We start from the raw sequence: 59,860 nt of genomic DNA, 5'->3' as shown, positions 1-59,860 counted from the left end.
CTTGCTGTCTCCATTTCTGTACCAACTTACCAGTTCTTCCACTTTAGAATTTTATAGATCAATTTCTTCTACACCATTCTCTCTTCTACTTTTCTGTTGAGGCCCTAACAGTATTCTCTAGCCTGACCTCCCTTCCAATCCATTATCCACAAACTTTTTGCTTGTGTATCCCCAGAACAAGTTGAAAAACTATTCCCTTTGTATACTTTTGTTGGCCCCAAATTCTTCATCATGAGCTTTTCTTGTGTAAGTTAGGTTCTGCCCTTTAGACCTACTAAAACATAAAGTTAAATAGGCCCAGCAATGATTCATAGCAGGACAGAAGTAGTACATCCAGAATTGGGTATGGACAGGATCAGGGGCACAAGTAAACTCTACCAGCAGATGACCTAGACATTCATGTCACTTACCGTTTTTGCACCAGCGCCTCTGCCCTCAACTCATACCTATGGTTACATAGGAAGTGAGGTCCCTTTGATCAGCTAACAAGGAAAAAAAGCAAAATTTAATATGCTGATAGGTCTGAATGGTACGTGGATACAAGTAGAAAATGAACGGTGTCTGTACTATAGCCCCACCCTGAGGTGATCCTGAAAGACAGTGGCCGGGAAAATTCTCCCAAAGGATAAATCCTCAGTGGTGCATCTGGCCATTCACTTTGTGTGGAAATGTAGCAGTAGTTAAAATATATATGGACTCACAGCACTGGCAGTTGATTTGGCTGGTTGACTGGGGACCTGGGGACCTGGCAGGAGAAAGAAAGATAGACAAAAAGGGGCACCTGGGTGGCACAGTCAGCTGAGCATCCGATCATGATCTCACAGCTCATGAGTTTGAGCCCTGCATCAGGCTATGTGCTGACAGCTCAGAGTCTAGAGCCTGCTTCAGATTCTGTGTCGCCATCTTTCTCTACCCTCCCCCCACCCCCACATGCGCTCACTTGCTCTCTCTCAAAAATAAGTGCACATGAAAAAAAAGGACAAGAAGGTCTGGGAGAAGGGTGCCTGGGTGGCTCAGTCGATTACATGTCCGACTCTTGGTTTTTGTTCAGGTCGTGATCTCACGGTTTTGTGAGTCAAGCCCCACATTGGGCCCTGCACTGGTAGCATGAAGCCTGCTTGGGATTCTCTGTCTCTGCTCTCTGCCCCTCCCCACTCATGCTGTCTTTGTCTCTGTCAAAAATAAACTTAAAAAAAAACAAAAGGTCTGGGAGAGAGAGGAGTATATAGGTGGACTCTGAGTAGACAAGAAGTGTACAGATGCCCTGCAGAGAGTATCTACCCAGAAAGAGGCCCTAAAGAACAAGTAGGAAGAATAACTTGCCAGTTGATGGCCCCCAGATGCTATCAGCCACCTCAGTACCAGCACAATGGGTATGTGAATGGAGCAGCCATGGTAGCAGGAATGGGAGTAATACATGGATCCAAGAACATAGGCTCCACTCACAAAAGCTGAGGCCACTGCTGAATGCCCAAACTACCAGCAATTAATCCAATGCTGAGCCCCCCAAATGGCAATATTCCTCAAGGAGAGCAACCAGGCTGGATGACAAGTTGACTGCGTTGGATACTCTCCATCCTGGAAAAGGCAACAATTTATTTTGACTGAAATTGCTACATTCTGGGTGTTTGCTTTTTTCTGCCTGCAGGGTCTCAGCCAGCACCAGTATCTTTTGAGTGTTACTGAATGTCTGACCTATTGACATAGGATCCCATAAAACAGTGCATCAGACCAAAGGACCCATTGCACAGCAAAGGAGGCATGACCGTGGCACGTGACCACGGGATCCACTGGCCTTATCACATTCTATACCATCCAGATGCCAGCATGAACAGAAGGAGTAGACTGTAAAGGCATAGCTGAGGTCCCAGCACAGAGATGATACCAACTAAGGATAGGGTACCACCTTCCATGACACCATGTACACTCTGTCAACAGTCAGTATGGTGCTATGTCCCAATAAGAACAGATAGGTCCAGAAGCAAGTGGTGGAAGTAGGAGTGGCTTCACGTACCATTAAGCCCAGTGATCCCATTGGGTATTTCTCACTGCACCTGTGAACTTTGAGGGTTTTGAGGCCCTGGTTCCCAAAATGGAAGTATTTTCATCAGGGGCTATAACAAAAATCCTATTGAACTTTAACCTTCAGGTGCCACCAGACACTTTGAGCTCCTTATGCCAAGGGACCAGCAGGCAAGGAGCAGGCGTCACCATCCTAGCAGCAGTAATTGACCCTGATTATCAGGAAGAGCCAGGGCTACAGTTACACAATGGGAGCAAAGAGGAAGATACTTTGTTAGCACCCAGACAGTCCAGCTGGCTGTGTCTTTGTTACACCATTGCTCAATGTTGAGAGTAAATAGAGAAGTGCAGCAACTATGGCCAGAAAAGAACACGGTGACTAGGCACTCAGCATAAGTGCTTCCTGGGGGTGAGAAGCATCGAAAATGCATAGAAGAGGAAGATGATGTTATCTAGTTGGGGCTTCAAGACCAGCTGTTGTGGGAAATGTGGCTTATCCCATGAACCATCAGCTTCCTGCAGAAAAATCAAGCTGCTCCCAAAACTTACACAAGAAGTGGATCTGAGTAGTAAACAGAAGGAATAGTGGACACCATGATATGCCATTGCAGGTCCACCTTCATGACTGAAGAGCTTCTTGTTCCTAGGTACTTGGAGTGTTGTTGGCTGACAGCCCTCAGTTATCAGTCCTCTAGGAATTGCCCTCATGTGATGGAGCTTCCTCGCCCGAGGTAACACCTTCCTCTCTGGGGCATGCACCCAGTGACTTGCTGAAGCCAGCATATAAAGGCCTGGTCCCCCCACCCCAATTCAGGACAACTCAAAAGGCCATCATCCCAGCTTCAGAACTCTGTGGGGTCAGGCCTTTGTGGAGATGACTTTGCACCCCACTTTCTCCCTCTGACCAGGACTGCTTCCTTCCCTTCCTCCATAGGTGTTGAACCAGAGAACACCCCCAGTACCACATCACATGCTAATCTTTATCTCACAGTCTGCTGCCCAGGGAACCCAACTCTGTCCTCAAGATCAATAGAGTCTGTCTGTCCAGAGAATTGGTATTGGGAGTCGGCTCATGGACTCTCTTTGCCTAGTAAGTGCTAGGGGCCCTGAATACTCCCCTCTCCAGATGTCTTTCTCTGGTATCCCTTAGCAGATGCCCTTGCCCTCTGACCCATCCCTCCTCGTGGCAGGTTCCTCATGCAGGCTCCAGGTCCTAGACTAGACATAATCTCTCCCGGTTTGGGGATCTGGCAGTTAGGAAGCACCAATTTATTGGTTTAGCAGCATTTGTAAAAATCACTTCTCAGGCACTCCCCAGAGAGTTAAATGGGCCCACTCTAAATTAATTAGGATTTGATGCCCATGCCTTGGTCCCTTTTCCCCAGTACTTGGAAAGTAAGTTGTCTAAGACTGATGCAAACCCTGGGTTCCAACGGTCAGGCTAAGAGGCAGCAGTAATTGCCTTCTCCTTGCTTCAAGATGGTATGTAACCCAAAGCTCTATTCATCTATTATTTAGAACGGAAAGTATTTACAATATTTATCCACTTATTCATCCACCCGTATGTGAGATCTTTTCATAGCAGGCAGTTTCCTCTAATTCACAACCTAAAAACAATTCAGGAAAACGTGTTCTTGTCATCAAGGATACAGCTTGAGCTGCCAGGCCAAAGCACTTCAGGTCAAGTCTTCCAGAACCAGATCAAAATCCCTTCGACAAAAGAGACATCCCGGTCCTTAAACAAGAGATTAGTAACAGCCTAGGGCTGCTTTGACCATCTTCACCACCTTTGGGGAGAAATTACCTGAGCCCATGAGAAGAACGGAGAGAGAGAGAGAAATAGTGTCTTGACATCATCATTTGAGTACTTGGATCCCGCCAAGTCACTGTTTCAGTTATGCAAACCAATAAATTCCATTTAATTAAGATAGTTCTGTGTTAAGAGTTCTGTATCTTGGAGCTGTAAGTATTCTGACAAAACCTTTGCTTTCCAGGCCCTCACGGGCTGGGTCCCTCCACCTTATTACTCTCCTCCTGTGGGTTATCACTTCAAAACACTGACTCATTGCTCCCCCCCCCCCCCCCGCAAAAGCCTGTCCCTTTCTTACCGTCACACCATTGATTACATTATTCTCATGAGAACCTGCCCATTCTTCAATGCCTGTATTAAGTCTCTCCTTCATGAAGCCTTCCGAGACCATTAGTCTCAAGGGGCATCAAACTGCTTTTGTCAGGTCTCTGCAGGTCTTGTAGATTTCCTCTTTCCTGACAGCTGGACTAGAAGGCCCTCAAGAACGAGGATTGTATGAGTTCATATATTTGCATCCTTCACAAAGCACACTATGTTCATTTGGTGAGTGAACATTGCATAAGAAAGCAAGCCTCCCTGCCCCTAACTAATGTAAAAAAAACAAGACGTAAGGCCTGTGCAACCTAATAGTCTGTGTGTTCAAGTGAACATATGCACAAATTTCTCTCACCACTCTTACTAGAGCACAAGGAAGCAAACAGGTGGGAAAGCATGAATAAGGGATGGCCTTCCCTTTTGAAAACGAAACCCACCCACCACACCAGTGTTATTCCACAAGGAACCTCTCTGCCAATAGTTGGGGCACCAGAAATCTGGGTGAGAGAACCCCAAGAGGAAGGTAACACCAAGGTGGAGGACCGAGTTACAGGGTCTTGTCAGACCTCGCCATTAAGGGAAGGTCCTTTACAAGGCTAGCTGCCATTTTTGCTACAGAGACCAAGAGAACTGGAAGCTTCCAAACAGGGCTGCCTGCAGGCCCAGTAACTCCAGCCCCATTCCCAGAGCGTTCCAAGCCCTTAAGTAAGATGGAACCACAGATGTCTCTTTGAAAGTTTTACATCACCAAACTCTCCAGAGACACAGTTGTCCAAAGGGCTGAGGGGCCTCTATGTCTTCTTGAACTCATGTTACAAAGCCCCTCACCATTCACTGTGTTTTTTTTTTTTTTTTCCCACTCAGCTGAGTGGGCAGACCAGGCCAACATAAATCCTTGAGCTTTAAGAAACCGCTGAAATCTCTCCTGAGGAAACTTCCCCTGCCCACAGCAGCAAAGCCAAGCGTTTTCCCCAAAGTGAGGAACTCTTACATTAATTCTCAAAGTGGACACCTAATAGAGTGCCTTCACTTTAGGTACACCATTCAAAGAGTCATTTTCTCCCCTCCATGTGCCTCCCAAATGTAACTAAAATGCCACTCCCAGAAAAAAATGCAGGGGAGAAGATTTCGGGCTATTTGGAAACAAGGGCCAAAAAGTTTTTTAGTTCCTTTATCTCCCCACAGAACCTTGTGACCTATGAGTTTAGTGGCTGATGGTGTAGACATCTGTGGGTGAGATGTCAGCTGAAGATTCTCTAGTTATTTTAAGAGAACTGCTCTTCCCCAAGACCCAACCACCTCTTCCTCTGTTCTCCAAGATTCTCTCCTTGCTACCCTTCACATCCTGCATCTTCTCATCTGTGAGCCCTTCTAAGCCCACACTGCTGACTCTGCCTCCATGCCATGAGATTGCTCTCTTCCCCTTCCGCAAGCTTCCAGGCCCCCACACCACTTCCCATTTCCCACACCCTCAGGCTCTGACACTTAACAGGAGTTGGGCCTCCGTCACACTGTCACCAGTCACTAAAAGAAACCTGGATCCGTCCTGTCTCTTCTCAAAACCATTCCAGGATTCCCCACTGCTTTTAGTGCCTTCAATGGGCCTCTCACCTTTCTAACCTCTTCTCTCACTACATCCGGGCCTCCAGTTGTGCTCCTGCTCGCCATTCCTTCAGTGGCAACTCCCCACACCCTACCTCCAAATTCTCACGGTAAGCCTGGTTCAAGTTGCCCTCCTCCGTGAAGCCTTTTGTAATCACTCAAGTCATAACCAGCCTCCCCTCTTGACACAGCACTTTCCCCAACTGTCCATTAGACCACTTACTTCACTGCCTGTTTGTGAACAAGACCATCTCCTGAACTAAGAATACAAAATTCTTGGAGATGGGGGCCACTGGTCATCTTGTTGCTTCTCATGGTGCCTAAGGGCGCCTCGTATACAACACGGGCCATTTGTAAAGATCTGAAATGAAATGAGACAGAGCACATCCTAGCTTTCAGGAAAGATGTGTATTCTTCCAAAGGGGGAAAAAAAAAAGAACACCTAAACAGGCTGCTCCTCAAAGGGAGCCCTAAACCCTTCTGCCATGATATACATTTGGCCTAGTGTGTCGGCTGAACGAAGGGAAGATGGGTGGCCACGTGAGGCGTGGACACTAAAGGCAGGATCCTTCTACAAGTTACACTCCTGGAACTGTCCCCACTCGCATGCCTCTCCCTGTAAGTAAGTAATCATTCCCTGTGGTTTCAAAAGGAAGTGCAGCAACTTCTCCAAGTCCTAGCTCTAAAGAAGTCTATTCCTTTCCGCATCATGGCTGGGGTTCAGAAGCAGCTTTCTCTTCTGCAGCTAACCAGCAGCTGCAGAGAAGAGCTCAGGGTCTGAAGACAGGGACCGGGCTGGAGGTGTCTATTGCTCCTACCCTTGGGACCCTGGTGTGGAAGGTCTCAGGATTAGGGGGGGCTCTTAGGGGTGAAAATGCCTTGCATGGAGTAAGCACATGCAAGTCCCTTCTTTTCTTTTTATTTGATTACACACTTCATCAATTTCTCCTGCTTCTCTAAGAGGAAGGGAACAAACCAAATCAGGGAAACTGCAACAGAAAAATGACAGGGAGCCACTGGCATTTACATTCTTATTTGTAGTTTGTTTTGTTTTGCTTTTTAATTTTTTTTTCTAGAAAAAAAAAAAAAACACAACCAGGGGGATATATATGACAAACTATCAGTGTCAGGATGGCAGGGAAAAAGAGAAAGGCCAGAGGTATGGGGAACTAATAAAAAGTGGGTTCCAAATCACATGGAACGGTCCACAGGGTCATGTCTGGGTCCTCATGAGATGACTGGTCACTTTGGCATGCGTGTTTGGTGCCCGGTCTCTTGGTCTGCCTGCTTGGACACCCACGGTCTGAGAGAGCTGGCCACACCCTGGAGATCTGCCAAAGGCAAACTCGGACTTTACAGACAGACGTAAGACTTAATTTAGCTCCTTGGCTTTGTGCTCAGGTATCATACTGCGGTCTTTCTTGCCGAAAAGTCTGGAAGAGTGTGAGAGTCACCATGGGACACACGTTGGCACCACAGTGAACTCCAGGCAGCCGCTCACTCGTGCACAGACATGGTCTTCACCTCCCACGCAGGCATCTGTCCAGATGTCCCCAGGACGACAGGCTGAAGAAGGACGAGACACAAGACAGTCCCTTTCTAGCCCCAACTCAACAGTGGTGTCCATTCTCCGGTCTTGTTTGGTCTGTTGCCCGTGAAAGGAAATTGGGATCCAATCTGCTTTTCAGCTCGGCATTGGACACTGATTCCAAAGAAGCCCGGCCATCTGGATCCATGCTGAAGATCTCTCACGTTTCTCCCACTTGTGCCCCAGATCTCAGGGCAGAGTTTCCAGCCAGACCCAAAGCTATGTGTGGCAAACAGGATAGCCAGAGTGATGGCTGGGCAAGGAAGAGCCAGCGGCACACTCCTAGACCAGACAGAGTACATTCGAGAAGAGAAGAGGGGCATGCAGCAAGCCGTTGCCCCAAGTCACAGTCCAGGGGACACACTGAGCCTGAAGGACACAGCCAGTTCCGTTAGTCTGACAGGGTGGTTTTGACACCTCACGCGATGGGACCCCACTGGTGGCAGTTCCTATGTGGAGAGTGGCGGGTTTCCTGCCCTACTGTGGCCCCTGTTCCTGCACGGAGGCCAGGTTACATCTCAGTGCCACAGTCCTGAGGAGCACCACGCTGGCCGGCCAGCCAGGCCACAGTCCTCAGCCCCTCGGGGGCTGCCAGGGCTCTGGGTTCCACAGGAAGGGCCCAGGGAGCCGGGTCACTGCAGGGGAGGGAGCAAGGGAAGAGGCTGCATTCTGCTGGGAGAGGTTCAGGGAGGAACTACCTGGGAGGAGTGGTGGCCCCAAACACTGCGGAGCCAAAAGGAATGGGATACGTGTCTGAAAAAAACGACAACAGTCTGGTCGCTAGTTTAAAAACAATATTGTTGCTGTTGGTTGGTTTTGCTTGATCCTTCTAAAACCACTCACGTTTTAAAAGGTGAAGGGGCTAGGGAGATTTGGCCCCCCTCACTCTGATCCTTTATGGGCACCAGGGGGGCCTCAGGCCCACGCCAGCTGCTGCTCTCTTTGCCTGGGCTCCAGTCACCCAAGCAAGGGCAGGGCGGGGAGAGCACTGGCTCTGCTTCCGACAGCAATCCCTTCTTCCCATAAAGCCAGAACACACGTAATGGGAAGTCCAAAGACTAAAGTGCAGAGAATTCCGTGGAGTGGACGGCCCGGTACTGGGGCCCTCCAAGAAGGAATGGGGGGGTGGGGTCAGTCCAGGGTTACAACTGTAGGACAAACACGGACTGTTATGAAGTAAGCCTGCAGGGCATAGCCCCCTTTCCCTTTGCACCTGCTGACACTTCTATCTGGGACTGTCCACTGTCAGCAGCATCCCAAGGAAAGTCCCAGTTTCGAAGATACGGCCCATGAAGGGAGAAAAGTTGTATGACCATCCCTGGTTGGTAATGACTAGTGACCGCGAAGGGACAGGAAGGTGACAAAAGGGGAAACAGTGCATTATATAAAATCTGCGAATCCCAGGTTTCGAGAGCAGGGATACATGAACAACCTTAAAGGCAGAGTCTCTCCTGGGAAGGTTTGGTGAAATGGTCAGGATCCTACCAGTGAGGCCTGCTGGGGACAGGAGCTCCTCTGGGGGTGAGAAGCGCCGCAGAGTGGGGAGGGGCTGCTGTGGCAGAAAGCCCTCGGCCGGCATTAGGGTGTGTAGGCCGGGGGCGGCTGGAATTGGTTGATAACCTCATACTCTGCTGGGTAGGGCTCGTTCTCCTCCATCTCGGAGAGCAGCTCTAGGGCCTGCTCCTCCTCCTCTGTGGGGTAGTGGCGCAGGAGGTTGGCTGCTGTGGCCAGGATCGAGGCTCCACCGGCTCCTGCCACCAGGTAGAAACTAACAGCAAAGGTGACATAGACCTGGGAGCCATGGTACTTCTTATGTTGCTGCTGCTGGGCCAGGATGAGTTCAGAAGCCCAGTAGGAAAAGCCGATGACGGTGGCACACTGCAGGACTGGGGGACAGAGCGACAGCATGGGAATTAGTAGGCACCCTGCAGCCAGGATGCTCAAAGAACCAACTGCAGCCTCTCCGCCCAAACCTCATTCTCAGAGAACCTGCCCGGCTCCAGACACTGCCACGGGGAGCTCTCTTGGCCAGGAAAATTCTCGGGCTGGGGCTGGGCCCAGATGCCCGACCCCTTCTTGGCCAGTCAGTCTCTGCGTCTCAAGAATTTGGAATTGGGATATCAGGCTGCTATAAGTCACTGTGTGTTTGAAAGGGATAGACCAGCTCATGCAGTTTGGGGGTGGAATAGGCACCACCACAAGTCAAATCAACACAGCAGCCCAGTCATGAGGGAGGACAGAGGCTGCACCTAATAGAGAAAGGTGGCATGCAGGGAAGCAGGAAGAGGAGAATGCGATGAGACCAGGTACTCCAGGGGAGATACAGTGAGACACCCCGGTTTCCTTCCCTGCTTGTGCCAGGCCCCGTGAACCCCAGCTGAGCTTCGACTCCAGTTCGTAGAGAGCACAGAGATTTCTTGTGGAATACGAACAATATTCCCTCTCCACAGCTGGGCCGAGTGGCTTTGTGGCGCTGGCAGGCATAAATGCGAACGAAAGAAACAAGCTGCTATTACAACTCCATGCTTTGTGAAAGGCTAAAGCTGAAAAAAGAATCTGGAATGGTGTCTGCTCACAGAAGCCCCTAGGACCCCAACTGCAACTCCAGACAGGGTGCCTCTGCCCTGTGGCAGTTCCTTCCCCACCGTGAGCAGGCCCAAGCTTACCTGTAAGGATGTGGGCGAAGGCATAGCGACGGGTGATCTTCAGAGCTGGATGCTTGGGCCCAAAGACATCTAGGAGGAACGCAGAGAGACTACACAGGATGCCCAGGAAGCAGAAGGCGGCGATGACCCGCAGGAGCAGTACTGTCTGGGGATTCATGCAGAAGTCTGTAGGGGAAGAACCAGATCTTCAGGGCCCCAAGCAACACCCTGGTGCAGAAAGCCTCCCGCTGGGAGGCGTTTGTCCCCCTCTACCACAGTCCTGGGGAACCAGGGGAGTACTGGACCGAGCAGTCTTGGCTCCTGCTCCAGCTGGCCTCCACAGGAGATGGAACAGCAGACAGGAACCCTGGTCACTGCTCCCATGAGCCTCAGGTCCTTCTTCCCTTTCCAACAAAATCAGCCTGAGTGAAGGGCTCCACTTCCTCGTGCTTGCCACCCTCTGCTAACCATTTGTAAAGACCTTGACGATTAGCCTGACATGGTAACCCACTCTGCTAAAAGCGTGCTTTGGGCTGGCAGGAAAAGCCCACTGACTTCTGAGCTGGGACGGCCAAAGAGGCTAAGGCCAGAGGCCGATTAATGTTGATTGTCTATCTAGCCACTCATTCATTCCCTTGTTCAAAAAGAAGTTGAAGCAGTTTAGAAAAACAGAGAATTAAAAGAGTGCTAAATAAACCAGGAAAGATGGCAGACTATTATGTCACATTTATTTTTGCTCCCTCCTTGCACGCTACTAAAACAAAAGAAAAAAAATGTAAGGCATAAACCCACACAAAGAGGAGAGGGGCAAAACAAAATTCTGGAAATTAAAGGGAGTTAGAACTACCCAGAATGGACTTAACGCACCAGGTAAGCCCAGGTAGCCCACTAGATAACGCCACAAAAGCCTAGGAGGCTTTTTTTTCGTTTACGCCACAAAAGCCTAACAGACTCAGAAATTGACAGCCCCCAACACCTTCTAAAATGAGGGCAAAGCCATGGAGGGGTGCATGCTCTACCCAAACGAGGGAGTGAACCAAGAAAAAGGAAGATGCTGAAACAAGAGCCCCAACACTCAGAGTCCCCAGGGTCATGGAGAAGGGAGGTCCCAGGATGACAACCATCACCAGACACAAACAGCAAACTTCTAGGGCTTTAGAAACTTCTTTAAAAAAAAAAAAAATCATCTAGACAACACTGTTCCATTGTATATCTATGCAAACTACTAGAGCTCCCAGAATCACATAGAATAAAGGCCCATCCAAGAAGAAACCATTTTAGGCTTTGGTAGAAAGAAATGGGCCTTCACTAACTCTCCCCCTTCTATTCTAACCATGGGCAAATTCTTCTTTCATTTAGGCCATGGGTCACCAACTGATTTAGGGCAATTTGGAAAGGGCCGGCAGGACTTAGACTATAGGCTTCTTTCCTGAGTCTTGATCTGACGCTGAGGCTGACAGGCTGTGGGATGATGGTCATCAATCTAGTTCACATGAAAATCGCAAGGGTGCTGGCTGAGAGCATGTTCCCAGGCCCCAGAGATTCTGAGCTCTCAGCCTGAAGCAGGGCCTAGGGATCTGGATTTTAGCAAGCAGCCCAGGTAATTCCCAGGCAGGTGGGCCAGGCCTTACATTCCAAGAAACACTGACCCCAGACCTATGACGGAAAGTGGACTGCTGAAGAATAGTCCAGGAACCTGGAGAGACGACCTGAACCCCACAAGGCAGGCTCAAACCAACAGACACTGGCATCACTTGGTCTTGGGCAGAGGGTCTGGCCTCCCACCCTGAAGAACCAGACCAAGAGGCTCTGGGCCTTTGTGACAGCATGCATTCCCTGCCTCAGGCTCAGAATTCACCCGGCAGATGTTGGCTGAGCTCACACAGGACTCCTATGCCTCCATCTGGCTGCAGATCATTCATTAAGCCGCCCCAGAGCTATCTGCCACTCTCTTGTCAGCTGACCATCTGTTTTGGGTCCAATCATCCAGCCTGGGAAACCGTCTGCTGCTAAGAGGCTTGCCTATGAGTGAGCTCTGCCAGCAACCAGGACCAGCCTTCGCTTAACCCAGCCCTGCATCACCTAAGACAGCGCTATGGCCTGAAGGAGTCTAGAAACCCACAGGCCTCACTGAAAGAAAAGCTCCTGGAGGCAGGAGGCTGTCTCCTGCCTTTGCTTGAATATTGTTAAAAGCTCTCTGAGACAGTTCTTCTTGGGCTCCACATGGCACATAGCAGGGACGGGACAGGATGGGACAAAAGTGTCCTTCTAGTGCTTCCAAGAATAACCTGAGAGCGGCAGGGTGTAAGGGCTTACATCACACTCGGCGCTGCAGCAGGCTGTGTTCTGATTTCAGCAGCATTACTTAATGTGGCCAGACACTCTGAGTGGTGCTTTAATTGTGGTTCTTAAAAATCAACTAGGGGCACCTGGGTGGCTCGGTTGATTAAGCATCTGATTTCTGCTCAGGTCACGATCTCATGGTTCCTGTGTTTGAGCCCCACATGGGGTTCCACAGGGAGAGTATGGAGCCTGCTTGGGGTTCTTTCTCTCTCTCTCCCCCCCCCCCCCACTTGCACTTTCTATCAAAATAAATAAATAAATAAACAAACCAAATTTCGGAGTGCCTGGGTGGCTCAGTTGGTTGAACATCTGACTCTTGATCTAGGCTCAGGTCAAGGTCTTGAGGTTTCTGAGTTCAGGCCCCACATCAGGCTCTGTGCGAAAAGCACTGAGCCTGCCTGAGATTCTGTCTCCCTCTCTCTCTGCCCCTCCCCTACTCACACACATGCACGCACATGTGCACGCGTGCTCTCTCTCTCTCAAAAATAAACTTAAAAAAAAATCAACTAAATTTTAACAATCAGTTTTAACTGAAAAAAGTAATACATCAGTGCTTCAGACACTTTCTTTGGCTGCATAGGGAGTACAGGATGTCCGTTTTATTACCATCCTTAAAAATGTACATTTATTATATATACTCCTATATGTCTTATGTTTCATAATACACTTATTTCAATAATAACGAAGACTTGCACATGATAAAAAGCTTCAGAGAGGATGTCCCTCCCCTCCCAAATGCCCAACTGCCCCACCCAAGAGACAAATATTATTGGTGGTTCTTGTGTACCCCTCCAGGAATAGCCTGTGTGCACAGATGGGTCATATATTATTTTAGTTGGGGCACCTGGCTGGCTTGATCAGTAGAGCATGTTACTCTTGATCTTGGGGTTGTGAATGCAAGCCCCACATTGGGTGTAGAGCCTACTTTAAAAAAAAAAAAAAAAGTGTCACTTTAGGTAAGCCTCACTCCACACTGGGGGATTCATCACACAGCTCAGATGAGGAATCGGAGGCTCCAGGAGGTCAAGGGACTTCCTCCAGGTCACACAGCAGAGTTAAGACTCCAAACCCGCATCAGCCTCCCTTGCATCATGAGGCTTGGAATCACCAAGCACCAGACTTGGCCGTTTCATTCTTTCCTAATGGAAGTAATCAATCAAATCCTAAAGAGCGGTATTTGAACGAAGGGTCAGAAGTTAATACGAATGCTGTCAGAGCCATCCTCAGAGCCAGTGGCTGCTGAGCTCACTAACGGAACAGCTGGAAGCATGAAAGCTCTTCTAGGCAAGAAAGGTTTGGGTCATTGAGCCATGAGAAGTGGGAATTACTGGGCAAAACCTGCTCGGTGTGGTCTGGGCTTCTGCAGCCGTCGGTCTGGCTCTTGAAAGCAGTGGGGACGCCAGAAAGGCACCGAATCCTAGACCGACCACAGACTCTGTGTTACCTTGAGCAAGTCACTTAACTGCCCTGCTTTCTCATCTAGCAAATGAAAGCAGTAACACCTGCTCCCTCTATGAAGGGGTGTGCTGAAAGAGTCAACTCACACCATGCCAGGAATGGGCCTGTACGGACTGCCACTGGCCCACTCTCTCGGCACTGGGGCTGTTATGGCTGGGCCACAGCTGGGTCATCCCCGGCGTGCCTTTCCTCCTTCCACTGGTACTTCCTCCTCTGCACACGTCAGCCAGTGTGGGCCAGGGAAAGAGCCGACTAAAGCCAGACTGAGAATCTGCCCACAAGAGTGATAATGTGGTACAGAGAAAGAGCTTTTGACCCAAAATTCAAATGAGTTTTGTTTCAACGTGACTGCCTGTGAGTAAACCCTCAGGCGTGGTGGGGAAGCGAAATATAAACTTCCCTTGTAGGGGCGCCTGGGTGGCTTAGTCGGTTGGGCGTCCGACTTTGGCTCAGGTCATGATCTCATGGTTTGTGGGTTCGAGCCCTGCGTTGGGCTCTGTGCTGACAGCTCAGAGCCTGGAGCCTGCTTTGGATTTGTGTATCTCCCTCGTTCTCTGCCCCTCCCCGGCTTGCACTCTGTGTGTGTCTCTCTCTCAAAAATAAATAAAGAAAGAAGTAAATAAACATTAAAAAGTGTTTTAAAAAATAAAATAAACTTCCCTTGGAGTGATGTTTACAGATACCCCAGGAGTCTGCCTCATATCCCAAGAAGTCTTTCATCAGAGAGTCTCCGAGCACACAGAAAAGCCAGGCAGAGTTATTGCAGACATGCTTAGAACTCAGCTCAGACTCTCCCAGGGTCAGGATCTCAATGTCTGTTTCTCTCCTCCCCTGCCAGACATCAGTATGGCAGGAAGGGCAACGAATATCCACTCCTTTGAGGGTTGCTAAAGGGGAAAAAAAAAAAAATCCCCAAATGTTATGTATGTATTATTATTTTTTTTTATTTTTTAACGTTTATTTATTTTTGAGAGAGAGAGAGACAGAGCATGAACGGGGGAGGGGCAGAGAGAGAGGGAGACACAGAACCGGAAGCAGGCTCCAGGCTCTGAGCCATCAGCCCAGAGCCCGACGCGGGGCTCGAACTCACGGAATGTGAGATCGTGACCTGAGCTGAAGTCAGACGCTTAACCGACTGAGCCACCCAGGCGCCCCAAGTATTATTTTATTTGTGGAGAGAAATGGTATATGGGGCAGGGTCCTAATTTTAAATTCAAACCAGTGGTACAGTCTACTACACTCTAGTAAGTCAGAGAACACATCCTCTTCTCCAGTTGTGCTGTTTATTTTGGTAATTATTGCTGACTGTCCCCTCCAGTCACCAGGGAAGAAGGCAGCTGCTGTGTAATAGGATCCCAAGGAACTGACTTTGCCCAAGGTCACTGGTGAGTCACTGGGCTGGATTTGTTTTGAAGGCCCTGGCTCTTCCTGTCTACCTGCCCATTGCTCTCACCCCCTCCTCCTGCAGGCAGGAGGGTTAAAGTGGCTTCTGGACAGTTCCCTTCTTCTGTCTCATCCTCCATCCTTTCGCCCCTCACTGGAGTCCCAGCGAGTCAGAGGCACTTCCCCATTGCCCCAATCCTTCTCAGAGTTCATCTATCCCACCTGCACAGCTCACTGTGACTTTTTAGCTTCCAGACAGGCTTCTGACACAGGACTCCAACAGGGCCCTCTAGTGCCTGGCTGGGTATTACCACAGATACTAAAGGTTCTAGCTGAGCTGCCCCTGGGGACAGGCCCGGCAGGCATTGAAAGTGCCAGCTGCATTAGTCACCACTCAGCAGGCACACTGGCCCTCCCTGGAAGGGCCTTGATCTTCGTGGCTTGTTGTCAACTGTGATTCATTGACTTCAAATCCCAAACTTCCTCATTCTCCAAAGATGCTTCCTGAAGCTGTGAGCTGCCCTTTGCTGGCCACACTTGATAGCAGGGACTGGGGCTCAGAAGGAACAATTATCTGGGGCTCTGCTGCCTGGGGCCACTAGCAGTCTGAGCATATCTATGGACCTGGGCCCAGGGTGAAGAGCTGTGTAAGAAGCAGGCACCCCCTGGAGAGTGGAAGAATTCAGGACCAAATCTTTTGAGCCAGCCAGCATTTGCCAAAGCCTTCTGGGGCTCTGCAAGCGACAGCAAGAGGGTGAGTGGCTTTGCCTCAGGATCACCAACTTGAGCTGGAATGCTGAGGCCACGAGGGATAAGCAGCACAGCTTTGGCTGGGCTTGTGAGAAAAACTCTACTAGAATGGGGAGATAATAAGCCTTGGACAGCTCCAATAGAAGGAAAAAGAAACCTAGAGTGCGCAAAGTACGGTGCTAAGAGTGGAGGTCCACCACCACCTGAGCCTGAGACCTTTGTGAAGTGAGGTTAGGACGTTAGGACAGTACTTACCAAAGAAAGATATTCGGAAGAAACTAAAGCCAGACATGGAGTGTGCTTAGCACAACGCCTGGCACTCAAGCAGGGGGCTGAGAAGCAGGAAGGCACTGCTCCAAAGCCTGCCGGCCCCATCTACTCCCCTTCACCTGCAGAGACCTAGTAGGGTCTGTTCTCCCTCTGGTAGCAACTATAGGCATCAGATCTGTGCCCCACAGCTCTGCTCCCTCCTGAGATACGGAATATCCCAGGCTTTCATGCTAGGACGTGGGTTAGGCCCTAAGGATCAACATAATTGCACAGGAAAGCCCATGTCTAAAGGCCCATGGGGTACCAAAAACCCAACAGGTACAGAGAAAAGGAAGAAGAGAAGCCATCAGGGACCTCCTGATTCCTTGCCTTGTTCTCTGAGAGTTCATGAGGTACCACTGGCACCTTCCTTATTAATGGACGCCCACATGTTCCTAGCTTGCAATGGCCAACAAGGTGGCCACGGAAAAGTAGATGGGGTAAGATCGCTAAATGCATGAGTAAATGTAATGTAAAGATTAAGGCAACATGCTTTATAAAAGACCAAATCTGGCTTGAAAACTACTTAGAAAGGGTAAATATATACGTCAACAAAAGAGAACCTGCATCAAGAATTTGTTTTTATTTTTTAAACGCCTTTGACAAGGACGCACACCAACGTGGACCACTCATGAGATCATTCTCTATGACACGCAAGTAAAACAAAGGTGAAGAAACATAGGAGACAGCATCATTTTATACTGGACTCGACAGATGTCAGCAGCCTGAGCTCTGCCCCCAGTTGTGTGACCCTGGAGAGAACACTTCACTTCTCTCAGACACAGCTTGCTGGGCCTCTGAAATAAGGACATGGGACCAGAGTGCCTCTCCCTCCATCACACAGATTCTGTGAGCCTCTCCAGGAAATGATTTGAAAGGGGGGAAGCACCATGAACTCTCTCCCAGTTTGCAGGGGACAGGTTACACTGGAACAGCAGATGATCAGTGGCAAAGATCTAGATGAAGTAATGGAAAGGCAGCAGCTGTGCTCCAAGGTAGGTAGTGTGCTGAGGGTAAAACCATCCAGGCTCTACTCAAGCTGGATGGCTTTTCTGCCACCAGCTACACGCCAGAGAAAAAGCTGCACGTTACGAGGCCTCCATCATGTGTATAACTTGGGTCTCAGTGAGCCCAACCAGCAAATTTCATCACGGTGAAATGTAGAAGTAAACAAGAAACCCCCATCCTGTTCTCTACAAAACTATCCTAAAACATCGAAAACTCCAGAGAGATTCAAAACAGCAAGAGAACTCTTAGAGAAAGACAACATTAGGCTCTAAGGATAGGGTTTTTCAGACTGGGCCTGCAGAAGTGGCATATAATCCAAAGCACAGGAGAGAATTTGACCTTTTCACTAAATCCCAGTGCCGGAATCCTTAAAGAGGCAAAGTGGAGATAGCTAATGCTTCCGATACACAGGGAAGTAAACATCTGGAATGCATCGCAGATGGGGGTGGCCCAGGGAGAAAATATGAAGACCTTCATAAACGGTCCAAAAGACCTTGGAGGTAATGAACTGTGCTGTTACTAAGGGCTTTGGGGGATTCTCTGACCATTTTGGGGGTAGAAGCCAGGCAAGTGCAGTCCTGCTTCCCACCACACAGCCTTTACTTTCATTACTGGGAGACAGGGCTGGGCAGGATAACCTATGAGGCTCCCTGGGACAGCCCCCCCCCACCACGCCCACACCCACCTCCGGAAATTTTGGTCTCCCCTGTGCCCAAGTAAAGAGAACAGTCCCTTTCTCCTGTCCTGGCCACCGGGCTAGGAAGCATGATGAAGAACAAAGCAATCTTACTTCACTCGAGCCCACCCGCTTGTCAAGGTTCCAAGAGACAAATTCCGATCGTTTTACCGAGGGGGCAATGGAACTGACTTCTGGTTATCGAAAATGCCATAAACTCCCTTTTTCTCTAGCAAAAACCCACTTATGATAGAACTCTAAAATATCTATTGAAATCTGGCCACACTAAAAGTTCCTCTTCCTCCCTCCATCTGGCTGCCCCCAAAGAAACCTTCCTATATTCCGTAGGTTCCTCATAAAGGGGCAGCTAATTGTGATGCCTAGCACCCTTATCAGTTCTCGATATACAGCGCCCTTCCTTAGGCAGAATCCTAAAATAACAGCAGTCCAGATTAGCACGGCGTGTGAAGTAGGTGCCTGGCTGAATAACATCAGAATTAATGAGGGGCCAGACCCCAAACAGAGCCACCTGGTGGGCATGTACACCAGGCAAGAATGGGGGTGTTTTCTTAAAGCCAAGTGCCTGCCCCTGGCTATCTCTGCTCCAGCCCGCACCGCATTCTGTTCTCCACCAAGGAGGTCCCTATCGCTCAGAAAGAAGAGGGCCGGCGCGCAGCGCCCTCACCTTTCAGCAGGTCCGGGTGCACGTAGCCCAGCACGTCGGAGACCCCCAGCTCCTGACGAGAACAGGTGCCACCGTGGATGTGCAGCCAGGCAGGCTCCGCGAGGGCAGTGCACAGCGCCGTGATGGACAGGGCACCCGGCAGAGCCGAGGCCAGACTACGCTCCGGCTGCTTGGGCAGAGCGCTGCCTCCAGGGCTCCTCCGCCGGCGCCCGCCGGGCAGCCCTGCGCCTCCGGGGGCGTACATGCCCGGGGCCGCCCGCCGTCGCTCCGCGGTCGCTGCTGTTCGCCGCGGACCTCCGCAGGGCGCGCTGAGCCTGCCTGTCCCGGGGAGGAGAGCAAGGCACTGGGTTCACAGAAGGGGGGGCTGGCGCAGCGCTGTCAGGGCCCACACTCGAGAATAGGGGGTGGGACCTGGGGCCAAGCATAGACAGGAGGGCTGCAGGGAGTCGGGGGGCGGGGACAGGGTCCCTGGAATGGGGCTGCGGAGGTGAGGAATAGGGACCCGGAGAGGGATGAGGGCCGGCCAGGTCTGGGCAGGCCAGAGTAGAGGCGCTAGTATCTGCTACTGATGAGATAAAGATCCGGGGTCTCGGCCAGAGAGTGCCGAGGGGTAGAGGACCGGGCTGGGCCGCGGGGATCGGGGACCCGGGATCTGGAAACAGTCCTCTCGGGGTGCGACCTGTGGCCAGAAAGGAGCCTCCCCTACACCGACTCCTGTTCCTCACCGGTCAGCAGGCCTCAGGGCCGGTATGGCGCCGCTCAGTTCTGTCAGGGGCTCCGCAGCTGCCAGGGGCCGAGCGATCTCAGGCCCCAAACCCGCAACGCCCGGACCGACCCGGGCCCGATCCACTTCCGGCTTCCTCCACCTCTGCCTCCGCCTCCTCCGGCTCCCCGCCCCGTCCCCCGCGCGCGTCACAGCCCGGGCGCGCCGCCGGCTCCCTGCGCAGGGCCTCACGGGACTGGTAGTTCGAGACTGTCCCGCGGTGCTTTCCTCCTGGGGTGGGGGGAAATTGACTACAACTCCCAGAGGGCAGCACGGCCGCAGCAGCGGGCACTTCAGTTCCCAGGAAGACCCGGGCCTTCGGGCGGAAGTGGCGGGACCCGAAGGCCTTGGAAGGCCGGAGTGGGCGTCGCGGGGGTTTGCACCAACTGACTCGTAATCGGCGCTCCTGCATCTGCCCACCTCCTCGGCACCCTGCTCCGGATCGTCATGAAGGACTCGCTGGTGCTGCTGGCCCGCGTCCCGGCACACCCGGACTCCCGCTGCTGGTTCTTGGCCTGGAACCCCGCGGGAACCTTGCTGGCGTCGTGCGGTGGTGACCGTAGAGTCCGCATCTGGGGAACAGAAGGTCTGTCCCGGCCTCGCTGCGCGACCCTTGCTGTCGTGGGTTCCGCGTGCGCGTAGTGTGGGTGCCGGGCTTAGGGAGTGCGCAGCCTTGGGGGCAAGCCGACCCTGAATGGGGTTACAGGCTAAAGGGGAGGAGGGAGAGGCCGCCTTCAAGTTGGCCACTCTGGGAAAGACTTTTTGGGCAAAGGAGTCGGCAAGTATTGGAAGCAAAAACGTCAGTAGGCTGGAACTGTCGAGGGGATTGTGATAATTGCTGAGGCCAGAAAGGGAGAAGAGAAGGGTGGTAGGAATGTATCATGCAGAGTAATTTGCGACACAGGGGTGAAGTTTAAATTTTATTCTGAGAGCATTTGGGAGCCATTGACAGTTTTAAATCAGGAAGGTGACTCCCCAGATTTGTTTTATAAGGATGCCTCCAAAGGAAGTAGAGGAAGTTACAGCTTTCTGAAAGCATGTTGTTAAATATGCCTGTTGAGCCCAGCATGGCTCCCGCCCTAGCCCCTATTATCTAACGGCATTGATAGTGCTTCTGCACGTTCTAGTGCACCCAGCTCCAGAGACTGGCCTGTCCTCTGCTTTTAGGTGACAGCTGGATCTGCAAATCTGTCCTTTCCGAAGGCCACCAGCGCACTGTGCGGAAGGTGGCCTGGTCTCCCTGTGGCAATTACCTAGCCTCTGCCAGTTTCGATGCTACCACGTGCATTTGGAAAAAGAACCAGGATGACTTTGAGGTAACCAGGCTGGATGGGAGCAGGATTGTTGCCTTTTTGTTCCCTAGGGCTGTTTCGGGAACCTGAGCCAACCTGGACTAGCTGGGCTATACCCATGTGAAGAACCCCAGGGGTCTCAGCTGTTTGATTCTTGTCTCTCTTCCCTTTATCACAGTGTGTAACGACTCTGGAGGGCCATGAAAATGAGGTCAAGTCAGTGGCCTGGGCTCCTTCTGGCAATCTCCTTGCCACCTGCAGCCGAGATAAGAGTGTGTGGGTCTGGGAAGGTGAGTCTAGGTCCTTCCAGACGCAGTTGCAAGCCAGTAAACAGACTCTATATCCCTGACAGGGTCAGATGGTGGGCTCCTTTTTTTTTCCCCCTCCCACAGTTGATGAAGAAGATGAGTATGAATGTGTCAGTGTCCTCAACTCTCATACACAGGATGTCAAGCATGTGGTTTGGCACCCAAGCCAAGAGGTAAGTGTGAGGTGAGCTATCTCGTTGGGAAGAAATTTTGGTGTGGAGTGTTATGCCCAGCCTTCCTTTCCTCTTCAGCCTCAACCTGGCTTTTATGGGGGATCTCTATCTGTGGCTAAAAGTATTTTTAATCCCTTTATAGAGACAGATCCCTGGGACTGTCCTAGCTGGGAGAGATCTTGGAAATAGGCACTTCCTGAGCCACAGAGACAAGTGCTGTGTTCCCTCTCTCCCCCACACCCCCAGCTGTTAGCCTCTGCCAGCTATGATGACACAGTGAAGCTCTACCGGGAGGAAGAGGATGATTGGGTATGCTATGCCACCCTTGAAGGCCATGAATCCACGGTGTGGAGCTTAGCCTTTGACCCCAGTGGCCAGCGCCTGGCGTCTTGCAGTGATGACCGTACTGTGCGTATCTGGCGCCAGTATCTACCAAACAATGAGCAAGGTGAGGGGCCAGAGAGCTAAAGGAGACTCCTCTTTTGTGCGGTTTATAGTCTACTAAGGGTCTGAGACATATAGATGAGTCACAGCAAATTGGGGTAGAAAGGGCATGTGCCACGAGAGGGCTCCCAAGTGAGTACGGGCAGAATCAGGGAAGACTGTGGAAGAGGAGCCATTTCATCTGAATTTGAAAGTGTATAGGATTTTAACACGAGGAATTTAGCATGAGAATTCTGGGTGAATACAGAACAACATGAGCAAAGGCATTGAAGGCGTAAAAGCCTAGATTTATGTCAGGAACCCTGATTCCTTTAGTTGGAGGATAGGGTGTAAAGGATTCTGGGAGAGATAAGGCGGGTTGGGTGGCTGGTTGGTGGACTTAAAAGACAGGCCAACTAGTCAGACATAGTCCATAGCAAAAAGTTTTTAAAAAACAGGACATTTCCTTCTCAGCATTCTGGAAAAATCCATCTGGCCACAGTATGTAAGGCAGATCAGTAAGGATGGGGACAGAGGAATGAAAATGAGGTCTCAGATTGAAGGTGGGGGTAAGGGAGGGCAGACTAGGATCTCCTCCCCTGAGATGCCCGGGACACAGACATGTCTTAGGCTCAAGAGAAGTCTGTTGTGCAGGGGTGGCATGCAGCGGCTCTGACCCCAGCTGGAAATGTATCTGCACTTTGTCAGGCTTCCACTCCAGGACCATTTACGACGTTGCTTGGTAAGACCTCCATCCCCACGTCCGCCCATTTGGAGAGATTTTAGAGAAGTCAAGACCCCGTGCGTCTCTCTACCACCTTTGAGAGTACATGGAAATGGAGAGCAGCCACTTTCATTTATTCAAATCGGGCAGACTATCTAGCTCAGAGCTGGCTGGCCTGAGGTTCACAGGAGCGGGGAACAGACTTACAGACCCAGGCCTGTACCTATGTTAACATCTAGGCTGTGAGGGCAGCACCAGCCTTGTGGTAGGGGTGGGTATGGGGGGTGGTCACGGCATCATACCATCCAGAAATATTTATTCTTGAAATTGGGACTCATGGCTGGGGTTTTTATGGTTGGTTAACACTGACTCTACCCTTATGGAGTCTAGAAAAGCCATACCATTCATCTAGGAGAGTTCGTCAGAGGGCAGTTCTGGCCATAACTATCTGTCTGTAGGAAAAAATCCTAAGCAATGAAAATAGTTGATGTGCATCTAAGCTTTATTTATATTAGCAAACATTTGGGAATAACGAAAGTGACCTTAAATAAAGTATGGTGAAGTTCAGTGGCCTAGTACTGTTCAAAAAAAATGGTTAAGAATAGCGCACAAGGGAAACTGCTTAGGCTAAGTGAAGAAAATGCAGCTCAGAATCGTGGAGTTTTGGGGTTGACCGGGGAAACCCAACCTAGATGGCAGCACTTGAATTCAGGGGGGACAGATTTGTGGCTGTGGTTAGTTAGGGAAGCTTTTCAATAATAGGCGTTTAGCTGAGGCCTGCAGTTTGGGAAGAGCTGGCCAAGGACTGTAGAACCAATCTCTTGTACCTAATTTGCCAGGGTGGGGATGGAGGAGCCACTTGCATACTCACTGATGCACATGTTCCTCCCAGGTGTCAGCTGACAGGGGCCCTGGCCACAGCTTGTGGGGATGATGCCATCCGTGTGTTTGAGGAGGATCCCAGCTCAGATCCACAGCAGCCCACCTTCTCCCTGACAGCCCACTTGCCTCAGGCCCACTCCCAGGATGTCAATTGTGTGGCCTGGAACCCTAAGGAGCAGGGGCTCCTGGCCTCCTGCAGTGACGACGGGGAGGTGGCCTTCTGGAAGTATCAGCGACCAGAAGGCATCTGAGCTACCTTGACCTTGGAGAGCTGCCTTGACCTTGGACAGAATCATGGCTTCCCAGAAAATGCCATAAGACTTCCCCAGCCCCAAGAGGACCTAGAAAAGCATCCTTGACCTTCGCTTAACTTGGCTCTCTTCCATTCACACTTGGGTAGAAGTACAGAGTCACAGAACTGCTCACTCTCCCCATCCTTTGACATGGGACCCTTGGTAAAGAGCTACAGAATATCCGGTGCATTGTGGTCATGCCACAGATCTTGCTTGCTTGAGGGCAGTGTTAAGTTTTGGGGGATGAATATAGTATTTATAATCATCTTATCTCTATGTAGAAAGGATGCCTCTTAGGCCTTTCAGAAATTGGAAGCTTTGTAGAAATAGGTCATCTGAGTCCCAAGTCCAATTTTATAAGGACATTCACAATTTAAAAGAATTCCATGGTGAGTCCTTTTCTGAAATTGGTCCTGCCTTCCTGATTTCTGGGTAATCCTTACAGATAAGACATTCAAATCAAGGTTGAAGGAAACTTTTTAACGTAGGCTGGTTTAGAGTAAGATACACTTCTGCTTTCCCTTAGAAACCCTCGTGTATCTTCTGTGCCATATGCTGTGGTGGCAACTGAAAATGCTGAAAAATAAATGAAGACATGAACACTAAAAGTTATTGGCTAGGCTGTACATTCTCAGTGGGGCTAAAAATTAGTTTCTGAAAATTTTAGCAAAAAAATCTAAGAGACCGTTTGTGACCCTCTAAAGGGCCACCAGTTATTAAATTTTCATGGTGGGGGCAAGTAGGAAAAAGCTGGCTAATAAGGCTCATTAGAGGCATAATGAAAAAAGGTAGAGAATCACTCCATAGGCAATCAGTTCTTCAGTGTCACCCAAATTGTCTTCTGCAAGTCACTTCCAAATGGGTTTTGACTTGAGGACCATCCTCAGAGCTACAGCCTTCGCCTGATTTTTTACACCATGAAAATTATGACCTTAGACTTTGAAAACACACCTGAGGCAACACCTAGCACAACAGCTCTCAGAGTGTGGTCCCAAGAGCCTTTTAGGAGATCTGAGAGGTCAGCTGTTGGCACCGTGGCAGGAATCAAGGCAGTGGCAGCCAATACCAGTGGTCATGGTCTTCAGTCGCCTTGCTCTCCTGGTAAAAAAAATACTGGTAACCTCACTTAGAAATATCCTGGATAGAACCAATAAAAAGTTTGTTAAATCTTGACCCCTAAGAATGAGCTAATATTCTGACAGTGGAAAGCATGATAAAGCCATTCTGTACACTGAAGTAAGGTGGTCTTGACAAAAAGTTGTACAGTTGAGTTACAAGCGGAATTAGGTCTTCATGGCATACCATTTTTACTTCAACTAGCAAATTGTTATTTAGAATTGGCTATTTGGCAGACATTTGCTGGGAAACAGATGGAATGAGACTTTCACTTCAAGGGAAACTGACAGTGTTGCCAGTGAAAAAATAGAGCTCTCAAGCAAAAATTGGACTTTTATTGCCACCATGAACTTGACATCTTCCCAACACTTAAGACTTTTCTGATGAGATTGGTGGTACTAACAGATGTGATTTGTATGATGAAACGGGTCATTTGGAAGATTTGCCTAAATCCATGAACCAACATTTTTCAAATGAGTAAGGCGCGATGTCACGAAATCATTCGTGGGTAAGAGATTCATTCAAAGCGGGTTTTGACAATAGAGGACAAAAAGTTTATTACCGATGAGGTTTCAGATTCCACATTGCCTTTAAAAAACTATCACTTGCAGGGGTGCCTGGGTGGCTCAGTTGGTTAAGCATCCGACTTCGGCTCAGGTCATGATCTCATGGTCCGTGAGTTCGAGCCCCGCGTCGGGCTCTGTGCTGACAGCTCAGAGCCTGGAGCCTGTTTCAGATTCTGTGTCTCCCTCTCTCTGACCCTCCCCTGTTCATGCTCTGTCTCCCTCTGTCTCAAAAATAAAGGTTAAAAAAAAAAAAAATCACTTGCAGAGTCTCGCTGTAGTATCTAGTAGCCGATCACCTGAAAGGCTTGAAAAGCCCCTCCCTTTTCTGACTTTATGTCTGTATAAAATCAGCTTTACGTCATTTCGCTTCAACTCAAAACAATATACAAAATTGTAGAAACAGCTATGAGAATGTCTTCCATTAAACCAGACATTAAAGATCTGTAGGGGCGCCTCGGTGGCTGTCAGTTAAGCATCTGTCCAACTCTTGATTTTGGTTCAGGTCATGATTTCACAGTTCATGGGATTGAGCACCCCCCACCCCCCACACACATTGTGCTCTGCACAGACACAGAGCCAGCTTGAGATTCCCTCTCTTCCTCTCTGTCCCTCTCCCACTTGCATTCTCTCAAAATAAAAAAAAAAATAATTGTAGAAGTGTAAAATGCAGTCTTCTCCCTGGATTTGTTTTGGAAGGTATTTTTCATAAAAAATTATTTTTAAATGCATTAAGTTTTGTTTTAATCTTTAGTAAAGGTCAATAGATGATAAAATTTCTTTGGGGTTCTTAATTTTTTGTAGTGTGAAAGGGGTCCTAAAGTCCTATTATTTGAAAACTACTGGTTTAGAGAAACTGAAAATTATCTCTAATTTTATACACATTTATTCCTAAAGAACGGAAGGCAAGAATTTGAAGAGGAAAATCTAAGATCACAAAATTGCTTTACCAAGACTGGGCCCTACCGAGCTGGTGCATTTTAATCCCCTTTTTCTGCTACTGCCTCCTTAAGGGAGGGAAAACTGCAGATCGTGAGAGACTAACATTCAGCGTTAGTTCCCACAGTAGTGCTGATATCTGGGTAACAACTGAGGTAGTAGACAAGGGCATAAATCTGACCAAAGAGAAGCTATCTCACATTGATCCCTCCCTCACACTGACTAAAATGGCTGTGGGTGACAGCCCACCTAAGCAGTAGCCTTATCCTCTAGAGGTATTCATTATAAGCAAGTTCAATGGCTAAAAAAACCACATCTTTTTGGCCCAGGGCCTTAGGCAGACAAAAGAAACATTTCTTTGGAAACACTGCAAAGACAAGTGGTTTCTCCAAGTTATTTTATTAGAATGTTTGACAAAAGGAACTACACAGAACATGGCTAAAAATGCTGTACACGGTTTATGCTTGACAGTTACGGGACACCTGCAGACACTGGATCCCAAGTCTAGATGGCAAGGTAACAAGAGGGCAAAGTAGCGGAGGGGGGCCGGGACAGTACCTGCACTGACTGGCCAGACCTCACACGAACAGATCCGGTCCCCACAGGACTGTACATCTTCCTGATTCAGGTGCAACTCTTCTCTCCTCTTTGCAAGAGTTAAGTGCCTCTGGACTCAGTCTGAATCACTGTCTGTCTCCGCTTCTTTCACATCCACGCTGAATTTGTATTCCTGGTCACATCCCATGTAAGCGTCACTCATGAAATACAGAGTGTAGTTGTGGGCGCCAGTGGCTGGGGCCACAAAGTCAAGCTTCACCTACAGAGAGCAGAAGAAATCCAGGTGAGCATGAATGCAGCGGGGGAAGAATTCTCACCCTGACCCCAGCTCAGAACAAATGCCAGGGCCAGCACACACTCACCTTGGCCTTCTGCTGCAAGGTCAGCCTCTTGATGGAGATGAGGCTATTGGACTTGGCATCGCCGATCACCACCCACCAGCCCTCTTCACGTTTCTGCAGGGACCAAAAGCCAAGAATTTCGGCATGTAAAACTTGACGGCCATGAGACCACAGGAATGATTATAAAAGCAGGAAAAAAAAGCCCAGACAGAAAGCTTTCTAAAATTTCCTCAATTTGTTATAACTAAGATTTCAAAACTATCGAAAGGTATCTCAAATGAACTCCACTTTTAAGTAGCAAATGAACTCATTGTGGGTTCTGGCTCATTTCCTTATTTGTTCCAGAATGTCTTCTCCCATTCAGTCCTTGTCACTGAATCCAAGATTCCACTATTAGAGATCTAGCCTTTGTGGCCAGGCAGCTGAGTTCTCAGAGATCCTTTTTAAGTAAACACATATGCCAGATAAGCAAAACATGTTAACATGGAGATAAGCTGCCGACTGAGAGGATCCAAAGCAGGCCTTGCCTCTATCGAAAGCCTCTCTGCTGACCATTCCTGTCAGAAAGCCCAGGTGTTCGTTTAAAGCACTTTCCCCAGAGCCTATTAAACAACTAATTTGTAAAATAAAACATTACAATGTATCTGGTTTCTGCTTTCAGTCTTCAATTACTCTCTCATATAAGGAATCAGACTTTTTTTTCTGGTGGTAAAGAACCAAGTAACTGGAAGCAGAGTGGGGGGTAGTGAGAGAGGAGAGAGAAGAAACACGGACTGAAAAAACCCAAGTATCCCAGGGCCTTTAAAAACAAATGCATCTTGGGGCGCCTGGGTGGCGCAGTCGGTTAAGCGTCCGACTTCAGCCAGGTCACGGTCTCGCGGTCCGTGAGTTCGAGCCCCGCGTCAAGCTCTGGGCTGATGGCTCAGAGCCTGGAGCCTGTTTCCAATTCTGTGTCTCCCTCTCTCTCTGCCCCTCCCCCGTTCATGCTCTGTCTCTCTCTATCCCAAAAATAAATAAACGTTGAAAAAAAAAAACAAAAAACAAATGCATCTTAACAGTCATAGAGAATGACAATATTATAGAAGTGATGTCTTTAACAATGATCAGTCACCTACTAAATTGTTTTAAAGCAAAAAACAATCAACAAAACCACCCATGGCCCCAAGATTAATTCTCAGCTTTGTGTCTTGTCATGACTCTAAATTTCCCTTCCCCAGTGACAATGCACCCTTGAACTCTGTACTCTAGCCAATGGCTAAGGCCTCCAGAAGACACCTCATACCACTACTTAAAAACGGAGTTGGAGATTCCTTTTGACCATTGAAAAATCTTAGTTATATCAAACTGTCTTTCACAGGGACATTTCAAAAAGCTTTCTATTGGGTTTTTGTTTTTGTCCAGCTATGAAAACACACCTGTGGAAAGAGAGGTGCTATCACAGGGCCCGTGACCTCCTCCTCTCGCTCCAGCTGCACCAGCACCACAACTGGCCCGCCACTGTGGGAGAAGAGCAGGGCAGCACATCAGCAACGTGGCAGGGGGGTCAGAGCGCACTGTCATGTTGTGCCCAGCAGGGACCCTGGGGCAGGGCACCTGGCTGACCATGGCTCACCTGCGGATGCTGTCCTTATCCACCACTTCATAAGACAGCTCAATATTAGGGTAGCGGTTGCAGAAACGGGCCACGTCCGCGATCTGGCTGTCAGACAGCTGAAGCAACGCATTTCGTTCTTCATCTTCCATCTCCATGATGTCAAAAACACTCTCCACTCCCTGCAGTGTGTATTCAGAGGTCAGGGAAGGAGAACGCATACTAATGGCAAATGAAACCTGGCTCCAAACAACTGCTGGTTCAACTCCTATGCGATCAGATCATCTAAATACACGATTTCAGAAAGAACACAGCCCACAATTGTCCAATCGTCAGGCTCCCTAGTACCTCAATACGTAACACCCTCAGGGGAACCAGAAATAGAACCCCCCCTGTACTGTGACTCCCCTCCCACAACCGCCACAAGTCCCCTCCTTCCCCTAGAAACTTGGCTCAGCCACCCAATAATCTGGGTCCAGATTCAGCTCACCTTGTCTGTACAACGTTTAATATGCTCTGAGGTGAAGTGTGGCAGCTGTTTCAGGTATGAGTCCTTGGACCACATGGCTTGGGTGACCATCTGGGCCAGCTCCATAGCTGCCAGAGCAGGGCTAAGCCACCCATTGCTGGAAAGGACATCCACACAGGCCTGGATGAGCCGGATTGCCTGAACCGAGACAGGAGTGCAGGACAAGGTAGGGTTGGAACCACTACTTCACAGGCCACCACTGGCCCCTCCACTCCACACCCGCACCCGCACTATACCTTGCTAAGAATTTCCTCAGTATCCGACTGCAGCTCGGCACTCAGCTGCATGCGGGACAGGTGAGCTTGCAGAAGCAGGTTGGTCTTGACATGTGGGTCATTGAACTTAGGATTATTCAGCTTATGGGGGACCTTCTGAGCCAACTGGAGAGTGGAAGAAAAATAGCTGGTGATGAACAGGTGACCCTGCCTGAGAACAGCTCTCAGGCCCAAAGTACCACCTGCCCCAAGCTCACAACCCTTCAAAACAGAAGTGTGGGTGATGTGTTAGGACCTTCCTGTGGTGACAAGGACAACATGTGCTCTGGGCACACAGGCCAAGTTTCAACTCTAAAGATGTCCTCCTGAATCCAAGATGCCCTCACCTGCCGCAGGAGGTTATCTTCATGGTGCCGGATGGGAATGTTCTCGTACTCCGCCGCATTGGAGATGATTTCAATAAGCCCTCGCACCTTGGTCTTGGCATTCAGGGACATGCTGAAGAGCTCTGACAGCCAAAGAGAAGGAGAAACGGGAGGAGTCAAACGCAGGTAGAAAAGGAGCAGGCAGGAGAGTTAACTGGGTTACTCCTCCTGACCCTATGATACATCCCTGGAATGTGCTTCCAGGGCACTGGAAGCCCTGTGCTCTCTCATCCCAGTGGGCTGCAGACCCCTGCATAAGGCTTCTTTAGCTTGGGCTCCCCAGACACAGCCCCTGCCGGCCCCTCACCAATGGTGGTGTAGTTGATGTAATAGTAAGCAGCGATCATGCCCAGGTTCAAAGGTGCCACATCCATTTCATCCTCAATGCTGATGCACTTGGACTGCTCTAAGTCACTCAGGGTCTGCTCCACAAGCTCGGACAAGTGGTCAGACAGGTGACGATGGGAGATCCCTGCAAAGGTGAGAGAGAAGTGGGGAGTCACAGGGAGACTGGCCGGCAAGGTCTATGAGCCACAAAAGGATACCGTGCTCCAAAGTCCACTGACCCTGCAGGTTGTAATAATTGGGGTTCTGTGTCATGCGGCGGTACAGAAAGGTCCAGGTGAGGTAGTCCACAGCATCCTGCTTGTTCTCAATGGTCTTGGTGACAATTTCAGCATTGAAATGGTCATGCATACAGTGGTCCAGGTGGGACTCTACTGGCAAGGGCTCATATAAGAACTTTTTGAAGAAATCCTACAGGTTGGAAAAGGACAGACAGTAATACTCAATGACAACATGGTTACAATGAAGGGCCAAAGGCAAATCAACAGGGAACGGCCCTTGTGTGACAGACATAGCTAATACAATAATGGAAGAAATCAGCTGCAGAGACAAGGTGAACTAGGTCTGGACCTGGAATGCTGGATGTGTGTGTCCGTTCCCACTGGCATCACTGGGTATTTTTATGGTGGGAACAGGGATACAGCAAGTCACACAGGCCTAACAGTACATGAGAAACCACCCAGAAGGTGAAAACCTTGACACATGGGAGTCCACAGCAGTAGCAAAAACAAAGGGCTACAAAATTCCACATGGCTAAGAGGTTTATTACCAAAGCAATGTGGAAAATTAAAAAAAAAAAACAAATAAAAAACAGAAGTTGACAGAAAAACTGTAAACAATGAAAGGCATCTATTAAAGAATCTACTCTGAGGCCCAGGATCTCAAGAGGGTGCACAAGGCCAGGACTGACCTTTTTGGAGCCCTGGCACATGATAACACAGCGCCCCTCATCATCCTGCAAAGGGCGGTTGGCATGGCCCACCATCTGAAGCACGTCGTAGATAGGGTAATCCACATACCTGGTGACAGAGAGAAGAAGGCAGGTAAAAGGTCCATCACCACAGAGGCCATACTCAGGAGGCTAAGACTACCTCAATGTCAAAGAGTCACCAGACTTAAATCCATACCTAGACACAGTTTTAGGCATTAAAAATAAGCCCATAAATAACAGTCACTTAAAAAAAAAGTCTTGGGGCACCTGGGTGGCGCAGTCGGTTAAGCGTCCGACTTCAGCCAGGTCACGGTCTCGCGGTCCGTGAGTTCAAGCCCCACGTCAGGCTCTGGGCTGATGGCTCAGAGCCTGGAGCCTGTTTCTGATTCTGTGTCTCCCTCTCTCTCTGCCCCTCCCCCGTTCATGCTCTGTCTCTCTCTGTCCCAAAAATAAATAAACGTTGAAAAAAAAAATTTTTTTTTTAAAGTCTACATTGTGAGAAAAAAAATTAAGAGTTAAATCATTCAATTTTTTTCGGAGAAAAATGGATCCTTCTACATCTCGTCACCACAAAGGTATGTGACTTGGACCATATCACCTTCCCAGTCTATAAAATACACGAGTTAACTACCTAATCTCCAGCTCAAACTTCCTGGTTCTCTAACTTGCTGAAATGAGAGGAAGATCATAAAAGCAAATGTGAACCTAGGTCCTAAGACTAAAAAAACTCTCTGACACCTGGCTGTGGGGGAACCTCAGCTGACTGTTTAGTTCCCTAACACTTCTTTTTCGTAATAGCTAATTTCCAGATCTTCAGATGTTATGTTCATTTTAGGAGGAAGGTTCCCGTTAATGCACAGCACAGCTAGACTCACGCATGAATCTTGCCATTGTAGTACTGGGTGTCCATGATGATCACCAGGTGGGCGGCCACATTCATGCCCCAGCAGAGACTCCGGGAAGCTACCACCACCTGGATAGCCCCTAGATAGTAGAGAGAAGAAGACTGAGTGCAGGGCTCACTGGGAGCCTCCTTCTGTGCAGATAGGGGCTTATCCTGTGCTAAGTTTCAGAACTCAGAGCAAAGTGTGCTGGGAAATGAGCCCTAATAATGGCGATGGGTTAACACAGTACTAGAAAAGGGAGCTCTATGCTGCTGTTGCCCTGCTTGGGGGCCTATCCTAGAGGAAACAAGGTAATCTTGGAACCGAATCCGAAGCCCAGAGAAAGCCAGGCTTAGCCATCTGCCTGACACACTGGCCTTGTTGACTGGAAAATGCTAACACCAACTCATTAATAGGCTGGCTCAGTACACGGCAGCAAAACTGAGCTGAGTGTACATCAAACCAAATAGATTCAAGGGCCAAAGAGTGCCAGTAAGTGGTTCTGGCAGGAGCAACTCCATTGCAGCCCCAACAAAGAATGTCAGAGTGACAATACTCTATGTGAAATGCCAGAGGTCAACAAGGGACAGTGGCACACAGGCCACCCAAGGGAGACTCTACCGTTTACTACATCTCTAAGGTCTAACAACCTTGGCGAATCTGGTATCCATAGAAAACCAGGTCTACTGGTCAAAGGTCTAGAAAACCAGGTTCTGAAGTAATACAACCGTATGTGCCTGTTTTCTCAGCTAGCCAGTAGGGATAATATCCTACCTATACCACAAGGTTACTGGGAAAATCAAATGAGATAATATGTAAAACAATCAGAAAAGTATTTTGAAGGTGGTTAAGTGTGCAGTAGGGAAGTATCACCCACATCCTAAAGTTCCGTTCCTACCACCTGTGACACTCCCAGATACAATCTCCCTCTAGGCCACAGCACTTTTTTTCACCTGAGCTGAAGAGCTGTTCTACCAGGCGTCGCTCCATGGGGCTGAGCCCCTCGTGCAGGTAGCCCACTCCATTTAACAGTGTTTCCTTAAGCGTGCTGTCACTTAGTTTCTCCAGGTACGGGATCAGATCCTTCTCCGTGCAGTGCAAAAACCTAGGCAGCACAGGCACTGATTTAGCTCAGAGCAGTTCCAATCCCTTGGAAGACCCTTCCAACTGTGCGGTTGCCCAGCCCCTGGCCCCAATGGGGCTAACCCCCACCCTTATAAACAGAACACTCTTCAGGATCAGCCAACCTCACTGACCCAACTTCCCCCCCCCCCCGCCCCCGCCATCCCACCTCTGCCGCTGGATATCTGCTGCACATGTGGTGAGAATGTCAATTGCAGTGAGGCGGGTCTGCTTTCGAGACGGAACAAAAACAATGACAGGCTTCTTGGGAGAGTGTTTGGTGATAGCATGGTACACGGGCTTGGCCATGGAGAGCAGGCGAGTTTGTGTATGGCTAATGTTGAAGCCCTGGAGACCGAGGAAAACGAAAAGACAGAAGTTACAATACCTGGTACTTCAACAAGAGGCCACGCAGGAACGGGGAGAGCGGGCCCTACCTGGATGTGCAGCTCCAAGGGCACAGGGCGCACGTTAGGGTGGAAGTTGAAAGTCGAGGTGGCACTGCACCCCAGCCAGTGGGCCACATCCTTGGCATTCGAAAGCGAAGAGCTAAGTGCCACAATGCGAATGGGTCGCTCAATCTGGGAGGATATGTAGCGCATCCGGGAGCAGATCACTTCTAAGACAGGCTGGGACAGAGGCGGGGAGTCACTAGGGGCTCAGGCTCTCTTTCCCCATCCTCCACCCTGACTTAGGCGTTCTGTCTAGTTCAACCACCTCAAAACCATCACCTAACTCTTCCTTCTAATTAAGGGCTCTCCAATCTTTGGTTCTACCTCCTCCATAGCAGCCAATCTTCACTAAGCAATGCTATTTTCCAAGAGTACTACAAAAAAGGCTCACAACGTCCTTTTGGAATAGGGTGACAAGCAGAATCCTCCTGGGAGAAGCACCTAGTCTATGGCCTCAGACCCAAACCTAACTCCCCAAAGCTAAGGACACTCAGCCAATCGCAGCCCCTCCAGTGTGCAAGGTTAAGCCATACCCCATTCTCGCCCCCGATAAGGTGGACTTCATCCACCACGAAGAGGTTGATGTTCTGGACATTTTTGCGCTGCTTCCACCGCCGAGAAAGAATGTCCCACTTCTCAGGGGTGCTGATGATGATATTGCCCTTGCCCAGAAGCTTCAGGTCCGTGCTAGTCTCCCCCGTCAGGAGCACCACCTTCTTGTTGAGCCTGTCCTGGAACTTCTCATACCAGTCCATGTAAACCTGGCACGCAGGGAGAGGAAGGGCAGCAAACATCAGGCCATGACAGGCATCGTTTCATTTGTAATGAGAATTGCCTGAGAAGCCAAATAGACCTGATGGTCTGTAGATCTCAAGCTACCTTATAATCCCACACTGACCTTTAAGAGTATTTTTCTTTAGGACACAAACTGGGGACATGAACAAAAGAAAGCAAAGGGTCTCGCCCCAATTAACCCTGCAAATTTCAAGGGCTTAAAAAATCTTGATCCGGACTCAGATAAAAATAGCTTCCGGGAAAATTCACACGTGACACAGCAGCACGCCACATACCTGCTCTGCCAGAGCCTCCATGGGAGTGATATAGACACAGCGTCCCTCTGAGTTCTGCAGCAGCATCCGCAGGATGGCAAATTCCGCACAGATGGTCTTGCCGCTGCCCGTGGGGGCCCCCACGAACACATTGTCATCACTGTTGTAGACGGTGTTGAACACTGGAAGCCGGCAGAACAGCAGTGGGAACATCAAAGAGAAAAGACACTCAGACCACTCCTCAGAACAGAGGACACCCGGAGAAACTCAGCCAGTCGACTGCCAAGTGCCGACAACGAAGGGGGAGGCATTAGGGCCTCTAATTACAGCCAGCCTACTACACCTCTCCCCTCATGCTCTCCCTCTCACACACAAGCAACAGGCGAAGAGCCCAAGACCAAGAAGTCCAGTAGCAGGGAGATCTGCAAGATGGCAGAGAAAGTAGACCAAGTATCCGGTGCTTCTCTGCCAGTCTTCTCAGGGACCAGGATACGGAACAAAAAGGAACTGGCTACCATCATCTGGCTACCCTCCGACACTCTCCTTGAAAGAAGGTAAAGCCTCAGTCCTGGCATCAAGACTGGTTAAAGTCAGTTGGGGGGTCACCTGGGTTGTTCAGTCGGTTAAGTGTCCAACTTCGGCTCAGGTCATGATCTCACGGTTTGTGAGTTCAGGCCCCTGCATCAGGCTCTGTGCTGACAGCTCAGAGCCTGGAGTCTGCTTCGGATTCTGTGTCTCCTTCTCTCTCTGTCCCTCCCCCGCTCACGCTGTCTCTTAAAAATAAACATTAAGGGGCGCCTGGGTGGCCCAGTTGGTTAAGGGTCCGACTTCAGCTCAGGTCACGATCTCGCAGTCCATGAGTTTGAGCCCCGCATCGGGCTCTGGGCTGATGGCTCAGAGCCTGGAGCCTGCTTCTAATTCTGTGTCTCCCTCTCTCTCTGCCCCTCCCCCGTTCATACTCTGTCTCTCTCTGTCTCAAAAATAAATAAACATAAAAAAAATAAAAATAAAAAAAATAAACATTAAAAAAAAAATTGGTTAAAGTCCAAGTTCTGTTTATTAAATGATTCAGTTGAGGTGCCTCTCTGCCTAGCTTCCTCATCTGTAAAGCAAGACACTAATAATAGTACCACAAGTAGTAAATCCCCCATAGGATCAGTGAGAGGAATAAAAGAGAAAATAACCAGATGTACTCAGCCAAAGTACTTAGGAAACAGGACATGCCCTGTGAACATGCCTGTTATTTAAAACGACAGACAGGGGAGTGCCTGGGTGGCTCAGTCAGTTGAGCATTCATTCAACTCTGCTTTATCTCAGGTCATGATCTCTCAGTCTGTGGGTCCGAGCTCCGTGTCAGGGTCTGCGCTGACAGTGCAGAGCCTAGTTAGGACTCTCTCTCTCTCTCCCTCTCTGCCCCTCCCCGTGTGCGCTCTCTCAAAATAAAAATAAACTTAAAATAATGCATTAAAAAAAAATGAAGGGAAAGGAGGCTTCAGTCAACACTGCACATGTTGCACACACGAGCAACAGGAGCACAGATCCAGCCTCCTGAGTCTGAGAAACAGCAATGCATCATAATGCACCTTGTTCTGACCCTCCTCAATGAGCCAGGCAAATAAGCAAAGGAAATCTAAGAGTAACCAAGGACTGAGAAAGGAAGAAGTCCTAGTGTGCTCCAACAGTTGCCACTGATGAGCTCCCACACCTACCCGAGTGCCCTACGTCCCTTCTTGCCACTGAACATAGCTGTCTCTACGGAACCTTTAAGGTCCTCCAGAGGAATGAACCGTGTGGGGATGGAAACACCTACCTTGGGTCTGGATGGGGTTGAAGAAAGGAAATTTATCCTGGTAAAGGCTCTCAAAAGCACTGTTTCTCAGGGCAGACACGGGCAAAGGCTGCAGGTCCAGAAGCTCGGTTGGAGGTGGGTACTTCTCCGGTAGGATCAGGTGCCGGAAGGAGACAGGCAGCTGGGTCTCACAAGCTGCCAGAACAGAAACGGGAGAGGTCATAAGCACTCCTCTCTTCACCTAATGACCCCTCAGAGCCCCTCCATGCACACTGAAAACCCCAAAGCAGCAGCAGATAGTATCACTCTGACCCCACGAAGTCCAGTCCAGCACAAAGTGAAAGACACTCTTGATTCCCCCAGAAGACCTGTCCCTATGGGACCATACAGAGACACACTCACAGAGCCAGCGGTCAGACACCACTCGGATGAAGTACTGAGGGGGCAGCGGTTCAAAGACAGGAACGAAAAACGTAATGAGGTGCTCATCCTGAGCATACTTGGCCTTGAGTAGAAAATACTCGTGGTGGAGTATCACCTCACTGTCTACATCCTCCACCAGAATCCAGAATGCCTCTGACGAACCATGGACCTGTCAACACAAGCACAAGTAAAAGGAACACGAGCCAGCGTGGACTTGCACCTCCAATCCAGCTCTCCTCAGGGGCATTTGCGATTAGTCCCTCCGCCAAGCAAAGCCTTACCTTTTCATCCCACTGGAAATCCGGTGTAATGGTCAGCTCCACTTTTAGGGTGGAGCGTGTGATAGGTTGCAGGTGCACCGACAACTCCAACTTAGGGAAGAGGTGGACGTACTTGTGGATGGTCTTCCCCATCTTCGGCATGCGGATAAGCTCCCCTAGAAGGACAGGAGGGTACGGGGGCTGCAGGCCAGCCTTCCAAGCACAGCTGCAAACCGGGCCTTGTGGGCAAGTGGCAGAGTTCGCTCTGGCGGGCAGACTCCTCCTCCCTCCACTCTCAGTGCAGTCCAGAGGAGTCAAAGTCCCAGGACCAAGAGCTAGCCACGTTACTTCAGCAGAATAGGAGAAGTGAACACAGGACAGTAGGGCCCCGGGCCCCGGAGATGGAAAGCAAGAAGGCTTAGAAAGATTTCTGAGCAGTAAGGACAAGGAGGATAGCTCCCCACATACCAATCTCATTATGATTCAGGTCATACAGACGCTCGAAGGGGAAGTTTTTCTTCTCAATCTTCTTCACTACCTCCTCAGGGAGTTTCCGGAACTGGCGCAGAGGACACATGGACTGCCACCTAGCCAGGAAGGAAACATTAACTGTCAGTGCCCTGTGAAACAAAGTGCCTTTGTCATGGCTTTCAATTAGCTGTGACCACACAAAACAGTCATTAAAGGAAGGCATCTGGAACTGTACCAGCAGTGAGACTTGAAAGCCATCACTCATCACCACTCTCCTCCCACCCCCAGGCTCCACCTCAAAGGGCCCTCCCTCTTCTCAACTTTTAGCCAAGTTCAAGTCCCATTTCATGAGTGAGGACCAGAGATAAGAGCACTCCCAGGCTTCCCCACGACATCCTCAGCCTGGGGACCTTAACTCATGGTGACCGGCTCCCAGCCCAGTAGGTCCTTACATGCGCTTGTCAATCATCTTGCAGAGGTTCAGTGTCTTGTCTGTAAGCTGCGCCCAACCTCGATTCAGGACAATTTCAAAGATGGCACGCATCAACCTGCCAGCCGACTGGGAAAGATAAAGCATTCCCTCTGTTAAGTCCCCACCACCCCCAACCTAATGAAGCCACTCGACACATGGCTTAATTACCTCAAGCTCTGATGCAATCGGTCACACTTCTCAAAAATAAAGTCCTCTGTAATTACTCCCCCACCCTTTTTAAAGACTTTTTTAAAGTTTATTTATTTATTTTGAGAAAGAGGGAGAGCAGGGGAGGGGCAGAGAGAGAGAAAGAATCCCCATCTGTACTGTCAGCACAGAGCCCAACGCAGGGCTCAAACTCACGAACTCATGAGATCATGACCTAAGCCAAAATCAAGACTGAGATGCTTAACTGACTGGGCCACCCAGGCGCCCCTGCCTTTCCCCTTTTAGGTAGCTGATGTTTGCTGAATGCAGAATAGTTAGAGAAGGGCAGCTCGAGCTTATGTACAACATCTTAACCTAATATCCATTGCGATTTTAATGTTCAGCTCATTTAGCACTCAGGGTTCTAGCAAAAGCAAGGATGCTAATGACTTGCCCTCAAAGGTAAAGACGAACTGTAGCTAATAGAACCTTTTGCCATTTCTGGACTTACAGATAAGCCTAGCCGTAGTGGAAAGTCACTCTCTGTAGGGAAGCAGACATTATGTCTTGTGGCTCTCCCTATGGAACCTGCCCAGCACTCTCTCTTAAGGCCCTACCTCTCCTCACGCTCAAGATCAGTGACACAGAGTGGCTATGCCATATGCACATAATCAACGAGCCAACTAGAACAAAACTTGGCCTTCTCCCCTCCTCACTAGCGTCAGCCTGTTTTTTCCAAGACACACAAGAGCACAAGGGACTGGAACTGTTTAGGCCTCTTCTCCTGGCAGCACAACCGTGCTCTCACCTGCGTGACATACACCATGTCTGCCATCAGCGCAAAGCCCTCCAATTTCAGCTGTGAGATGAAGGCTTGGAGAAGCACATTGATCTGGAAAAAAGCAAGGTCAGCAAGAAGATGGCCAGTCATTGATGGTGCAAGAAGGTGAATCACACTTCTGCTCTGGGATCCATGGATCATGCCGAATCGGATCCACAGCTCCCACGTTATAGGCATTAAATAACTGCTACTCCACATAAAGAACATGTGCAAAGGATGCCAAACCCAGGAAAACTGAGCAAGTCATCGAACATGAACGTAGATTCAAGGTTCACTTTTTACAAAACCATCCAATCCTTATGCCAAGCAGAGGAGCGAGCTCACCTTTGCACTGGGTTCCTCAATGCTCTCCTTTACCGGGATGGGCACCCTCTCCAACAACTTCTGCAGCTCCAGCTTCTCCTCCTGCCACAAGAAGGGAACCGGTCAAGGAAAAGCCAGGTGACTAAGGAGAGAACCCATCCAGCGACTCAGCAGTGAGTACCCACCATCTGTCCCAACACGCTGTGTGGACTCACCTCTCTCACAGTGATGTTCTTGAACTCTGAAGACAACGAGAAGACTCTGAAAAGCTCAATTTCACTTAGGGTGGGCTTCAGCAGCTGGTTGTAGGTCTGTACTGTGTCATTGGTGATGTAGTAGTGGCTGGCTATACGGCCCAGTTCTGTCACCTATGAAGGAGGAAGACTCAATCCAACGGTGATCGTTAACAAGTGGCAACCTCTCACTGTAGACAACAGGTGCCCACTGGAGAAACTCACAGCAACAAGAGTTTCTGGCCCGAGCACATGAAGAAAGATGGCACAACAAACTGACCTATGGTGAACTGATGCCCACACAGAAAAGACAGGTGAATGAGCTGCTTTGACTCAAGTGACAGAAAGCAGGCACCCTCAGGTTCTACTATACCATCTTAGAGGTTCCTAGATTCAAAGGGCACAGTCTAATCCCACCTGTTTTTCTACACAATGGGCAATTACACAGGCAGTGCTCAAATCAAGAAAACAATTTAAAAAATTGCCTGAGATCACCACTTTTACTGAGACCTGTGGCTCAATCCCTCAACCCACTCACCTGGAAGTTGCCTGTCTTCTTGTCATACTTGACCAGATTGTTCTTATCCAGCATCAAGGCAGCAGTATGAACCAGATCCAGTCGGCGCTGGTCCAGCAGGGGATCTCCCTTGAGGTCATCATGAGAGATGCCATAGAGGGTTGGGGATCGGAGCATTCGGATATACAGATAGGCATATCCAAGCCAGTTCACCGCATCCTACAAGAGAAAACCCGCTGGTCTGAGCATGGAGAAATTATGTCCAAATGAAAAGCTCCCAGAGATCACTTAGAAATTAATTCCAAGGACGCCTGAGCGACTCAGTCAGTTAAGTGTCTGACTCTTGATTTTGGCTCAGGTCATGATCTTACAGTTTGTGGGAAGGAGCCCCAAGATGGGCTCCATGCTGTCTCCACGCAGTGCAGATTCTCTCTCTCCCTCTCTCTCGGACCCTCCCCTGCTCGCATGCACATACTCTCTCTCAAAATATTTTTTTTTTTTATTTTTTTTAACGTTTATTTATTTTTGAGACAGAGAGAGACAGAGCATGAACGGGGGAAGGTCAGAGAGAGAGGGAGACACAGAATCTGAAACAGGCTCCAGGCTCTGAGCGGTCAGCACAGAGCCTGACGCGGGGCTTGAACTCACGGACCACGAGATCATGACCCGAGCCGAAGTCGGACGCTCAACCGACTGAGCCATCCAGGCGCTCCTCAAAATATTTTTTAAAAAAACAGAGAAATTAATTCCCAACTAGAAGAATGTATGTTGTCTTCTGAAGGTTTCTAGTATCTTATTAGAACGACAGAGTTCTTTCTGAGATCTTGGTAACAAGGGGAATTGTCAGCCACAGAGTTGACAAGCTTCAGAGAGACTGCTTACATTGAAGATGTGGGGCACAGGGTTGGAAGCCCCTATACACTGGTGGTCCACAACACCACAATGGAGACCATCCCACCCTGGTATCTTGGCTTCTCTGGAGAAGGCAAGACGCGTGACGGGCAGAGCCCTTCCCTACCTTGGCATTCTGGACATTCCCCAGCACGATTTCCGCATTGAGCATGTCAGGCAACTTTGATACCATCTGGCTCTCAATAGGAAGTTGCTGATTGAGGAGGGACAGGTAGTACTGTAGCTCCCCATGAGACGTGATGAGTATGCCTTCGCCCTTGGTGTCATACTGGGGTCTTCCAGCACGTCCCAGCATCTAGGTCAGAAACAGGTTGCAAACCTTTTAAAAGAGTTATGGCCACAGAGCCTAGGGTTTTGTTCCCAGACTTCTACTTTACAGAACCACACCTTCCATCTGCCACTTTTTTGGCCTCTTTGCATAAATTTTATACACAGGATACCTTTCCCCACTGAAAATAACCTCAAAGGCTCTATACCTGCAGAATGTCCAGTGCCCCCAGTTCTGTCCAACGCCCCTTCTCTGGACTGTACACCTGGGTGCCTTTGATGATGACTGTATGTGCGGGGAGATTCACACCCCAAGCCAGAGTTGCTGTGGAAACTAAAACCTATAGAAGCAAAGCCAAGGTAATAAAGAAAAGACGTTACCACCACAGGGTTAGTATCCCCAAGTTCTCTTAGAAACTGGCCTTAGAGCTTCTAGCAGGAGTGAGGTGGGTCCCACACTTGTCAAGGTAACACTGGAATAAAGAGGAAAGGAGTCCCTTGGTTCCTCATCTATTCAATAATTAACATTCCACAGTTCTCGAGATACTTAAGAGGTAGAACTGTAGACTAATATTAATCAACTTAAAGTTACCAGACAATTAACAATACACCCTGAGAGAGAGAACATACGAGGTCCTAACCTTACGAGGCCCTGATTGGTGACATCTGGAGTCACTGACACGCTTCCTTTGTTATGCTTCTCAAACGCTTTCCTAAAATCACTCATCTTCCCTGATGCAGTAGGTGAAGAGCTGGGAGAGGTGGCCAAAGTTCTATCTACTGTACCTCCCACAACCCTCTAACCTGGTTTACCATAAGGTACTGGGTGCAAACATGGCATCTGACACCTGAGGTCTTCTGATGCCTACACTTTGCCCGCGCTCACCTGAATGTGTTTATCAGCAAAAAGATCCTCTACAAGTGTCCGGTCAACTCTGGTCATGCCTGCATGATGAATAGCAAAGCCATATGGCAGAAGATCCTTCAGCTCCAGGTTCTGTGGAACAGAAAAAAAACAGGTGAGGAGGTGAGCCTCACTGTGGGAACTCCACAGAGACTAAGTAGATCTCTTCCCTCGAGACCCTGCCCCTTACCTATTCCACATAACCAGACCCAGACAATCAACCTTCACCTGTGTGAAACAACAGCACCATGATGCAGTCGAGGACTGTCTGGACAACCTCGGATTGAACCAGTTACCAGGTAGGAAACAAGAGAACCGGGCCTGTCTCTCCTCACCTTGCACTGCTCAGCTTCCGTCCGAAGGACTTCTGTGGAGGCTGAGCCCTCTCTCAGAAACAGACCCAGAGTGTCCTTCTCTAGGCACATGTCCCGGATGGCCCTGGCCGTCTTCCCAGTCTCCTTCCGGGAGTGGACAAACACCAGCACCTAAGGAGAAACCACAGTTTGCCACAGTCAAGAGACGCAGCTACCACTGTCACTCCTCTGGCCCCATGGCGCCGGCACCAGGAAGCAGAGGCTACACTGTTATGAGGCCAGAAACCCCGAGAAGAGCAATGGCAGGAAGGTATACTGATTCAGAAGCGCCTAAGAACCTGTGTGAATAAAGTACAAAGTACAGTGGCAGAGTCCTGTAGCTGGGAAACTAAGCTAACTCTTAGCATCCTATCTTTAAAACCACATTTAAGTAAAATATAGATGCAAATTCAGAACTCCCAGTAATAAATCTGTGTTCAGGCACCTGACAGGATTCTAAGTCACCTGAAGAATGTGCCTGCAAAATAACAGCTCATATACTGTATTCAATGATAGGCACTAGCCTTTGTAAAAGGACTTAGGAAGTCTCAGTATAGACTAGTACCATTTGGTAGGAAATAAAGTCCTCCAAGTATTTAGTGCCAAGCAAAGATTTGTCTCGGGGCACCTAAGTGGCTTAGTCGGTTAAGCATCCAACTCAGTTTCATTTCAGCTCGGTCATGAACTCAATTTTGTGAGTTCAAGCCCCATACTGGCAGCGCAGAGCCAGCTTGGGATCCTTTCTCTCTCCACTCTCTTAAAATAAACTCACTTAAAAAGAAAGAAAAGATTGGTCTCTTCATCTAGATTCATAGGCTTTTTTTAACAGATAAAAAAATATACACACCCTTCCACTTTCCCTTGGTTTTTGTCTTGGTTAACGTGACCAAATGGTGTTTAATTAAAAAAATATGTATTTTCTAATAAAATGTCCTCTTTCACTAGTTTTTAGTTTTCAACTTTATTTTCACTGTAAGACAGCCAAATCTTTTATGGAAGGACCCTTGATAATGTAGAGAGACAGACTGATTATCCACACCTGGGGATTTCTTTTTTCAGAGTTTTTAAATTACAAATTCAATTTCCTTAATGACTATGAAACTATTCAGGTTATCTTCTTCATCAAGGCTGAGTTTTGGTAGTAATTTTTGAGGAACAGGCCCCTTATTTTTTCTAGGTTGTCAAATGTACATGTAAAGTTATTCATAATAATCCTTTATTATCCTTTCAATGGCTACAGGTTCTATGTTAATATCCAATTTCATTCCTAATACTGGTGATTTGTCTTGTGTCTTTTCTCTTTATAGAAGTCAAAAATGCAAAAGAACAGAGTTTAATAGGAAACCATAGATAGACCTGATTTTTTCCAGCATGTTCCATGATTTTCTCATAGACTATTTCATTCATGATCTGGAAACGCTTGATAGCTTTCTTCTCTGTGATACCCACATAAGTCTGTTCCAGAGGCACTGGGCGGAAGCTAGAAATTCAAATTAGATAAATGAGGTTTTTGGCACAAAATAGTGAGGAAACAGTTATTTTCAGTGGAAAGGACATTCTTTCCTGGATTCACACCACATCAAAACCCAAAATCCGGGGGCGCCTGGGTGGCGCAGTCGGTTAAGCGTCCGACTTCAGCCAGGTCACGATCTCGCGGTCCGGGAGTTCAAGCCCCGCGTCAGGCTCTGGGCTGATGGCTGAGCCTGGAGCCTGTTTCCGATTCTGTGTCTCCCTCTCTCTCTGCCCCTCCCCCGTTCATGCTCTGTCTCTCTCTGTCTCAAAAATAAATAAACGTTGAAAAAAAAAAAATTTAAAAAAAAACCAAAATCCATCTAATACCCAATCCAAAAGAGCTCCTTGAAAAAGGGGAAGGGCATCAGGAAGGTCACCCTAATCTTCTCCCAGTCTTTCTTGTACCTGTTGTCAAAGTAAAAGAGGCCCTTGGCAGGATCTACACGCAGAAAGGTAGCCACATCTTCATAGTTGGGGAGGGTAGCACTAAGACCGATGAGTCGGACATCCTCTTGGGTCATCTCAATGTTTCGGATGGCCCTGGCCACCAAAGCTTCCAAGACAGGACCTCTGTCATCATGGAGAAGATGGATCTCATCCTAAGGAATGAGGGGGTGGCCAATTACCTCTAGGGCTAGAAAAATGTAGTCCTCTTTCCTAACAGACCTATCCTGTAGTACATACCTACCATGCCAAATAAAGAAGAAAAGGGATCCCAAGCAAGAGAAACCCAAAGGGTGAGACAATACTCACTACGAAATACCCCAGAAAATAACATGCTCTGACCACCAAGCTGCTTTGCTAGTTTACTGAAACCTAATACTTTATGGCAAGAAAATGTGATACTTCAGGTAAATGAGTTCATTATAACTTCACTCAAAGATTAATTTCTTTACTAAAAATGAAGCTTCTCAGCAAACTTTATTTATATCAAATAAGGCTTCACCCCTGGGCAGTCATTCTTACTACTCTGTGCTTGCAAAAGATATACATCAAATGATGAGTTCACATAGCCTAAGGCAGTGCCTCTTGAATGTCAGCATGTAGCAGAGAATCTTACTAAAATGTAGATTATGTTTCAGTAGATGTGGGATGAGGTCAGGGACTGCACTTCTAACAAGACTTTGAGTAGCACTAAAGCAGGGGCTGGCAAACTTCATAAAGGGCCAATCAGGATTTTAAGCTTGTGGGTCATACAGTCTCTGTTACAAACAGAGCTGACCCTTGTACAGTGCAGGGGTTATGGATGCTCCACACAGTCGAGAATCCACTTACAACTTTTGACTCCCCCAGAACTTAACTACTGAGAGCCTACTGTTTACCAGAAGCCTTACCAATAACATAAACAGTTGATTAACACATATCTTGTACATGTTTTCTATACTGTATTCTTACGATATTGTAAATTAAGAAAATGTTATTAGAATCATAAAGAAAAAATACATTTATAGTCCAGTACTGTATTTACCAAAAAAAATAATCATAAAAGCGGACATGCAGTTCAAGCCTGTGTTGTTCAAGAGCCAATTGTACTCAATTCTGTCACTAAAGCACAAAAGCAGCTGTAACAATATGTAAATAAATGGGTATGGCTGTACTCTGATAAAACAAAATCCAGTAGCCACAGACTGCCAAGCCCTGCTCTAGAATGCTGAAAAACAATATGTGAGGTCTCCTTTCTGCTTTCCCAGACAACTTAAAGAAACTACAACCAGACTCAAGGTCATTCTTCTCTGGGTGCTCTCTGTACATTTGGAACACAATATCCTGACTCCTTCCTCGTTCCCCTTGAGAATGGATTATTTATTTATAAAGCCCTCCTGGGAGGAGGACACAATTAGTTTGTCTGTTTACATTTATTCCAAAACATTTCGGACACAAACAAACACATAAAGAACAACATGGCAAACACCATGCACCTCCTCAGAAATCTTTCACTTAGGGGCAGATTCTCATTTAACAGTAACAGCAGGGGCGCCTAGGTGGCGCAGTCGGTTAAGCGTCCGACTTCAGCCAGGTCACGATCTCGCGGTCCGGGAGTTCGAGCCCCGCGTCAGGCTCTGGGCTGATGGCTCAGAGCCTGGAGCCTGTTTCCGATTCTGTGTCTCCCTCTCTCTCTGCCCCTCCCCCGTTCATGCTCTGTCTCTCTCTGTCCCAAAAATAAATAAACGTTGAAAAAAAAAATTTTTTTTTTAAATAATAAATAACAGTAACAGCAATACTGACAACAGCTGTCATTATAAAGGCTAGTGACTAGAGGAAAGCACTGAAGAAACAGCGTTAAAATTCAGCAAACCCTCCTCGACCAGGCCTGGTCTCTACGTGCTCAAGTACTCCCTGCTCACCAGAATGATGAGCCGCACGAGCTGTGTGTAGGTGCGCTCACCACCCTTGCGGGTAATGATGTCCCACTTCTCGGGGGTGCAGACAATGATCTGAGTGGCGCTGATCTCCTCCTTGCACAGCTGGTGGTCGCCAGTCAGTTCTGCAACAGTGATGCCATATGTCGCCAAGCGCTAGGTGGAGGAGAGGCATGTCAGGCAAGAATGCTTGAAGGGGGCCTTGCCACAACACTTTATCTGGGAAGTCTGAATGTAGAGTACTGGAAGGAGGTATCGACCCAACAGGAAAATATCATATGAACACAAACACGTATTTCTAAAATAAACCCGGGGCGCCTGGGTGGCGCAGTCGGTTAAGCATCCGACTTCAGCCAGGTCACGATCTCGCGGTCCGTGAGTTCGAGCCCCGCGTCGGGCTCTGGGCTGATGGCTCAGAGCCTGGAGCCTGTTTCCGATTCTGTGTCTCCCTCTCTCTCTGCCCCTCCCCCGTTCATGCTCTGTCTCTATCCCAAAAATAAATAAACGTTGAAAAAAAAAATTAAAAAATAAAATAAAATAAAATAAACCCAAGTTTACACTCAGGCAAATGAAGCAAAGAATTTCTGGGATGTCTGCACAAAGAGGAGGAAATGGAAACTTGTAGACAACAGGACCTGGAATAACACCGCTAGGTCTAATGTCAACCATATCCCATGAGCATTTCATAAATTCTTCAGTAATGTAAATGATAACAGCAGAAAACTGACTCAGAAACAGTAACAGAAAGATGCTAAATCCTCGCAAAAGTCCAAGACAGGCCCAGGACGCTCTTGCTTCAGAAATACTTGGACCCTGGGTCAAGCTCCACCTTGAAGTGGAAGAAAAACACCATACAAGACATTCCAGAGATGCCCCAGTACAAGCAGTGATGCACTAGACCTGTTCCCAATACCTTTCTACCCCTTACCTTTCCGAAACTGCCCACCATCTCCTGCACCAGAGATCTCATAGGAGCAATGTAGATGATCTTGAAGTCATCCACGTTGATAGTGCCATCCATGTTAATGTGTTTCCCTATCTCTCGGAGCATACACATCAGGGCCACATTGGTCTTACCCGCACCCTAAGACAGAGTCAAGGATGAGAAGGCCTGTTTACCTGTCCTCACTTCTACAGGCTTATCAGCAAAACAGATACCAGAGCACCTCCTAGGACATTTCTTCCATCAAAGAGAAAAGAACTGGGAGAGGATTTGGGTGAAGATGAACCATCTTGCCACCAAAAACATACCACTTCCCACAGGAACAAAGCAGCCAGGGCAGTGCTTACAGTAGGGGCGCACAGCAGCAGATTCTCATCTGTTTCCAGAGCAGCACGGTAGAGTTTACTCTGGATCCGATTCAGTGTTTTGAAGCCCTCAAATCCAGCCTGGGCATACTTCGGCAGCTTCTCCACTGGAAGCAGTTGCTAGAAGGAAGAAATGCCATGCATGTCACATACTGGCAGCACCCTTGAGCAGGCTGTTTTTGCGGGATGGCCAGGATTGTATTTCCTGGCGCCCTCCCTGAATAACTCTGCACTGAAGGCCAGATGAGAAATTCAATATTGTCCCCTGGACTCAAAATCAAAATGGGAAACTCTGAAGCAACTTCCATTTCTGGGACAAACTATCTATGACACAAGGTCACATTTTGGCCAATGGGTTGAAATCCAAACTGGAAGGGAGATGAACTGAGCAGAAAACTGAGAAAAATAATTCACTCACTTCTTCTGAACCAAAGGGCTTGGGCTTCAGAGCAGGCACATGCACCTCTTCATAGCCCTTGCGCTGGCGACGGAAGGACCCATCAGGAAGCTGACAACGTTTATTGGCCATGAAGTGGCTCCCCTGGGTAAAAACCAGGTCCTCCAAATCCAGAACCTGACGCGGAGCCAGTGCCTGGGAAGATGGGGGTAAAAAAACAAAAACAAAACACACAGTGAACAAAGTGAACAAATAAGTTTTCCATCCGGCATAGCCTTAGAAATGACCCGATACTTACCTCTCCACCCTGGTCCAGATCCATGGTTTCCAAGTCTGTGTCCATTCGGGACTGTCGTACTCGCTCTCTCCGAGACCTTTCCTCCTGTGACGGGGAAAGATGTAAAGTAACAATTATTCACCGTTGTAGGTTCTGGTCCCTTCCAACCCCTGCTTAGCGAAGCCTGACTCACAGGTGCTGACCAGTAAGTCTCCAAACAGAAAGATGGCCCTTTATGTTCAGACATTTGCCACAGGGACCACCAGAATGATGAAAGCAAACAGCTTTAAAGGGACAATGCACAGCGCGGGGATTCCAAAAGTAGACATTCAGCAATTCAGCATCAAGGGCTATCCCTAAAGGTAGAAGCGTGGGTTCTGTGTTCAGCCAACACATGTGTTCTGTCCCAGCATTTTCAGTAGATACCATGATTTATTGTGTAAACAACAAGTGAACCGTCCATGGTGCTGGTGAAGACCACAGGAAGTCAACAGTCTCTTGACCACACCAATGTCAATGTGTAGATTTTAATCTACACCAGTGACAAACCTCAAAGAATTCAGAGAAATTACTTCTTCAATTCCCTTTTCTAATAGGAATTCAGCTCTACGCTACAATCTTCTAAGTGAGGTCTCCTTTCCAAATCAAACAGTCTAGCTCCGGAATCAGACCGATAAACCAACCCAGCCCTTACCCGGATCAGATCCTCCTTCTCAGTCTCATGGAGCTGGTAGAGGAACTTGGAGAGCTCTGGATCAGCTTCCATCTTTCCCATGATCCTTTCCTTTTCCGCTTCACTCTGTGCACTGGCCAGTAAGGTGCAGTATAAAACTGCCAACAGCAAAAGGAAGAAAGGGAAGGTGAGAAGAAAGGGGTAAGGTAAAATCAACCTTCAACCTTGGGGGAGAAAGCAAACTAAATGAAAGAAGCACTGAAGCTATGAAAATTAACAAAGCCTCCATCACACATGCACACACACCGTGTATATGCTCCAGAAGAGACCACTATATACTCACTCATCATCCTGTGCTGTCGCAACACTTTAATAAAATCAAAAGTGTTGAAACCAAGGAGCAGAACCAGCTGGTTCTCACATTCCCGATCATCACTGGCCGTCTGCAGAGAGAAGGTAACCACGATTAAGGACACAGCCATCTGCCTCCATCCACCGTCCCACCTGCTAAGATACATACAATGAACACAAAACAACCTCTTGGCTGTACCTTCAAAATCTCCAACACTTCATCTGCCTTCTTCTGTGACACAATGGCATCATCATAGAAGCGACTGAGCTGCCGCTGTAGCCAAAACGCATCAATATCCCGAGGATGCAAATCCTTCTTCTTAGAACTCATCAGTTCCCCCGACGCTACAAGCTACAAAGGTAACCAGGCACTTAGCTCACACCATGTCTGTCTGCACCAACGGCTTTCTCATCATCCTACAACAAAGTTCTACCTGCCACCCATAGCCTACGATCCTTTAAGGACTTTCCAGAAGGGAAAAAAAACTCTGCTACATTGAGCTCAGGAGCATACTAAACTAAGATTTCACCAACACATGCCTTTGGAAAGGAGAATGAGTGACTGAAGTCTTAAGAAAATCAAGACACTGCATGTTTATTACGGCTCCTATAAAAGGGTAGCTTGGTAAGTAATGTATAACAGGACCTACATATGAGAAACAAATGCTACACCCAGAAATCCCCTGACCTTGCAGGAACAGGCAAAAACAAACCGTACTTACATTAGCTGAAAGGGTGCAGCGCACCACGGCCTCATCCCCTTCCATGTCATCATCAGATGCCTCTTCTCGAACTTCCCCATACACATCTTCATCACCTTCCTACAGAAACAGCCCAACCCCAACTCATGATTTGGAAGTGACTCTGGCATCACTACAGAACTTCTCCCCTCAATCACTTAAAATTGGATCCATGGTTAGAGCAATGGTTGGGGGAGGGGGGTGGTAACCAATAGCTTACTGGAGCCAGAGTCAGTCTTACTCCACAGTACATTTAACTGAATGACCTCATTACTCTTAAGTCCACTTGGCATGGATTCATTAGATGCTTCTACTCTCTCTTCTGCTTCTCCTCTTAGTTTACTAAACTCCCTTAAATTTATTTTTTGCGAGACAGAGAGGCAGAGAGAGGAAAAAAGAGAATCCTAAGCAGGCTCCACACCACCAGTGAGAAGCCCAATGCAGGGCTCAAACTCACGAACCATGAGATCATGACCTGAACCAAAGTCAGACGCTTAAATGACTGAGCCACCCAGGCGCCCCCAAGAAATTCTGATTAGGTGGTAAATCTCAGTGGCTGCTGCAATTGTTACTTTAACAAACATATACAAAATATGCCTGTGCTCTTGGGCAAAAGTGCATTCTTTTAAAATTGGCACAGGAGCACCAGGGTGGCTCAGTTGGTTGGGCGTCCAACTTCGGCTCAGGTCATGATCTCACAGCTCATGGATTCAGGCCCCATGTCAAGCTCTGTGCTGAGGCTCGAAGCCTGGAGCCTGCTTCAGATTCTGTGTCTCCCTCTTTCTCTGCCCCCCACCCCCATTCGTCTCTCTCTCTCTCTTAAAAATAAATAAGCATTAAAAAAAATTTTTTTTAAACGGCAGGACACAGTACTGAAAATTGGAAAATTATCACAATAAATTAAAATGCATTAAAACATGGTGATGTATGCCCTCAATGGAGGTGCATGCTGTACTTTTTGTCTTTTTGCTAATCCACATAATTTATTTTAAATTATTATATGTTTAGGGATACCTGGGTGGCTCAGTCAGTTGAGTGTCCAATTTCGGCTCAGGTCATGATCTCACAGTTTGTGAGTTTGAGCCCCGCATCAGGCTCTGTGCCGACAGCTCAGAGCCTGGAGCCTGCTTTGGATTCTGTGTCTCCCTCTCTCTCTCTCTCTCTGTCCCTCTCCCATTCACACCATTTCTCTCTCTCAAAAATAAATAAACAGGGGCGCCTGGGTGGCTCGGTTGGTTAAGCGTCCGACTTCGGTTCAGATCATGATCTCGCAGTTTGTGAGTTGAGCCCCACATCAGGTTCTGTGCTGACAGCTCAGAGCCTGGAGCCTGCTTCAGATTCTGTGTCTCCCTCTCTCTCTATCCCTCTCCTGCTCATGCTCTGTCTCTGTCTCAAGAATAAATAAAACGTTAAAAAAAAAATTTATAAAACAAAAATAAAAAATTAAAAAAAAACAAATTATTATATGCTTACATTTATAAGTTCAAATGTGCTTTATAAATCCCTAAAGACGACCGCAGCAAATTCTTAGCAACATAATATTTATGCCTGAGTTAGACACCCATAAAACAAACACCGTAAAATTTATCTGGCTTCAGTTAGGAAGCTTCTTTATGCCAGAAGTGGTCCCCTCACCTTAACAATTTCAAAAAATAAAAACAGACTGCATTCATTTGCTTTATCACTCACCTCCTCATCAGACTCAAACTGAACATTCACACCATACGTCTCATCAATGTTGTCATCTGCAACAGTAAGAAGTAAGAAAAAGAATAATGAATTAGTGTAATGAGGCACTTTGGAGCTAATTCCTCCCCAACTGCCTGCTAGTTTTGGATATGGCCCTGCATCGCCTGCTCAACCACCCAAACGTGCCACTCCTGCCCCCACACAGGCTCTGCCCAAGTTTTCCCCCAGGTTCTATACAAAAGGGTCTTAAGAGTAAGAAATGGCTGCTGTATCTAGGGATTCTGATTCACCAATCACAACTCTTCAAACATCACAACTCTTCAAACACCAAAAAGGTTACGAGAACTCACTGACATATGCAGAGGTTTTAATGACTAAGGCTAGAAAATCAAGTTTAGAAGTCAAAAGCAATCATTTAATAAGATAAGGACATAAAGAACTCAGTTACCCATATTCTGGATTTCCTTGTCTCCACCGTAGTCTGTGATCTTTTTGCCCAAGTTCACTAGCACATGGTATCTGGTATCATCTGTCTGACCCAACAGCAGGTCAATCTCCTTTCTCCTTTCCTTGTCCCGAAGCTTTTCATTCTTTAGAACAGCAAGAACTTCATCAGCTGCCCCACAAAGGATATCACGTGGCTAGAGGCAAAAAAAAAAAAAAAATTTAGAACAAGATCTAGAACATCACCGACCAGCTTCATGTGACAACAGGATGTGAACAGCCATGCCTCTTTAAACCTTGCCTATCAGATTCTGACTACTTTCATCACTACTGATAAAAAATGCCACAACCAAAGGAAGACCCATCTGTTTTTAAAAAGATTAGGTAGGTGGTCTTAAGAAGTAGGACCCAGATTCCACAAGTCTGGCACATTTCTACAGGTGGCAGAGGCACTCCTCAATGCTCCTCTAGCCCACCAAACTTTTGGTAATTCTTTATCCTCACCAGAGCCTCTGAGATGCATAAAGACCCTTAAACTAATCACACATATATAATGCTCAAGAGCACAAATTTCAGATATAGAATATCCGGGCTCCTACGGTGGCCCTGCAAAAATACTACCTCTATCACGTAGGAAAATTACTTAACTATTCTTTGCCTCGTATCTCTCGCCTGTAAAATGAAAAATAAATATTAACAGGGCCTAGTCATAGAGCTGATGTCATAGAGGACTGAAAAAGAGAAAACACGTAAAGTGCTATTCCACACAAAGCCAAGTGCTCAGTAAATATTAGCCACTTCCACAAACTGCTATCGTCCACAAAGGAAAATCCACAGTCAAGGTTCTTCTGATACTTCCCAGTTGCAATTCTCTCCCTCTCCAAAAACATGGTTTCACCCTCTGGCTTCCTCACCTGGTCCCCAAGGGCAGCTTGGATGAAGCTGAGTAGCACCTCATAGGTCTCCCGGGTCTCTTTAGTCTTGGGTTTATAGATGATGCCCACCATCTCATCGATGCCCTCCGAGAGCAGAGTATAACCCTTCATCTTGTTAATGTCATGTCGGTCCTCATCACGCTTTCTTCGCCTAATGAACACATGATATTGAAGAGGTAGAATCTCCCCACAAAGACAAAACTAAATCAAGCCTATCCTCCTCTCCTCAGCTTCATGGCACACAGGTAATGTTTAAAAATATGAATCTATACCTCAGCAAATGATTCCCACTTGGTCATGTTTATGCAAAAAAAGTAACAAGAAGGGAATCCTCTGTTATTCTCTCACTAAACACACTAAATGTTGCAATGAGACAGCCTCCTCACTCACTTGAAAAAGGACAACCCTTTTTGGGTTGTTGGCATAACACTACAATCGAATTTCAACTTGCCACACCTCAGACACATTTTCTTTCTCTGGCCAGAGAAACTGAGGATCCAAAGGAATCTACTACCATTAATTCTCAACAAATTATAACACATCTGTAAAGGAAGCCACACTCTGCAAGGTAAAGAAACCATGATGTATTTATTCACTTCAAATGTAAATAATCAAGGGGTGCCTGGCTGGCTCAGTCGGTAGAGAGCGCGCAACTCATGATCATGGGGTTGTGGGTTAGAGCCCCATGTTGGGTGTAAAGATTACTTAAAAATAAAATATTTTTTTTTATATTTTTTTTTTTTTTTTTTTAAAGAGAGCAAGAGAGCACGCATGAGCAGGGGAGGGACAGAGAGAGAATCCCAAGCAGACTCCATGCCATCAGCATGGAGCCCAATGCGGGGCTCAAACTCACGAAACCTTGAGGTCATGACCTGAGCCGAAATCAAGAGTCAGAGGCTTAATTGACTGAGCCACCCAAGCATCCCAAAAATTAAATCTTAAAACAAACAAACAAACATAACTAATCAAAACTGGGCCTCTGAATTACTGAGGTTTCATCATTGAAGAGGAAAAAGAGACAGAGATGATCAGAGATTTCAAAACACAAGGATGAGGGGCGCCTGGGCAGCTCAGTGGTTGGGTGTCTGATTTTAGCTCAGGTCATGATCTTCCGGTTTGTGAGTTCGAGCCTTGTGTCTGGCTCTGTGCTGACAGCTCAGAGCCTGGAACCTGCCTCGGATTCTGTGTCTCCCTCTCTCTCTCTGCCCCTTACCTGCTCACTTTGTCTCTCTCTCTCTCCCTCTCTCTCAAAAATAAAAAAATAAACAAAAAAAAACATAAAGATGAGGTAAAGTTCAATGATTTTTAAGTTTTGAAATATATCCCCCAGGGTGCCCAGGTGACTCAGTGGGTTAATCACCCGACTTTGGCTCAGACCATGATCTCGCAGTTTGTGAGTTTGAGCCCCACGTCGGGCTCTATGCTATCAGTGGACAGCCCACTTCAGATCCTGTCTCCCATTCTCTCTGCTCCTCCCCCGCTCGCGCACACACATGCACATGCTCACTGTCTCTCTCTCTCTCTCTCTATATATATATCCCCTCAAAAGTTAGAAAAAAAAACAAAAAACAAAAACACACACAACAAAACCCAAAACGAAACAAAAAACCTGTCTTTCTTACTATGGATGCTTGAGCGTTACTCTATAACAACAAAAGTAGGAAGTGGTCAACAGCAAAAGAAAGCAGTAAGGGTGGGAAGTTCATAATGGAAGAAAAGGAGTTACTGAGACAGAGAATAAGCAAGGGTCCTGAAAATATCGTGGAGAAAATTAAGATCCCTCTATGGACCAGAAACACATACGTTAGAAAAAGATCTAAAAGTTTTCTCACTTCAGGTATGCTGATTGAGGCCAAAGACCCTGTTAAGTCTCACGTTCCATTTTTACCTTAAGTTGTTTGATTGCCCCGTGTCTCATCTTGCACCAAACATTTCAGCAAAAAAGTTGGTCAAATGCTCAAGCAAAGATGGACTCTGGATCTGAAGAGAAATCATTTTCTCCCTGGTACTCACTTGGCTCTTCTTTCCTCCTGCATCTGTGGTTTGGTCCGTTGAGCTTTATCTCCCATCCGGGTGCCCTCCAGCTTCCCAACCAGGGACAGCACCTCTCCTGTGGGTTCATCCCGCCGGGTCCGGTCAATGAGAGAGCGGTCAGCTTGGAGGACAAGATTCGAGTTCTGAAAACATCAAAATACTATCAAAGCTCTGCCACCAGTAAGGCCACTTGTTGTATCACAGGAATACAATTTTGATGATATCAAAATTAGTAAGAACTGGAGCAACTGAGTGCACACAGAGCGGGAATAAGAGGTTTTCCTTAAGATGAAAGAGCGCCATGTGACGGCGCGGGAGGAAAGAGCGATCAAATCAGTGGAACGACCCTTGTGCCTAACACTGCCCGTAATAATCCACCTCTGGGAAAAGCGTTGGGTTCGCTGGGTGGGGGAAATAAACGGGGGCGGGTATAGCGCTGAGGGGACAGGGAACAAACACTCCTAGCAGAATTCTTAGCCCATAACACCCGCCCTAGACCCTAGTGGGGCTATTCGTGTCATCCTGTACCTCCCACCTCAGCCCGCGTCTGATTTCCTCTCCGCTTTCGTGGTTCAACTGCAGGCCTTCTGACTTGCCTCCCGCTCCCCACTGGGCTCCCTAGCCCGGGCCCTCCCCCGAGCCCACACGCACCGCCTTGTACTCGTACTGCAGGCTACGGGCGGTCACATCCGCCATGGCCGCGGCTGCCGGGGGGTCTCAGTACTCAGCTCCCCTCACCGCACTTCACCAAACGCAGTCTCTCTCCTCTCCCGCCCGGCCCCAGCGACGCAGGACTGACGCACAGGACAGGCACGGAGACGGGCTCCTTTCCGCTTCCGGGTCGCGCGCCGGAAGTATGGGTGGGGCGTGTCTCCGGAGAGAGTGTGTCGCTTACCCGCGCGGCCTTCTTGGCGTGGCCGGCGCAATCGGGGCGGCGAATCCCGGAACCCCTAGACTCCGGTTCCAGCCACCCCTTGGGACTTAAGACCCCACCCCCCCACCCACCCACCGTAGGCTTCCCGCCTCGGGCTGCGGCCTTCGGCCTCCTCACATCACCGCGAAACGTACGCCTGCCTAACCCAAGAACTTTTCTACGCACTTCTTCCTGACTCTGGCCACTCTCTTGGAAGCTGTACTGGCAAGAAAGGCCTAATTAGCTCCTTTTCTGGTTGAGGAAACTGAAGCACCCAGCGAGCGGTTTAAGAGTGTGTGTGTGGCGTCTAGGTGGCTCAGTCGGTTAAGAGTCTGACTTCTGCTGAGGTCATGATCTCACAGCTCCTGAGTTCAAGCCCCGCGTCGGGCTCTGTGCTGACAGCTCAGCCTGGAGCCTGCTTCACATTATGCGTCTCCCTCTCTCTCTGCTCCTCCCCTACTCACGCTCTGTCACTCAATAATAAACGTTAAAAAAAATTGTGTGTGTGCGCGCGCGTGTGCATTACTGGTATCTTCCCTTTGGGTTTCAATTATGTTTTTAACGATTGGAAGAATTGTCCCCCACCCATCCCACCTAAAACCCATGCTAACCTACAAGACCCTCCTTCTGGATCTGCTGGGGCCTTCTATTTGCTCCTAAATGCTTGTCTCATTCTTTTGCAGAGCCCAAGGAACATTGTGAAGGTAGCTGCCCTTTTGGTAGGAACAGCTCCTTGAAGTCAGTGACTTAATTCCTTCCTCAAGGGCAAAGCCCCAGGGCCAGGAGGCACTCCTGCCTTCTTACCCACAATGAGCCAATTCTCGCCTGTGGAATGGCAACTAATAACTGAATGGTTATCTCACTTAGAATCTGTTTGCTTTTGAAAGAGAAATGAAAGGGAAGATGGGTATTAAGCAAAAGGCATTCATCCTCTATAGCAGTCTCCTGGGCCAAATTTGCCCTGCAGGGGTATTTTGTTTGGCTCTCTGTTGGCTCCTTACTTAAAAATTGGGATAGTTCATGAAAAATCTGGGTTTTTAACATCTATGGAGAAATCAGAATACTGGCCACATGAGACCCACATTCCTACATGGCCTGCATGCCCAGTGCTAGTCAGCAACTTGCTGTCCTTAGAGGGTACGCATGCCCCCCGCCCCCCTGCTCTGCATGTAGCTTGCAGCCCTGCCCACGTTTTTGTTTGTCTAACTTCCAGGGGACAGTCAAGTCCTTGCTGCAGCTCTGCTCCTCAGTGGCATTGTGACTTTGAGATAGCTACCTGGTCTGTCTGGGTGAGCCTCATTTTGTCCTTAAAATTGAGGCAATTAAACTTTCCTCATATGAGTGTTGTGATTAAATCAAGTAGTGTGTTTAAAAGCACCAGTGAATGTATCAAGGTGAGGGCTTACTGAAGGTTATTTAAATCTGAATCCTGAAGACTGACTTTTGTTCTATGGCCACCCTGTGGGTCACCCACCTGACACAAAAGAAGCTGCTATTTCAAGGATTCTGCTTTGCATTTTTTAAGTTTTTATTTATTTTGAGAGACAGAGTGAGCAGGGGAGAGGCAGAGAGAGAGAAGGAGAGAGAGAATCCCAAGCAGGTTCCACACCATCCTCAAGAAGCCTGATGCGGGGCTTGAACTCATGAACCATGAGCCAAAACCAAGAGTTAGACGCTTAACGGACTGAGCCACCCAGGTGCCCCTCAGTGAAGGTGTCTGTCTGTTTGTTTTAACATTTATTTGAGTGTGTGTGTGTGTGTGTGTGTGTCTGTGTGTGTGTGTGAGTGAGGGAAGGGCAGAGAGAGAGACACAGAATCTGAAGCAAACTCCAGGCTCTGAGTTGTCAGCACAGAGCCCAACGCAGGGCTCAAACTCACCTACTGCGAGATCATGACCTGAGCCAAAGTCAGACACTCAACCAATTGAGCCACCCAGGCACCCCTCAGTGAAGGTGTTTTTAAAAAAAATTTTTTAACAGGATTATCCCCAGGAAGCTGAAGGACCCAGGAGCACCCTGACATGCACAGACCCTTGTGGGGGATGTTCGTTACCAAATTGGGCTCAGCTTTAACTGTCTTCCAGTCTATATGTGCCCCACCGTGCTGCCTCTCTGCAGAGATTCAGAATTCACTACTCCCTAGCGCCAGGCCTGGACACGGGGTTACCCAGGCTCCTGGGCCCTGCATTTCTGTACCTTAAGATGTGTTATTTCATTTAGTTAACCTCTCAAATATTACATGTGCGCTAAACTTTGTGAGCACTTTTAGGGACTCAGAGAAAAAATGATGCACTTAGAACCTTTGAGAAGTTACATAGTCTTGCAGGACAAATGAAATGTACCGATAACTGCAATTAAAAAGCCTAGAGTAAAGTACCAGAAAAGGAAAAGTCCATATGCTCCCATACCTCCTCACCTTTCCCCCTTGTAACTAAAGCCCCCTCTACACTGCCTCCTGGCAGACAGTCTCTCCTTTGCTCTCCTGCCCACTGCTCCCTTGCAGTGTATCCAATCAACTTCCATCTCAGAAGAAAAAAAGAAAAAAAAAAAAAAAAGCTAACTGCAGTCAGTGTCACAAGGGGGCATTGTGAGAAATCAGAGAAGTCCCTTCTGATTGGAGAGAATGAGCAAGAATTTGCAGCTGTAAAGGACGGCTAGGATTTCAGTAGCGGCAGGGAGTGGGGGAGATTTCAAGGGCATACAGAAGCAGCAAAAGTAGGAAGGTAGGAAGACAGGGACATATTCTAGGAACTGTTAAGAACAATTCAGATGAATGAAGTCCAAATGTGAGGAATGAAACAGTGTAATAATTTGGATAGATATAATTCAGAATCTCTTGAAAAAATAATGCCATTGTAAAGAGCTTTTTCTTTATTCTTGGAGACGATAGGAAGCCATACAGATTTCCGGTTTGGGAGGGTTATGTTTGTTTTTGCATCTGTATAGCAGGTGTTTGATTAGAGAGACTAACATTTAGATTAAGCAAAAAAAAAAAAAAAAAAAAAGCAAAAAAACCCCTACCGTGTATCATGTGGTAAGCACTTATAAAGTGCCACTTTAGCATACGTGGTCTCATTTAATCCCCATACAGCCCTATTAGATATATTTATTTCCCCCATTTTACCAATGAAGAAATCGAGGCCCAGGGAAGATAACTGACTTGCCTGGCCTCACCTGCCTCAAAGCCAGCCTGTCTCATTCCAGACCCTCTGCACAGGGGCTTCCTCACAGAGCTGGGTATGAGGAAGGTCATTCTCACAGTACTAGGCAATGTGTAGGTGGGAGAGTGGGATGTAGGGGAGACAAGAGACAGGGAGTAGAGCTGGGAGGCCATTGAAGAAGGCAGAGCAAGAGGGTAGGTGTGCCTGATGGGGGTTCCACCAGCAGGGGAAATGAAATGTGAGAAATGCGAGTGAAATTCGGGGCGCCTGGGTGGCGCAGTCGGTCAAGCGTCCGACTTCAGCCAGGTCACGATCTCGCGGTCCGTGAGTTCGAGCCCCGCGTCGGGCTCTGGGCTGATGGCTCAGAGCCTGGAGCCTGTTTCCGATTCTGTGTCTCCCTCTCTCTCTGCCCCTCCCCCGTTCATGCTCTGTCTCTCTCTGTCCCAAAAATAAATAAACGTTGAAAAAAAAATTAAAAAAAAAAAAAAAGAAATGCGAGTGAAATTCAAAGGCACTTGGTGATTGTCTTTGGTGTATCCAGGAGGCTGTTAGGTTGCCTGAACTCTTGGGTTGGGAAAGAGGACTGCTGGGTTGCCCAAAAGCTCCCGGTAACTTGCGTATTAGGTAGTGAAATGCCTCCTGACCCAGGATTGAACATTCACA

The 59,860-nt window shown here is 48.2% G+C and overlaps 3 protein-coding genes across 3 annotated transcripts; 1 reads left to right on the top strand and 2 right to left on the bottom strand.

The window, feature by feature from the left end:
* Positions 1-6,752: 6,752 nt before the first annotated feature.
* Positions 6,753-19,475, bottom strand: TMEM127 (transmembrane protein 127). Its single transcript, XM_040496647.1, has 4 exons — positions 19,320-19,475; positions 18,595-18,912; positions 10,004-10,168; positions 6,753-9,223 (listed from the first exon to the last, which is right to left on the bottom strand). Exons 2-4 carry the CDS (start codon positions 18,836-18,838, stop codon positions 8,916-8,918), a joined length of 717 nt encoding a protein of 238 aa, XP_040352581.1. The 5' UTR covers positions 18,839-18,912; positions 19,320-19,475; the 3' UTR covers positions 6,753-8,915.
* A 188-nt stretch (positions 19,476-19,663) lies between these two features.
* CIAO1 (cytosolic iron-sulfur assembly component 1) lies at positions 19,664-24,629 on the top strand. Its single transcript, XM_040496646.1, has 7 exons — positions 19,664-19,943; positions 20,525-20,673; positions 20,828-20,939; positions 21,042-21,130; positions 21,377-21,578; positions 22,208-22,295; positions 23,170-24,629. Exons 1-7 carry the CDS (start codon positions 19,805-19,807, stop codon positions 23,408-23,410), a joined length of 1,020 nt encoding a protein of 339 aa, XP_040352580.1. The 5' UTR covers positions 19,664-19,804; the 3' UTR covers positions 23,411-24,629.
* A 1,821-nt stretch (positions 24,630-26,450) lies between these two features.
* SNRNP200 (small nuclear ribonucleoprotein U5 subunit 200) lies at positions 26,451-55,938 on the bottom strand. The gene is made up of 45 exons (XM_040496645.1): positions 55,776-55,938; positions 55,104-55,267; positions 53,070-53,241; positions 52,160-52,352; positions 51,712-51,767; positions 50,005-50,103; positions 49,482-49,634; positions 49,275-49,374; positions 48,953-49,089; positions 48,280-48,363; positions 48,003-48,176; positions 47,567-47,704; positions 47,205-47,360; positions 46,262-46,432; positions 44,322-44,515; positions 43,761-43,884; positions 42,387-42,536; positions 42,034-42,144; positions 41,357-41,488; positions 40,987-41,175; positions 39,990-40,187; positions 39,434-39,586; positions 39,240-39,320; positions 38,883-38,966; positions 37,908-38,014; positions 37,453-37,571; positions 37,006-37,160; positions 36,704-36,893; positions 36,323-36,496; positions 34,534-34,694; positions 33,997-34,224; positions 33,449-33,640; positions 33,181-33,359; positions 32,843-32,994; positions 31,881-31,989; positions 30,985-31,093; positions 30,296-30,485; positions 30,037-30,201; positions 29,691-29,812; positions 29,326-29,469; positions 29,051-29,227; positions 28,582-28,742; positions 28,385-28,466; positions 26,991-27,083; positions 26,451-26,887 (listed from the first exon to the last, which is right to left on the bottom strand). The coding sequence occupies exons 1-45, from the start codon at positions 55,818-55,820 to the stop codon at positions 26,744-26,746; spliced, it is 6,411 nt and encodes a 2,136-aa protein (XP_040352579.1). The 5' UTR covers positions 55,821-55,938; the 3' UTR covers positions 26,451-26,743.
* Between the last annotated feature and the right edge of the window lie 3,922 nt (positions 55,939-59,860).

This window comes from Herpailurus yagouaroundi, unplaced genomic scaffold (genome assembly GCF_014898765.1).
Source record: "Herpailurus yagouaroundi ecotype Mexico unplaced genomic scaffold, PumYag 188, whole genome shotgun sequence".
NCBI classification, from domain to species: domain Eukaryota; kingdom Metazoa; phylum Chordata; class Mammalia; order Carnivora; family Felidae; genus Herpailurus; species Herpailurus yagouaroundi.
This window is presented reverse-complemented; position numbering and strand designations above follow the sequence as displayed.

Excerpts from the sequence above, each read along its gene's own strand:
- TMEM127 (XM_040496647.1), bottom strand. The coding sequence starts at position 18,838 with ATGTACGCCCCCGGAGGCGCAGGGCTGCCCGGCGGGCGCCGGCGGAGG. Across the intron at positions 10,169-18,594 it reads GCACCCGGACCTGCTGAAAG|ACTTCTGCATGAATCCCCAG; the intron begins GTGAGGGCGCTG and ends CTTCCCCTACAG. Across the intron at positions 9,224-10,003 it reads CTTCGCCCACATCCTTACAG|TCCTGCAGTGTGCCACCGTC; the intron begins GTAAGCTTGGGC and ends TCTGTCCCCCAG.
- CIAO1 (XM_040496646.1), top strand. The coding sequence starts at position 19,805 with ATGAAGGACTCGCTGGTGCTGCTGGCCCGCGTCCCGGCACACCCGGAC. Across the intron at positions 20,940-21,041 it reads GAGTGTGTGGGTCTGGGAAG|TTGATGAAGAAGATGAGTAT; the intron begins GTGAGTCTAGGT and ends CCCCTCCCACAG. Across the intron at positions 22,296-23,169 it reads ACCATTTACGACGTTGCTTG|GTGTCAGCTGACAGGGGCCC; the intron begins GTAAGACCTCCA and ends TGTTCCTCCCAG.
- SNRNP200 (XM_040496645.1), bottom strand. The coding sequence starts at position 55,820 with ATGGCGGATGTGACCGCCCGTAGCCTGCAGTACGAGTACAAGGCG. Across the intron at positions 44,516-46,261 it reads TCGTGCGGCTCATCATTCTG|GATGAGATCCATCTTCTCCA; the intron begins GTGAGCAGGGAG and ends CTCATTCCTTAG. Across the intron at positions 41,176-41,356 it reads GGGCACTGGACATTCTGCAG|ATGCTGGGACGTGCTGGAAG; the intron begins GTATAGAGCCTT and ends TTTCTGACCTAG.